The 72089-nt window shown below is 39.6% G+C and overlaps 2 protein-coding genes across 2 annotated transcripts; both read left to right on the top strand.

Annotated features, from left to right (window-relative positions):
• Positions 1-767: 767 nt before the first annotated feature.
• LOC119536133 (stromelysin-1-like) lies at positions 768-8171 on the top strand. Its single transcript, XM_037838810.1, has 10 exons — positions 768-872; positions 1667-1911; positions 2003-2151; positions 2244-2369; positions 3906-4070; positions 4267-4411; positions 5293-5426; positions 5839-5998; positions 6907-7010; positions 8059-8171. The coding sequence occupies exons 1-10, from the start codon at positions 768-770 to the stop codon at positions 8157-8159; spliced, it is 1434 nt and encodes a 477-aa protein (XP_037694738.1). The 3' UTR covers positions 8160-8171.
• A 32440-nt stretch (positions 8172-40611) lies between these two features.
• Positions 40612-49302, top strand: MMP1 (matrix metallopeptidase 1). The gene is made up of 10 exons (XM_037841234.1): positions 40612-40762; positions 41182-41426; positions 41520-41668; positions 41907-42032; positions 42760-42915; positions 43082-43199; positions 46177-46310; positions 47750-47912; positions 48444-48547; positions 48731-49302. The coding sequence occupies exons 1-10, from the start codon at positions 40658-40660 to the stop codon at positions 48838-48840; spliced, it is 1410 nt and encodes a 469-aa protein (XP_037697162.1). The 5' UTR covers positions 40612-40657; the 3' UTR covers positions 48841-49302.
• Positions 49303-72089: the final 22787 nt, after the last annotated feature.

Genomic DNA, 72089 nt, shown 5'->3' with positions numbered 1-72089 from the left:
AGCAGTTACTATGGGTCTATTACCCATTAATAAATTAGGTGGAGTTAAAGCCATCCATAAGAGAATAGATATACCTCCTTCTTCCACACAAAGCCTCTTTGTTCTCTCCTACCCTTGAACTCCTCAAAGACTAGCAAATCCAACTAAAAAATTAATAGCAGGTATTTCAAATCAAATACTAAAAAAAGTGAATTATCTGTTCAATTTTCTCCTAGAGATTAGTTCCTGTATTTTATAAACTGCAACAGTATATGTATAGTATGTAGTATAGCCAATAGCTTTTCATTTCCCTAGGCCATGTTATGTCACTATTGAGAACCAGATATGTTCTTAAAATAAATTGCATTTACAAGTTCTGCACAATTCTGACTTTATACCAAGTCATCTTGCTTCTCCTCTTAAACATACAAATGTAGGTTGTCAAGTAAATTCCAGCGATTTTTTTCCCTCAGAGTGGAAAAAAAAAAGCCCCAGTTCTCTCCTTTACCGGGACAGGAAGCATTTCCTGGAGATTAATCACTGTTTGCCTTGCAAAATGGAAAGGTTGAGAGAAATTAGTAAAAGTAGGTTATATCAGTCTACTTGAATTTGGAATTTTTGGAAATGGTCCTGCTGCCACTTGGATGAACAAAATCATGAGTCAAGCTGTGGGTGATCTAAACCAACACTGTCGCTCTATAAAAGTTAGTCTCCAGAGGGTGGACTTAGAAGGAGGCAGGCAGAGAAAGAAGTGTGAAGGCGGCAGAGCGGAGGGAAAGCCAGTGGAAATGAAGAGCCTCCCAGTCCTGCTGCTGCTGTGTGTAGCAGTGTGCTCAGCCTATCCTCTGGGTGGAGCAGCAAAGGATGAAGATACCAGGATGGATCTTGTTCAGGTAATCAGTGGAGGCCGCTATCATGCTCACTGGAGGGCCAAGTGGGGAAACTATCTCTTGCCTTCCATTCTTAAAGCCCACATAGATGGTTCAAGCTTACAATGTAGAATAGCTCAAGGACATGGAGTAAGAAAGAGTTGGATGAGGAAAGGGTCTCAGTATCACCTGCTTTTAGGTAGGAAGAAATGAAGGCCAGAAATGATAGATGTTGTGTCTGAGAAGAAATGAAGGCCAGAAATGATAGATGTTGTGTCTGGATCACACAATACTATAATAGCAGCAGCTGCAGAGTTGAAACATTTGAATAACATATGGAGAGTATATGAAATGTCTCTTACTTTGGACCTTCTTTAGGTATTTTGATACTCAAATGTAATTTTAGCTAAATATTTATATTGCTGGCATCATATTTAGACAAAGGGATTGTCTCAACTTCTTTCTTAAGCCAGATACTTGTGAGCAGTGATAAAGGAGAAAAAAATGAGGAAATTAAATACATTTACCTAAAATATATGACTATGCCAAAAAAGACCTCTTTTATAGATCTTATTTCCTTTAGGTGAACTGGATATTTACCTCAATTTTGTACTTCACTTTCATTGCAAAACTAAGGTGAAACAAGGGTAAAGAGGAGGCTTTAATTGAAGAAATCAATGGAAATATTCTATCTATTTATATTTCAACAAGCTAGAGGAGTATTTCAAATAGATTAAAAAATGTGAGCAACTGCAAAAAAAATTGCCATAATTAACAAAAACTGTAAGAATTACCTAAAATTATGCTTATTCCATTAGCAATATCTCGAAAACTACTACAATCTTGCAAAAGATGTGAGACAGTTTTTTAGAAGAAAGGACAGTGGCCCTGTTGTTAAAAAAATTAAAGAAATGCAGAAGTTCCTTGGGTTGGAGGTGACGGGGAAGCTAGACTCCAATACACTGGAGGTGATGGCCAAGCCCAGATGTGGAGTTCCTGACGTTGGTAAATTCACCACCTTTCCTGGATCACCAACGTGGAAGAAAACGCAACTTACTTACAGGTAATGGACCCAAAGAAGTATTCACAAAGTAACAAAATTTTCTGAGTTACTATTGCAGAAGAAAATATCTTCTTCAATTTTTCTCTTACAGGATTTTAAACTATACGCAGGATCTGCCAAGAGATGCTGTTGATTCTGCCATAGAGAAAGCTCTGAAACTCTGGGAGGACGTGACTCCACTCACATTCTCCAGGGTTGACAAAGGAGACGCTGACATCGTGATCTCTTTTGCAGTTAAAGGTAAAAAAACATGAAATGATTGTGTTTTACTGAAAAAGGTTAAAAAGAGATTCTAATTACCCACCTGTCCAATAAATTTTTTTCCCTGTTAGAACATGGAGACTTTGTCCCTTTTGATGGACCCGGAAAAGCTTTGGCTCATGCCTACCCACCTGGACCGGGGATTTATGGAGATGCACACTTTGATGACGATGAGCGATGGACAGAGGATACATCAGGTGAGTTATGCATCTCTCAGGATGATTTTGATGTTAATTTCCTTTTACATTTGGAAAACAATGACCACAAATGCTCAAGAAATGAGATGTTCTGGATTTTCCAATGGGTAAGAGATCAGCAGAATTTTAATTTTAGTTGTTACTGAAAACATTTTCAGATCTCTATAAAATTTATTGTATAGGGAGTATAATTGAGTCTTTCTATAATGACTACGGATTTTGTGGGATCTTATGGCCATTGTTATTAAGGCGAGTTTCTCATATCAAATTTAAGTTATCCAAGGGATAGCATATTGCATTAAATCTACACCGGCCCTAAGATGTGCCCTCGATATTATTTGTATATTTTCCCCATGTGCTTCTTTCCTCTTCAAAACAGAAATCGGAAACTGAGGTTCCCTTTGAAGTTATTTAGATTAAATCAGCATTTTACTCCTTCAAAGTTAAGAATTGTTTTCATGGACTTTTAACGAAGACTAACCCCCCCCCCCCCCAAATACATTGTCAAACTGTTTGGGTAAAAGAATGTTTCTCAGTTCATAACTGTACACTATGAGGAATGGCTTCCAAAGCTTTCAAACAAATTATACCACTTCTAAGATTTTGTTGGGATTTATAATAGAAATGCAAACAGAGTCTCTATAGAGAATACAAATGTGAAGTTAGTGCTGGATAAAATTGTAGGTTTGATTGAGTTAAAAACTTCTTCCTACAAAGTCTCAAATGAGAACTTTCCTAGGGTCACTAGGTACACTTGGTAACACTTCCAAAAGTAGACTTACTTCTTATGTCAGTCGTAATTAACCAATGCCTTCTAATTTCAACATTATGTTGTTTTTGGTTTTTCTTTTTGTTTTACCATCTGAATTCAGTCACCGTTTGTGTAGCTAAAATCTTTTTTTGTGAGAAATGCTAGATGTGACTGGGCATGTTATGTTTTAAATCAATTTTGCAAATCCTATGACAACTATCAGTGTTAATTTTTTTGGCCTCAATATGTATTCAATAATGATGATGAGGCTGAAAAATTCTTCAGGCAAGATTCCAATGGAAAGTAATATATTATACTTATTTAAAGATTTTAAAATTGAAATGAATAAACTGCAATTCAATGTTACTACATTGAAAAAGTGTCTGGCTTTTTATTTTTATTGACATACGAAGAGAAGTATTTGTTGAGATGCTAAACAATTGGGTTCCTTCCACTCCTGAATATAAGAAAAGGGACCTGGTTCTTGTGAACAAATAGGCTTCTGAGGCTGGCGGTGGGTGAGGGGGAGTGGGATGGGGGGTGGCAGTGAGGGCAGAGCTGGATGTGGCTGGACACTTTGTCTTAAAGATTAATTTCAAATATGAGCCTGCGAAACATTTGGCCTTCCATTAACTGTGGAATCAGTCAATTGATGAATTAACTCACAAACAAGGCAAAAAAGACCCTGTGTGGTTCCAAGGAAGTGATCAAGTATACACAGCTGATCTGTGTGATATACATATATTTAAGGAATAAGTGACAGTTGTCCACAACTTCCTATACAGGGACCAATGTATTCCTCGTTGCTGCCCATGAACTTGGCCATTCCCTGGGTCTCTATCACTCGGCCAACCCTGATGCCTTGATGTACCCGGTCTACAACCCACTCACGGACCTGGCCCGATTCCGCCTTTCTCAAGATGATGTGAGTGGCATTCAGTACCTCTACGGTGAGTGATGATGAAAACCACACCTACTCTTTCCCAGTGCTCTCCGGGAAAGCTTTACATTGCTGGTTTTCGGGAAAACTTTAAATTGCTCTATAAAGTTTCAGCTCCAAGCATTTGAGAATGCTTGGGAAGCATATTTATTGACAGAACCATCACATTTCTCCTGACGTTTTCCTCCTGCATCTGTTCCCTTCAGGATCTCCCTCTTCCTCCCCTGAGGATCCCGTGGTGCCCACGGAATCCACCCCTGCCGGACCTGAGACACCACCCATTTGTGATCCTGCTTTATCCTTCGATGCTGCCAGCACCCTGCGGGGAGAGATGCTGTTCTTTAAAGACAGGTCAGACGGGAACATTATTTTTTTTTCCTATCTTTTTAACTTCCAATGCTTGGGAAGGAAAACAAATAGAAGCTTTTAATATTTTTGAATATTTAAAGCAAAATAGTTCCTCCAAGCTTCGAAATCATTCAGATCTGGTGCTGCCCTTTCCATATTTTCTTAATATTGTCAAGTTCATTTTTCAAGTCTCAGACAAGAAGATTTGATTCTTGTCCTCTAGTTGTTGTTCCCAAATGTCTAAACCACTTTTTCCCCAAAGGCACAAGTAGATCTTTAGAATCACAATATTATCTTTACACCATGATAAGCATTATATTTAATCAATGGATTTACTTATTCCTGGATAAATATGCACAGGGTAAAACATTCAACCTGTTAAAAGGAAGAAAGTTACAAGCAAGTCTCCCTCACATCACTGACTCTTTGTTCCCCAGTTCTCCTCAGATTCATCCACAGACAAGGACTGCTGTTTATACTTGCAGAATCGTTCTATGTATATATAAACATATACAGAACACACAGATCTATACACGTCTGCCTATTTTTTTGAAAAACGTAAATGTTAGTATAGCATTCACATAGTTCACATGCATTGCAAGTATTTAAAGCTTACACTTGACTAATTAGTTTGCATTTTGGGATAACTCTCCTTTCACGGAAGATATTACTCTGGAAGCCTATGGCATGCAATCGCTTACAGGCTGCAGAGGAAAACGGAAGGGTATTTAATATGCCCAATGGTCATACACCTGACAGCTCATTCTGTCCGCAAGCCTCAGATAAGAGAATGGGTGAAGATGAGTGAGGCAGGACAATGAGAAGAATATGCTAAAGGTAATTGACTGTTTTTCAATTTACTTTTCTCCTTTTATATATTTCAGACATTTTTGGCGCAAATCCGTCCAGAGACCTGAGCCTGACCTTCAGTTGATCTCTTCATTTTGGCCAACTCTTCCTTCAGGCATGGATGCTGCATATGAAGTTACTAGCAACGATACTGTTTTCATTTTTAAAGGTAATTTTCATATAATATTTTCTTTAATTTTCCAAAACAAACCCTTTCACAAGAAAATTGAAGAGGACTTTAATTTTCCCTATCAAATTTTTGCTGCTTTATTACCCTAAGATAATGAAGAAATAATCAGAAATAGTGTTATTTTATTAATATTTTACAGATGTTAAATATGAACACAGAAAGACAAATTGACCAAACTTGCAAATATTTCTTTTGATCTATGTTCATTCATTCAGTCATACATCCACTTAGTCTACAAATTTTTGCTACATATCCACCATGAGTTGGTAACTAGATCTAAAATGCTGGCTTCCTTTTTACTACAAAAATCAAATATGCTAAAATGGATTCCTAAAACCAAAAGGCTTGACTGCTATAAATTCAACATGACTCTGAATTATTTTTTTAATAGGAAATCAGTTCTGGGCCATCAGAGGAAATGAGGTACAAGGAGGTTACCCACAAGACATCCACACCCTGGGTTTGCCTCTGACCATAAGGAAAATTGATGCAGCCATTTCTGATGAGGAAAAGAAGAAAACATACTTCTTTGTGGAGGACAAATATTGGAGGTAAAATGCAATCGGGCTGACTTTTTTGTAGCCTCCTTTCAAAAAATACTTTTTCTCTGTAAGAATTTCCCTCTTGCCTTGTCCTCCCTGTCCACAGGATGGGGCTTTAGACAACAGTGAGAGGGTCCTTACTTTAAAACATAACAGTGCCTCATAGCAGGCATTTCTTATGCTTATTGCACATATTTTGAGTCCCATGTGCAATAGCCTGGAGCTTCCCCTCTGGGCTGGTGCTTCTCCTGCCTGGAGCACTTCTCCTCTCGACCTACCCAAGGGTTTAGGTAATAATCCTCAAGGGCTTCCCTTAAACTCACCCATTCATTCCACAAACAATAGCAGCCCAGCTTCATGGATAGAACCAAGGACCTACAGAGGGGTGATTCCTGGGCCATCCGCCCAGGTTCATAGATATCAGTGCACACCAGCCCAAGTTCACCCAGTGGGTGCTTTGTTCTCATCCCAATCCTTTTTACTAGGAGGCTGCCTTAGGAGACTGAGATATTTAGGGTGGGGAGGGAAGATATGGTAGAGAAGCAAGTATGGTAGCAAACTCAAAATTTGTATTTCAGATTAGCTATTCAATTCGTTATATACATACATATATATTTACACCTTCATGTCGTTGTGACAGATAATTCAGATTCTTTCAGTATGGGCTTAGGAAATACAATAGCAAGTAGCATTTGTTACAGTAGGATGTTGCCCCTGTTTCTGGTGGAGCTGTGGTTTTAAGAGCTAAGTTTGCAGTACCATTAAAATCACATATTTCTGTAGTGCTAAGCATGTTTTATATTTATTTGCAGTCCTTAGATTTAGCTGGAATTTCCCATTGTACCTAACATGATTTATGAGTTTTGGTAGCATGGCATCTACGCAATGCTGAGCTTTCTTTCTCTTATTTGGTGCAGCTTTGATGAAAGGACACAAACCATGGAACCAGGCTTTCCCAGGCAAATAGCTGAAGACTTCCCAGGTGTTGACACAAAAGTTGATGCTGTTTTGGAAGCGTTTGGTAAGAGGACACTTATTTTGCTGGCAATGGGGCACTTGAAACATTTTTTAGCCAGTTCTCTCCTTCCTCCCCCAAATTTGCAATTTACCAACTTTTGTACAATTATATGACTACTTCACTTAAGTTGTTTTGAATGATACAGATAATTATAAATCACTCTACTTCATTTTATGCATGCAGATTAAACCAAAATGCTCACATGTTGCTTCTTTACATCTAGAGCTATTATCTTTCAGATTACCATGTCAGTATAAAAATAACATTAAGTGGGGGTTGGGTTTAATACTGGCTGGCTGCCTTTCTCCCCTTTCCCCTTCCCTGCCGTTACTGGGTCCCAGAGAGACTTTCTTTGCACTCCCTGAGTCATTGCTCACACTGGCCAGTCGTAAAAACTTACTTTTCCCTGTGCTCAAAGTTAATTTTATTCTTCCTTCTTAAGAATAGGTGGGTGGAGGCTGCTGATCTATGTTGAAAGGTGATCTGAGCATCCTGTTTGCAGAGCGATAAAAAGTCCTCTGTTGTTTTGAAGGAGTTGTGTGCTTCCTTGAGGTCAGGAATGCCCCTTAGGCTGCAGTGTAAGAAAGGATGCAGGAGGCAGAGTGTCGGCGAAGAAAGAACACAAAGAGATCATAGTTTCTAACAAGGAGAGAATTTTATCTGCCTAGAAGGAGAATAACCTAACAAGTTGGAGCCTGCATTTACCGTCAGACAGAACTGGCATGGCGCACTGCCTCCATCTTTTCCTTGCTGAGTAACCTTGGGAGGACATCTAAATCTCTCTAAACTTCTGTTTTCTCATCTATGAAAATGGTGTTAGAAATCTTTACCTCACAGGGTTTTTGCAGAGATGAATGCAAAAATCATGTAAAATGCTTAGCATAGTTCCTGACACATAGCAAAATTCTATAAATTTTGCCGTCTATTTTTAGTTAGCTCCTATGCTGAATTTTGTACGTTGCCAGATATATTTAATTGGAAAAAAAAAAAAAAAAAAAAAAAAACATGAGCAAGCAAAACACATCACTTTTTCCCTTGTCTGTATTTACAGGGTTTTTCTATTTCTTCAGTGGATCTTCACAGTTGGAGTTCGACCCTAACGCCAAGAAAGTGACCCATATCGTGAAGAGTAACAGCTGGTTTAATTGTTAGGAGTGGTGCTGGATGGCTCAACCTGGGCATTTTAAATGAAGCTAATAATTCTTTACCTAAATCTTTGTGAATCACAATGTTTCATTTTCTCCTGCATATGCAGTGACTGGAGAATGCAAATGTGAACTGCATGTCTTGCCATTCATCCTTCCCTATTACAGGGTATTAAAACGGGCTGCTTCACCTGCCCTTTGGCCACACGTGGTAACCACCCACAGGACAAGGGGGAAGTATTCACGTGTAACCGACAAGTGATTGTATCTACCTAGGCTATTTGCTTGTTATTTAATAAAGATGATATGCCAGTTATTTTATTTTATTGTTTTGTTGTTGTTGTTGTTGTTGTTTTAAGAACAAGCCACTCTCACAATCTTGGGCATGTTACGGACTGAGCAGTAGGCAGTGGAAGTGGCAGGATTAAGGCCTCCACAGTTGGGGTGTTCCAGTGGGCTCAACAGAGGCTGCAGAGAGTCCATTTGTCCACCCCATGCACTCTGCAAACAGTCCAATGTGCTTATTTCTACTACCCAGACATCATATGTGCTCCTAACATATCTAAGAAGAAAGATCCAAGGGAACTGTCATTTTGGAGGGCAGGCTACGAGAAATATTATAAAGCAGAATCCTACAATCTGAGCAAATCACCTAGTCTGTGCACTTCATTTTACAGGTGAGGAAATAAAACAATTCTTCATCTTTTCTTTTTGCTTATATATTCCTTCAGTGGAGCCCCCTCCCCTGCCCTAGAAAAACAGATTTTCTCATAGCCACCATATTCACACGTGAAAATATCTTCTTATCCTCATTTAGTATATATCCAGGCCCAGGGGTAAATGCCCATGGGCAAATGCCGATTCTAAGACAGGTTTGTCATTCCTAAATTAAGTGTCTAGCACAATGCATGGAACACAGTAGGAGCTCATTCACTCTTTAATTTATTCATTCATTCAACAATAATTTATTAAACCTATTCTATGTGCCATGCATTGTGCTAGGTTCTAAGCATAGGAACCTGAGAAAAATGGATATAGTCCCTGTTTTCATTGGGTTTATAATTCAGCAAGAAAGAATATATACAAATAATGAAACCATGAATATGAAATTACAAATTTAATAAGAATTATGTGTAGTATCCCAGCTGCTAGGAGAAGTCCAAAACTGAGGTGTCAGCAGGGCAATGCTTTCTCTCCAAAGACTGTGGCACTCCAGGGCTGACTGCCAGGGAGCCTTGGTCCTTGGCTTTTCTGTCACATGGCAGTGCACATCGTGGTGTCTTCTTTGTCTTCTGAGTTTTGTTGAGTTCCAGCTTCTGGCTGTTCCCGTAGTTTCCCTCTACATCTGACTTTCATTCCATTTATAAAGGACTCAGTAATCTGGATTAAAACCCAACCTGATTCAGCTGGGGCCACATCTTAACTGAAGAAACATCTTGAAGAGATCTTATTTACAACTGGTCCACACCCACCACAATGCAGACCAAGACCAGAACATGTCCAAACTGGAGGACACAATTAAATAATCCACCACAAATTATCAAGAAAAAATAGTCATTTTTTTTAAATAAAATAATAGTAGGACCTAATTTGAACAAGGTAGCTTCAGAAGGACTCTTTGAGGGAATGGCATTGAAACAGAGATCTGACAAAATGAGTAGAAGTTAGCCAGGCAAAGGGACAGGTAAAAATGCCCAAGGAAGAGGCAATATTGCAAAGGCCCCGAGGTGGGAAAAACCTTGGCTTGCTCCAGTAATCGAAAGAAGTCCAGCTGACTAACGTGCAGGGAGTTGGTGCTTTGTTGAGGAGTGCAAGGCAAGGATTGACGTAAGAGATGCTGTTGGACAGGCAGATGGAAGTCAGGTCACTCACTATGCTCTAGACCAGGGCCGGCCAAATTTTTACGTAATGGGCCAGATAGGAAATATTGCAGGTTTTGTGGCCCATAGGGACTCCACTGAAACTACTCAAAGTAGCCAAAGACAATATGTAAATGAATGAGCTTAACTATGTTCCAACACAACTTTATTTATGGTCAGCGAAATTTGAATTTCATATAATTTTCAAGTGTCATGAAATAGTATGCTCCTTCTTACTTTTCCCAAACCATTTAAAAATGTAAAAACCATTCTTAGCACCCAGGCCATACAAAAATAGGTGGTTAAGTAATGTAAAACTATATTAATAATGTTATTTTATGAAATAATTTTATGTTATTTTAGGTGCATTGCGAAGCTAGTGAAGGAAATTTAAGCAAGGGAGTGACATAATCAGATATGTATTTTAAAAGATCAGATGGGAACAAAATGTGGGATATACACACAATGGAATGCTATTCAGCTATAAAAATGAATGAAGTTCTATAACATGTGACAATATGGATGAACCTTAAAGACATCATGTTCAGTAAAGTAAGCCAAATACAGAAGAACAAATATTATATGATCTCACTGATTTGAAATAATTAGAATAAGCCAACCCAGAGAGTTAGAATCTAGAATAAAATTTACCAGGGGGTGGGGTGGGGTAGCGAATAGGGAGTTAAGTCTTAAAATATACAGAGTTTCTATTTGCAATGATGGAAAAGTTTTGGTAATGGATGGTGGTGATGGTAGTACAACATTGTGAACATAATTAACAGCACTGAAATATATATTTGAATGTGGTTAAAAGGGGAAATTTTAGGTTGCATATCTGTTCCTAGAATAAAAAATGAAAAAAAAAAAATCCAAAGAACTGCACAACACAAACAGGGAACACTAAATTACACCATGGACTATAGTTAATAGCATAGTCATAAAAATGAGCTTTCATCAGTTTTAACGTATGTACCACATCAATGCAAGGTGTTAATAATAGAGTTGTATATAAGAATCTTGTATTTTATGCATGATTGTTTTCTAAACCCAGAACTTTTCTAATAAAAAAAGAAAGACCTAGTGGGATATGGAGAAGGTTTTGAAGGGAGGTGTGGAACTGAGGAGAAGAGGGCTTGGACTCAAACGGTTGCACTGGAGACTAAGAGATAAGAATGGATTCAATATATATATATTTTTAATAAAATGGACACAACAGGTCTCTCTGATGGATTAGCTATGGAGTTTGAGGAAGAGGGACGTGTCTAGAATAATTCCCAGGTAGCTTTCTTGAGCAAATGCATTGACGATGACAGCATTTACTGAAATGGGGGAAGACTTGGAGAGAAACAGGTTTGTGAGGGAAAGATAAGGGGAGAAATTGCTTAGTTTTATAAGTTTTGAAATGTCTGTGAGATATCCAAGTAGGTTCTGAGATAAATGAATTAGATCTTAAAGAGAGAATTTAAAAATATGGGAGTTGTCAGCATTTAGATTGTTCTTCAAGTAATGAGGATGGAAGAGACCGTAGTGGGGGAGATTTTATGATGGAACTCTGATACATAGTAGCATTTTGCCAAGAAATACAGCATTTCTTTATTTTTAAAATCACCTAAATTATGTGGTTTGAATAAATACTATACAGTCACAAGATAAAATTCAAACGGTTAAAAAAAGTATGGAAGGACAAGTTAGTTTTCTTGTCATACCTGTTCCAACCATCTAATTCCCTTTTTTAGAGTCAACCAAGTAGCTTCTTATGAATCGCTCCAGAGCTGTTTTATATACAAGAATTAAGATCACCCTTTCAATAAAAATGAAAGATTGCAAATTTATACTGTTGTGTTCATTGCTTTAATCACTTAGTATATCTTGGTACCTGTTCCACACTAGGACGTAATAGTGGTCTCAATCCCTCATCAACTTTTTTCTAAGGATATAATCCAATTTATTTATTCAATTCCCTAGCAATAAGAGAATAAATAAATTTATGCATTAAATGAATGTATAAATCAAATAAATAAAATTTAAGATAAAAATAACAAATATATTTGAAAATATTTTTGAAATAAAAATAATCAAAAGTAAATCAAATAAAATTATGTACAACTCTGTGTTGTTTTCAATATTTTGCTATTACATCCAATGCTACAGTGAATATACTTGAGTACGCTTATATTTCTGATGAAAACTCTAATCTTCAAAGACAGAGATGGAGGAGCAGGGAAACTGTTCAGTGGATTCTCCAACATCAGAGCCATTGCGTGCTATTTGCAACAGTGTGATGGTGGGGTGATGGAGCAGAATTTTGATTACGGTGAGTTGAAAAGTTGGTTAGTGAGGATGCTTTTGGTTACAAGTAGCAGAAAATGCCAACTGTTTGAAAAATGAAGGGATTTATTCGTTCAGATTACTTGAAAGTACAACAGTAAGACAGGTGTGAGTTTCACTTTGCCCTGTTACCGTCTTGACTGCCTCCTCTGTGTCAGTTTTACTTTCAGGTTGGCTTTCCTCCTGACAGCAAGACAACTGTAGTAATTCCAGGTATCACACCTACATACGGCACCACCTCTGACCATCAAACAACAGTTCTGAGCCTCCCCCGTTCAGTTCATCTCTAATCATAGTGACAAGGAAGGCGGGTCAATCTCACCCCGCCATGTTGCTGTTACATGGTGAGCCTGGGGGAAGGATATGGAGACAGCCATCTCTGTGTATTCACCACAAGCAGAAATAGAGAGATGACAAAGTAGAAATAATACATGTAAATAACACTACGGACAAGTTAGTCTGGGAAAGAAGAAACAAATAAATATTTTTGTGCTGCTGGAACTGATTCATAATTCTTTTGAATGTCTTTGCTTTGTTGGGGAAAAGGAACTAAATGACATTTATTTACTAGACACCTGTTCTGTGTCTAGGGGCTTTATGCATACTCTTCATTTAGTCCTAATAATAACTTTTGAGTTGGTAGTTTGTCCCAATAGTGCAGAAATTTAAGTTCAGAATACCATAGTTACATAATAAGTAGCATAGCTATGACCTAATTTTATATCTTCCCAGTTTTAGAGATCATGTTCTTATTTAGTCTAGGTTAACAGACAATAAACCAGCCAGGAGAAGGCCTTATCTCATTTAGTTGTTTTTTTTTTTTTTTTTTTTTTTTAAATCTTCATTTTATTGAGATATATTCACATACCACGCAGTCATACAAAACAAATCGTACATTCGATTGTTCACAGTACCGATACATAGTTGTACATTCATCACCTAAATCAATCCCTGACACCTTCATTAGCACACACACAAAAATAATAAGAATAATAATTAAAGTGAAAAAGAGCAATTGAAGTAAAAAAGAACACTGGGTACCTTTGTCTGTTTGTTTGTTTCCTTCCCCTATTTTTCTACTCATCCATCCATAAACTAGACAAAGTGGAGTGTGGCCCTTATGGTTTTCCCAATCCCATTGTCACTCCTCATAAGCTACATTTTTATACAATTGTCTTCGAGATTCATGGGTTCTGGGTTGTAGTTTGATAGTTTCAGGTATCCACCACCAGCTACCCCAATTCTTTAGAACCTAAAAAGGGTTGTCTAAATTGTGCGTAAGAGTGCCCACCAGAGTGACCTCTCGGCTTCTTTTGGACTCTCTCTGCCACTGAAGCTTATTTCATTTCCTTTCACATCCCCCTTTTGGTCAAGAAGATGTTCTCCGTCCCACGATGCCGGGTCTACATTCCTCCCCGGGAGTCATATTCCATGTTGCCAGGGAGATTCACTCCCCTGGGTGTCTGATCCCACGTAGGGGCGAGGGCAGTGATTTCACCTTTCAAGTTGGCTTAGCTAGAGAGAGAGGGCCACATCTGAGCAACAAAGAGGCATTCGGGAGGAGGCTCTTAGGCACAATTATAGGGAGGCCCAGCCTCTCCTTTGCAGCAACAGTCTTCCCAAGGGCAAGTCCTGTGGTAGAGGGCTCAACCTATCAAACCATCAGTCCCCTATGTCTATGAGCACATTAGCAACCATCGAGGTGGGGCAGGCCAATACCCCTGCATTCTCCACCAGCTCCTCAAGGGGGCTCTGCATATTTTTTTCCTTGTGTTTTTTTAAAACTTTTTTTTTAAATCAAAAAAACTCCACTGTGAACTAGTGGTTCTGCTATATCATACTTTATGATCACACAGTGAGGTTGGTGCTTCTTCAATCCTGCAGCTTAAAATCCACTCAACCCCAATACCCATAACTGAAAGGCCAGGATTCTTCTATCCGCATCTGGTATCTGGTTCTGCTAAATTTCCATGTGCTAGTGCAAACCATAAAGGGCAGTAGGGAACCCTCACAACAGCTTCTGTACTGTCTATTTCCCCAAGCAATCTTGTTCCAGAGGCCTAGGGTGTGTGTGTGTGTGTGTGTGTGCACGTGCTAGCATGTCATTCACACTGTTTGCTTGACACCAGCCAGAGGCCCAGCACCAGAGATCAGACTTGTAGCCCTGTCAGGTCTAGACCAGTCCTAATGGTGACGCGATGCTGAGTCCCAGGATGATGCTCACTAGCTGGCTTGGGCAGGTTAGGCCTTGGAAATTTGGAACATGTTTGCATTTACAGGAAGCTGGATTGGGGGAGGAGGGAGGAAAGAAGCAGCTGGGAATCAGGTTGGAACTTGGCAATAAACCAACAGAATGGTGGATTTGACACAGGTAAGAAAATGAAAGATAAAGAAGATATAGAACCTTACCAGTAAGTGAGCAGATGGGTTATGATCTCAGATCCATTCAGGAAGCCCATTAACAAAAATGAAGCACTGTAGAGATTAGTTGTGATCCCACTGTGAAGTGAAGTGGTGGGAATGACATGTAGAATCTACAGAAAAAAGGCAGGAATAATTTGTGAAAGCAGTTTTCTATCAAATTGCAGAAGCAGACAGGGCTCAATTATAAGAAAGTGTCCAGTGTGTTAACCTGGGGTTTGGGTATAATCATCCTGGAAGCAGCACCGATATTCTTTGCCTCCATCTAGTTTGCTGATAATAATCTGTAAGTATGACTGTAGTGGACCAGAAACTGTAATTCTCTTCCTTTGGTTAGGGACTATATCCGTTTCCTAGGGTTGCTATAACAAAGCACCACAACCTGGGTGGCTTGAAACAACAAACGTATTCTCTCACAGTTCTGGAGGCTGGAAGTCCCAAATCAAGGTGTCAGGAGGGTCATTCTCCTCTGAAACCTGAGGGGAGAGTCCTTCCTTGCCTCTCCCTCACTACTGGTGGTTTGCTGGCAATCCTTGGCATGCCTCGGCTTTTGGAAGTTTCACTCCAATTTCTGCCTCTGTCTTCCCATGTGTGCATATTCACATGATATTCTCCTCTCTGTGTGTCTGTGTCCAAACATCTCTCTTCTTGTGAAGACCATCATAGGATCAAGACCCACCCTGATCCTGGCTGACCTCCTCTTAAACTGATTATATTTGCTAAGACCCTATTTCCACATCAGGTCACATTCACAGATATTGGGGATTAGAACTTCAACATATCTTTCTGGGAGACACAATTCAACCCACAATAGGGAGTCAATGAGCCATTCCTGGAGGGAGGATATACAAATATGCATAGAGATGATAATAAGGAATAAAATACTGAGCCAAGAGTCAAATGGCATGCAAAAATATCTCCCCTCAGACACTAACACATACAAGCGAAAGATTGACATGTATTACCAGTCCCATTTTAAGGAAGAAAGGAAACAAATACTTTACATATATTATCTCATTTAACTCTCACCTATGAAGTAGATACAATTAAGCCTATTTTACAAATATAGGGATTGCAGCTCAGAGAGGTTAAACAAAGTCCTCAAGGTCACACAAGATAGTAAACGGCAAAGTCAAGATCCCAACCGTCTTGTCTGAGGCTGTTTATGTTTCATCCACTATGAGCCTCTTAACTTCTATGATCGGCATAAATGTGATTAAGGGCAAAAGGAATAGAGCAAAGAAACAACTGCCTGGAGTAGTAAGGCAAAAATTGGAGAAGAAGCAGAGGAAAAAGTTTGCTCCTTGCTGCAGGTTGGGTCAAAAAGGGTAGGTTCAAATGACTTTGGAATGGGTGTGTGACTTGACATTCAAAAGATCCTATGTGTGCTGTTTTATATTATTTTTCCATTTACATAAGAAATTGTAAGTCATGCACTTAAGTGCTTAGGAATATGATCTGTTTTTAATAAATAATGTGTCCATTTTGTAATTCAAGAATATTTGATGATTTTTTTCATTCAGGGTAAATCCATGAAGAAATCACTGCAAAATCTGATACAACCGGAAAGGGCCTGGTTGACTCATGAGAGAGTTTTGCGGAGGGCTGCCACGCTCCTGGAACAACATGTAATAAGTGAGACCACAAACAGATTTTTAAAGACACGCAGATGTTTAAAGTTCTCTTACAGAATATTAAATCAATATTCCTGACAAGTTCTGTCACCTGAAAATGACAATGTAATCCAAAAATTTATCTCTACGTGAATTTCTGAATTTCTTTTCCCACAAAATCCTCATATGTTACCATTTGACTCTGAGGTAAATGTGAAATGATCTTTCTCTTGATACTTTCAACCAAGTTCATATTAGAGTGAGCAATAATATTATGCAATCTAGAGTGGTCAGTGAGTGATAAATTTATGAGGAGATTCACAGCCATAAAACTAAAGTTTGCTGAAATTTAGGTAAAAATCCTGCTTTGCTAAGAAAGGGTAAACAAGATTTCTGCTCTTTCCAAGTTCACATTTGGGAATGATACCACTGAGGTGGATACACATAAAGAACAAAAGGGTAAAAGCTATTCCTGTGTTCCTTCATTCATTCATTCATTTGACAATATTTACTAAACACTCACTATAAGCCAAGCACTCTGCTAAGAGCTTAAATAGATCAGCGAACAAAACAAAGACATTTAACTTCTTAGAGGATTCCGGCAAGGGTGGCAGACAATATACAACAAGTGTAGCAAATAAATATGATATGTAATATGTTAGAAAGAGATAAGTGCTATGGAAAAAAGAAAAAAGTAGAGTGAGGTAAGGGGATTGCCAGTGAAGAGGACTGGGGTGATGATGAGATGCAGCATTAAATAGGGTGGTGGAAGTGAGCCTCAGTGAGAAGGTGATACCTGAACAAACATTGAAGGAGGCAAAGAGCTTGCCAAGTGAATCTGGGGGAACAGCATTCTAGACAGAGAGAACAACTAGAATGATGAATCCTAAGGTGGAGCGTGGTCAGTTTGTTCAAAGAAAAGCAAGGGGACTACTTGCAGTGAAGTAAGTAGTGGAAGGTGGGTGTGGGTAGGGGGGGAGGATTAGAAGATAAGGCCCAAGAAGGGTTGAGGGCCTGTAGCAAATTATGTGGGCCAATGTGAAGACCTGGGCTTTACTCTGAGTGAAATGGGAAGCATTGGCGAGTATGGCAGCAACAGAGCTTCCACTCTGCTGGAATAGATTGTAGGTCACCAAGAATAGGAGCATGGAGACTTGTTAGGAGACTATTGCAGTATTCCAGGCAAGAGATGATGGGGGCACCAACCAGGGAGGGAGCAGATGGAACCAACAGGATTTAAAGATGGACTAGCGGTGAAATGTGAGAAAAAGGAAAGAATTTAGGATGACTTCAGGACTTTTGAATTTAGGATGACTTCAAGGTTTTTGAATATATTTGCAGGTAGAACCAACAGGATTTCATGATGGACTAGCAGTGAAATATAAGAAAAAGAAAAGAATTTAGGATAACTTCAAGGTTTGGGACTGAGCAACTGGAAGCAATAGAGTTGACAAGCTGCCATAATCCGAGCTAGGGAGGGCTGTGGGTGGAGCAGGATTTGATGGGAAGACCACAAGTTGCTTTTTTGGATATGTTGCATTTGAGATGTCTATTTGACATCCAGGTAGAATTGTTAGATACATGAGTCTGGAGTACAGGGAATAGGTCTGGATTGGAGAGGTAAATTCGGGGGTCATTGGCATATAGATGGTCTTAAAGCTTTGAGACTGGATGAGTTTAACAACGGCCTATGAATATATAAGAGAAGCGGTTCAAAAATCGAGCCCTGGGGCACTCCAAAATTGAATTAGAACACATGCACAACCAATATATATTTGACTGCTCTTCTGTAGTACTAGAATGCAGGATTACAGTCATTAATGAAATAAAGTGGGAAAACTGGTGCATTACAATTTATAACTATAGACTTACTCTTCTTGCTATTTGTGAGTCAACAATTTGAATTCTTGCATTTACATAAATGTATCTGACGGAGAGAGGAGAAGGTGACGTGCTGGTGCATAGACAGTCTGGGACAGGATTAAGTTGACAAAATGCAGAATCACATTAGGAAAGTAATCTAGATTTGTCAGCAAGGGAGCTAGCAGGGACCAAGGAGGACAGAAGCACCAGGAGACAATTTTCATCCGGAATCCTAGGGTTGAGAAGTGAGAACCTGAAGGAGGACCTTCATACTCCAAGAACTAGGGGCTGCGAGAGCTCTAGCTGATCTACCTGAGAAACAAACCCAGACTTTACCTTGCAGCAAAACAAGGGGCTGCTTGCTGGCATGTTGACTTGTATCCATCTCATTCATTCATGGATTCATTCATTCCTTAAAGAGTTATTTACTGATTGTCTGTGATTGCCAGGCACTGTATAGTGATAAAGAGGTGTTCAGACACGAGTCCTGATTATATTGTGGTGGAAGAGACAGAAAAGTAAACAGGCAATCAGAAGCCAGGTTGGGTTATATGCACAGATGGGTACAAGCACACAGAGCTGTGGAAGCATCCAACAAGTAACCCAATGTTGGGTCAGGGGGGATTCCAGAGGAGGTGTATTTCAAAGCTGAGACCCAAAGAGCAAATACTTAGAGAGAAAGGGTGGTGTCCTCTCCAGGAGTGGGGTACAGCACATGCAAAGGCCTAGAGGGGACAGTCTGGCTTTTTATCTCCTTCAATTCCTTAGCATGGCATAAAGGCCCTTCACAATTTCCTCCCTGTTTATTTCTCTGTCTCATCTCTCATTATGTCCCATCTCAAATGCTATACTCCATACTGGACCACTCTCTGCCTCCTTCAGCCCTTCCACTCACTGTGCCCACTGCCTGGCATGCTGTAGATGACATATTTGATATGCCTGCCCAGTTTGTTTTCACTTCTCTGGACATGCTTTCCCAAAGTCCCTATGGATGTGATGAGCTAGTATTTGTACTAGCAATCTCACAGTTGTGGCTATAGCTATTGGGATCAGAGATGGAAACAAGAATAAATCAAGGTAACTGAGTCCTCTCTCCCAAAATTAGAAGAAACAGACCCAAAATACATGATCAGATCATGTTGGTAACTGAATCTATGAGATTACCTAAGGTTGGAACCAGAGTTAGCACCATGGCAAGTCAAAGTCACACACAACCTGATGTTATGGGCAAGCAAGAACCTGGAGAAGCTGGTCTATGGAAAGAGAAAAAAGCAGTAAATGTGCAGATTAAGGCTAAGGGGGAGAGAGAGAGACAGAGACAGAGACAGAGACAGAGACAGAGACAGAGACTGCCTGTCATCTTCCCATTTCTCAACAAGGATATACTGAAGTTGGATTCCATGAGAGTCCCCAAATTCCTTGTAATTCCAATGTAATTAACCTCCCATCAAAATGATTCTTGGCTTGGACATAAACAAGGAGTGGGTTTGCAAGCCACAGACCTTCAGAGGATGAATAGAGAGGCTGTGGGGTCCCAGCAGGGCAGAGGAGGATGCTGTGTGTTAAAGTGAGAAAGCAGCAGTCCATGAGGAGAGGAGACACAGCAGCTTGTTAAACTGCCATCTATGTTAAACTGTCTCCTGGGACCTGAGCCAGGTGTCCTTGAGAGCAATGCTTCCAGAGATTCAGGGGTGAAAAGTAAAGATGTTTGAAGGTGTGGTTGCTCCTTATGGTCTAAAGTTCACAAGGTTTCAACCAGATTTCCTGGTTGAACAGTAAATAAGTTTGCTGGCAGAAGCTCGTTACTTACATTCAGATAACTGAAGGTGGGTCCAGAAATTAATCATGCACCTGGATGAATTGCAACTGTTAACTGCTCTGCCCCTCCCGGGTGCTAACGCGAATGGTAATGTTACAAATGGCTAGATATGGGATAGAGACCACTGAGAAAAATTTGTAAGAGGTAAAGAAATCTAACTCTACCTGCCCAACCCCTCCCTTCAAAACACTTCTCATAATTGGTTTTCACAAGATTCCTTGGATACTTTAAAAGAAACCTCCGTTTAATGGTTTGCCTTTCTTTCCAATCTAGTGGCTCCCAAAGAAAACAAACACTCTGCCTTCCCACCCGGACTTGCATTTCAGGACCCAGCCCAGGGGTTATCTTCTCTGAGATGCCTTCTTTGACCTTCCTACCCTGCCCTCTGGCCCTGCTAGATCTTCCTCATATGAGCACCCATTAATACACAGTGTATTGTAAACATTCACTCAAAAAATATCCCCCATTGGACTGTCCCCAGCACCCAGTATGGTGTCTGCCACTTAGTGCTCATTTCAATGCTTGTTGAGTGAGTGAATGAATTAATGATATTGGGAAGAAAGCAGTGCTTGAACCTAGATAGGGAGAACCAGTAGGAGTCTGCTGGTCAAGTGTGGAGAGGAAGGGAATGACATATGCAATGGCCTGGAGATGTGAGAGGACACATCATATTTGGAGAATCTCAGGAGTGTATTTGGCTACAGTAAAGAAAAGGTGGGGTTTTTTTTGAGTTCTAGAGTAGAGAAAAGAATTTGAAATACCCATCTTGCTAATTATATAATTAAGAACACAATTTCATCCAATAAATGTAACAACTAAGAAAATTCTCCCCAAAGCATATTGATTGATTAATTCAGTCAGTGAATAATTTTTCAGTTGCAGCAGCAAATCCATTTTGGAAGTAGTCAGGTTGCAAACAACAAATGAATCATTAACTTAGCTAACAAGCATTCCAAGTTCTCTTTACTCTCAAGGTGAATTTCTTTAATATCTCTGAAGTAGATTAAAATTCTTCAGAGAGGAGCAAAGAATATAGGGAGATAAACACCTACGAGAGGTGCTTGAAGATCCATACAAGTCACTTAATCCTGGTAAGGACAATAGAAAAAAGCCCCGTTGGGGGAAGATTCTCTCCTGCTGTAGGGTCCTGGTAATTGACAGACCAGAGAATAACAGGAAGCTGATTCTTAATGCAAAGTATATTTACCATTAAAGTTTCCTCAGAATGATTAAGAGGAAACTGTTTCACTTTCAAAAGATAACACTAAAAGTGAGGATGTATGATACATGACTTCCTGGCCATAATTTATGCAACTAAGAGACTTGTCACCTTTGTTTTTATCCTTAGACTCACACTTAGTTAATGGCAATGAAAGTGATGATGATGATGATGATGATAATGACGATGATGAAAACATAGCATCTAACAATATAGCTGCTTCTTGGGCAAGGGTCCAAAATTAATAAAGGGGGTAATCCACTGTGTTGCTTTATGATGTGTATTTAGCAGAAAATTTTATTTCCATTGACTTGCTCAAGAGTTATATTTAATTTACATTATAGATAATTACTTAGTATCAATATCTAGTATATTTATACATTCCCATAGAGACTCTTGAACCATAGTTCCAATAGTTGTAATTCCAATGAAATAAAGTAAACAAGAATGCAGGGGCTCAATTTCCTCACTGCCAATGTGAGATGGTTACAGTAAGAGATTTCAAGGTGTCTTTCTACTCTCAGAGGAATCCACACTCACTGAGCAGCAATTATATGACAAGCACCATATATGTTGCATTTACTATTACATTTAATTCTCCTCAAACTGTCATGGGCAGTTTATAATACTATTAATAATATTAAGATTATTATTTTCATCATATACTTGAGGAAACTGAATGTCAGAGAGGTTAACATGCCTAAGGATATGGGCTTAAAAGTGTTAGAATCGCATGGGTAAATTTAACGTTCTGGGAATGCCCAGGAATGACTATGGTCTGTTAATTTCTGATGGGTTTAGTAGGAACAAGTTCACAGAAATGTTGCTATAGTAGGTTACTTTCTTGGGGTAGAGTAGGAACATGTTGGAAGTAGTTAGGTTAGTTGTCTTTTTCTTACTCCCTTGTTATGGTCTCTTTGAAATGTTCTTTTATTGTATGTCTTTTAAAATTTTTTTTATTTTTTTATATTTTATACAGTTGATTTAAAAAAAAAGTTTAAAAAAAAACACAAGGAAAAAAATATGCAGAGCCCCCTTGAGGAGCTGGTGGAGAATGCAGGGGTATTGGCCTGCCCCACCTTGATGGTTGCCAATGTGCTCACAGACATAGGGGACTGATGGTTTGATGGGTTGAGCCCTCTACCACAGGACTTGCCCTTGGGAAGACTGTTGCTGCAAAGGAGAGGCTAGGCCTCCCTATAATTGTGCCTAAGAGCCTCCTCCCGAATGCCTCTTTGTTGCTCAGATGTGGCCCTCTTTCTCTAGCTAAGCCAACTTGAAAGGTAAAATCACTGCCCTCCCCCCTACGTGGGATCAGACACCCAGGGGAGTAAATCTCCCTGGCAACGTGGAATATGACTCCCTGGGAGGAATGTAGACCCAGCATCGTGGAATGGAGAACATCTTCTTGACCAAAAGGGGGATGTGAAAGGAAATGAAATAAACTACAGTGGCAGAGAGATTCCAAAAGGAACCGAGAGGTCACTCTGGTGGGCACCCTTGCGCACAATATAGACAACCCTTTTTAGGTTCTAATGAATTGGGGTAGCTGGCGGTAGGTACCTGAAACTATCAAACTACAACCTAGAACCCATGAATCTTGAAGACGATTGTATAAAAATGTAGCTTATGAGGGTTGACAATGGGATTGGGAAAGCCATAAGGACCACACTCCACTTTGTTTATGGATGGATGAGTAGAAAAATGGGGGAAGGAAACAAACAAACAAACAGACAAAGGCACCCATTGTTCTTTTTTACTTTAATTGCTCTTTTTCATTTTAATTATTATTCGTGTTATTTTTGTTGTGTGGTAATGAAGGTGTCAGGGATTGATTTTGGTGATAAATGTACAATTATGTAATGGTACTGTGGACACTTGAATGTATGATTTGTTTTGTATGACTGCATGGTATGTGAATATATCTCAATAAAATGAATATATAAAAAAACAGCTGTACCAATTTAAAAAAAAAAAGAGAGAAGCAGCTGGTGTCAATTTAAGACAATAATGTTCTACTCTCTCTGTGCTTGACCAGTTGGAGAGAAGCAACATAGTTATTTGAAGTTATATATTTGATGTTCATTACAGTATCCCTGAAACTGGTTGTATATGGAAATATATCAATAACTTAACACAATGCAAAAAAAAAAAAAACATTTTTCACAGTTATGTTTCTGAAAATATTACTGGATTGAAATTCTAATTGTTTCCAGATTAAGTATAGCTGATTTGAAATTATATATTCTAATAACTTGATTACAGAAGTGATCAATTTTATCCAGTATTGAAGTATGCATACCCAGAATTTCAGAGTATAATTTTGCTTCAACAATATAAAGTAATTAGAAAAATAACCATTGATATCCTATTTAGACAAGTTTTAGCATCCCAAATCTAGAGAGGAAATTATGGTGAAGTTGAGAAATATCATCTGTTTTCAGATGGAGTATGTTTATAAGAATGGTCAAGAGTGATAGAAGAAAATATATAAATATATATAATTATTAAATTTAAATATATATATATTAAAAACTTAAAAAAAATTAACTTGAGTATTATTCATTGGATAAACAATGATAAGGCAAAATCCTAAAGAGATATTTCTTTATGGTTTAAAACCTCATAATTATTAAAAAAAAAAAAAAAAACTACTCTTGGTGGAATTACTTTGGATGCTGCCTTTTGAAAATGGATCATACTTTTCTTTATCTTCTTTCTTTTTATAAGTTGTGTTATTTCATACAGTAGAGTGAACTGATCTTAAGTATATGTATTTGTGTAATCACCTCACCTCCAATTAAATAGAGAACATTTCTAGCATCCTAGAAGTCTTCTTCAGAACCCTTCACAGTTTATGCCCCACTCCCTGCAGCCCCCAATTATTCTGAGCTCTTTTGCCATCTGTTTTGCCTGTTCTTGAACTTCATATAAATGGGCTTATATTCATGTTTTCTTTTGTCTGTACTCTTTCACTCAACAAAACATTTTTGAGGTTCATCCATGTTGCTGTATATACAAGTAGTAATTCTTTTTATTACTGTGTAGTATTCTTTTATTCATATATACCAATTTGAATCCTTTATTTTGTTTGTGGGCACTCAAGTTTTCCTCAAATTCTAATTCTTATGAATAAAGCTGCTATGAACATTTAAAAAAAAAAAGTGTTAGAATCACAGTTTTAATCCAAATCTGCCCAATGCAAAAATCAGGCTTCTTCTATATCAGTTCTATATTCTGATTCTGTATACTTGTAATAAGTTCTATATTTGCAGTTAAACTGCTTGGAGTATCAATGAATTGGAATATACCAAATTTGTATTATATTATAGTATTTTGGTTAATATTCTAGGGACAGATTTCTATTTTTAGTTCAGGAAAATACTGTAGATCAAGAAAATGGGTTACATTTCTATGAATTCATCTTTCATTACCTTTAATAACAGTTCATGGGAACAGTCTTAAAGGTCAGAAGGTAAGGATAGTTACAATACACAGTCATTTAATTTACAAAGTTACTCGGCATGTCAATTATGCCATAAACAAACGGGCTAGGCATTATTATTTCCTTTTTGTCAATCATAACGTTCAAGGTCACTCAGCTGTGATTCAAATCCAAGTCATTTTATTCTAAAGTCTATGCTTTTGCCACCACACACTTCGGAGGGTACTTGAAAAGAGATTTCCCCTGCACATCTTCTTCCCGCTACAAGGAAACTATCTCACTTGCTATAATTAGGAATTCACTGTTTTGAGCACAAAGCACTGAAACTGAAATGTACACTGACTTCAGAATCACGCAGACCTGGGTTTCAATCTCCACTCTGCCACCTACTGGTGCTTTGGAGAAGGTAATGCTGAGTTTCAATCAATTCTTCCTTCCTCTGGAAGGATCAGCTTTAAGGACTCCAGCCTAGCCAGGCCCATCTCGTAGCCAGCCCCGCATGCTTCACAGAGCCGCAAGTGAAGCAGGAGTCTTTACACCTGATGCGAATGGTCCAAATCTCCCTCTCCAGTTTAAGGAAGCTGCCCTCTCTCTCAAACTTTCCCCCATAACTTTTTCCTTCTCCTCTTTGTTGAGGACGTCAAATGAGCTCAGGCTTTCCTAAAAGCTGGTGAGAAATATTGCCTTCAAGTAACTTTTGACTGCTGCCCAGAGAACCCCTCTGAGACTAGAGAACACAAAGTGCATAGCCTCCTTCTTGGCAACATCAGGGGAAAATATGGAGCAAAAGATACAATTTAACATCTCAGTATATTATCTTATGATGTATACTCCCTCCAAAATTGTATGTATATATACTTTTGCAAGCATGGTATGAAATAAATATATAGTTATATATAGTTATATAGATATGTGTATGTACAGATATTCAGTCATGAAGAACTATATATATATACAGGATATACACATTGATCCCTTTTTATAGGGACTGTGCTAATCTACCAGTATAAACGAGTATGCTGATTTGCTCTTATAATCTTGACAGCAGGGTCCTGAGAGGAATGAGAAAGGAAGTACTCTGGGAGATCTGAAGGAGCCCTATGACGTCAGACTGGGCTCCAAGAGATGAATCAAGCCCCAGCCTCTAGCTGCGTAGCTTTTAGGATCGAGCCTGGTTCTTTCTCTAAAACCGCTGTGGCCTGTTCATTCTCTCTGTGCATCTTTTCCTGCTCCGCCGTGGGCATTCTCCTTGTGAAGGCTTTGTGGCCTGGGAACTTAGTCTTCCTGTCGAATTAAGGAAGAAACAGACTTGTGCCTAAGTAGAGGGCACTGTCTTTTAGGAACTTCTGTACTTTATACATGCTCAGTCCAGGACCCCACAGAATGTGGTTGGGAGCCACAGGCTATGGCCATCCCTGTATTTTTATTTTACATGGGATTTAGTTGGTAGAGAACAGATAATAATAAAAACAATAACGGCTAACTTTATTTAGCCTTTTTTCTGTTCTGGAAACTGTTCTAACTGCATATAATTTATATAGAAAACGCCAACATTATAGTACCCCAGCTTCAAAGACCATTAATGTGAAATATGAAAACAGTAGTTGGTTCCCTTTTCAACTGATTCCAGGATTAAATTAACTGATGAGGCAATTCAAAGACCAAATCACTTGGCTCCCTTTCTGAAATGGAATGAATCGCCAAAATTCTCCATAATATAATATGTGATTCTAAAATTGACTAGTCACATGTCCTTACCCATATTTATATTATATTTACTATAAATCCCAATTAATATTCACTCATTTTCTGGTGTACGGACTGGCTTGAGAGCCATTCACTTTTTTTAAAATTTTTATTTTGAAATAATTTCAAACATATAGGACAGTTGCAAATAAAATACACACCCCATGCAGAGAACTCCAACACCCTCCCACCCCCAGATATCCGTATCTACCAATTTTACATTTTGCTACCTTTGCAGTACCTTTCTTTCTTCCTTCCTTCCTTCCTCTTTCCCTCCCTCCCTCCCCCCTCTTTCTTTCAACTATATCTATTATCTTTCTATCAATTATCTATCTACCCACTTATCATCTTCTGAACATTTGAGAGCAGGCTGCATATACCATACTCCTTGAACTCGTAACACTTCCATGTACATTTCCTATAAACAAGGATAATCACTTATGTCATTAACTTAATTGCAGTTAATTCAAGAAAATTAATATGGATATAAAGCTTAAATTCTATGTTCCAATTTTTCCTAGGCCCCCTTTGAGCTTTTCTCCTCCATTCTTAGATCCACTCTAGTATCATATATTGCATTGATTGTCATTAACTCTTAATTAACTCTTTTCTTTTTAAATTGACTATATCAAAAAAAATTTTTTTAAAGATATACAATAAAAAAACATTTCAAACAAACCATAACAAGGGAGTAAGAAAAAGACAACTAACCTAAAATAACTACTTTACTTCTCAACATGTTCCTACTCTACCCCAAGAAAATAACCTAATATAGCAACATTTCTGTGAACTTGTTCCTACCATATCCATCAGAAATTAACAAACCAAGGTCATTCCTGGGCATTCCCAGAATGTTAAATTTACCCACAATTGCTTATCTATTCTTATTGAGTTATTGAGAGCCATTCACTTTTATCAGCTCCCCAGAATACTACAGAAGACTCTAACAGGCAGGGATATTGAAAGTCAATCTAGATAACTGACTAAACACATAGCTCCTTTAAATTCCTTTAAACTTACCTCTTCAAGAATGCACAACAGGTATTACTTATTCCAATTATATTAAGATCTGCTCAAGTACTAAGAAGTACACGAACTTTATAAATGAGGCATGCTCAAATGAGTAGCAAAAAGGGACTTTTGGTCAAATTTGTCCTTGCCATTCATAGATTCCTGGATAAATTGTCTGGAAAGCACATGCTTGTATTTTGAAACTTATTTCCCTGTGTTCTTCCATTATAATTTTGGAGATTTGTGCCCATATAAATATTATAATAAAAGCCCGTATAAATATATAATAAAAGTTCCACCTAAAATTTTACTCTTGCAATGTCTTCTTTATGCTCTTCTAAGGTCTTCTTTATGTCGCTTATATCCTGGGCCATGGTCTTCTTCATGTCCTCTAAATCCTTTGCCATGTTTTCGTTCCTCGATTGTCATTCTCTGATTAATTGTGCCAAGTACTGTGTCTCTTCTGATATTTTGATTTAGGTGTTTGGAATTGGGTTCTCCATATTATCTGGTTTTACCATATGCATTAAGATTTTCTGCTATTTTTGGCCTCTTGGCATTTGCTTTGCTTGATAGGGTTCTTTCAAGTTGTAAAAAAAGATACCAATCTAATTTTTCAGAAACACAAGTTGGTGGTGTAAACTTTCTCTAACTAACCAGCAGATGGCGTCTGCGAGTCACCTATACTTCTCAAGTCAGTTCTCCTCAAGTTCATCCTTGTGGTGTATGGGGAAATGATTCTTGTGGGGTTCAGTTGGAGAACTCAGTTTGGGTGTGTTGCTGGAGCCGTCTGCCCTGAATGTGGGGCATGTGTCCAGGTGGCCAGGGAGGAAGGGTAGCTTTAATATTCAAATCCCCCAGGTTCCCGGAGATTCAAAGCCACCACAAGAGTCTAAGCCTTCATTTCAGTTCAGCCCCAGACCCTCTCTCTCGCTGACCCACAAACCACCGGACTTGGAGTAGCATCCCTGGGTTTTCCAAGCGGGCCCCCTTTCTCTGCTGTGATCCTCCAGGACCTCTGCTGAGGGAATGCCGTGCTACATCACCAGTGCACGCTGTCCCTCAAGGGAAGCCCCAGGCCACCAGGCCGTGCAGGGGTGCTCTCAGCCTGATGCAAAGATGGCCGAATGGGGAGTCTCAACCTCCCCCTCCTTGCACAGTTCCTCCTTCCCAGCTCCAGGACAACTGGCGGGGCTCTGGGCTATGGACACGGCCCCAGGCAGGAGTTTATCCAGCCCTCCGGGGGGCCAGCTGCTAGCCTCAGGGTTTCTTTCTGCTTCCAGCTCTCCCCTCCACTCCCCTGGCCCTGAGGGTATCTGCAGCTTCAGCACTCTCCTGCCATGTTTTACTGCGTGGTTCCCACTGTCACAACTGCAGCCGCCCCTGGGTTTTTCCCTTTTTTTTTTTTAAAAGAACCAGTCAGTCTCCAAATGCCAACCCCTGGCTTCCCCACACCTCAGTGTGGCTGCTTGTCTTCCAGCCAGCTTACTCACTTGTTTCAGAATGCAGAGTCCCGGTTTCACCAAGTATACAGCCCCTGTGGTACTAGCAGACTTCATCCAGCTGGCACATCACTGAAACTGGTATTCTGGGTCACTTTCTGGTTTTTATCTAATATTTTTCATGGAGGTGTTTTTTTGCCCTGTCTCACCTAGCCGCCATCTTAGGTTCTCCCCACCTCAAATTGTAATAGGTATTTGAAGAAATGAGAATTTACACAATAATTAGACACTTTGTTTCATAAGGAATTACCTTTCTAAGAACAAAATTGATACCTGATTATTTTTGAGATTTCTAGCACGTAGCCTGATGCCTTGTACATTATGGTTGCCTAATAAATGTGAGTTAAGTCTATGTACATCCTATTTGCTTTTACAAAATTCAGGGGGATAGTTAACTAACATGTTCTTATCCACATATACAGTACCAACCGGATAACTATAATTTCTTTTGGATTTCATTATGATTTCTTGAGTTTAAACATTTCAGCAATCATCAATGCTTTTGAAACCATAGGCAAGAGAGCCATGAGTCCTAAGTAAAAATCAAGACTCAAGCCAAAATCTGCTGCTTATCAAATTTTTTTCCTCTTCCATTGCTAAAATTCTTTCTGCATTTGTTTTTACAGGCAGTCACACTTAGCCACATCAAACTCAGCCGCAGACAGAGCATGCGCCGACATAGACACATTGCACTCTTGCTCCTTGAACAACCCCTGAGACACAAGGAACAAAAATCTCCTTCCTCAGAAGCAGGATTACAGGGATGAGGAACCACTGGAAGCAAATGAAATGTGAGGGATCCCTCAAAAAGAAGATAAGAGGTGACCTGCCAGCATATTTCTATCCTAAATAACCCATTCTGGTAACAACCAGTCAGAATATGCCAACCTGAATTCCCATCAGTGTCCCCACCTCCCTTTGTTTCCGTTCTATAAATCTCCCTTAGTTCTTGGATTGGGGAGACAGATTTGAGCTTGCCTCTTGCCTCCTTCCTGGTTGTGCCAGTTTGAATGTATTACGTCCCCCAAATGCCATTATCTTTGATGTAATCTTGTGTGGGCAGACCTATCAGTGTTAATTAAATTGTAATTCTTTGAGTGTTTTCATGGAGATGCGCCCCACCCAACTGTGGGTGATGACTCTGATTGGATAATTTCCATGGAGGTGCTGGCCCGCCCATTGGGTGTGTCTGAATTAAATTACTGGAGCACTATATAAGATCAGACAGAAGGAGCGAGCTTGCTACAGCTGAGAGGGACACTTTGAAGAAAGCACAGGAGCAGCTGATGAGAGACATTTGAAGATGACTGTTGAAAGCAGACTCTTGCTCTGGAGAAGCTGAGAGAGGACAAACTACCCAAGAGCAACTAAGAGTGACATTTTTGAGGAACTGCAGCCCAGAGAGGAATGTTCCAGGAGAAAGCCATTTTGAAACCAGAACTTTGGAGCAGACGCCAGCCATGTGCCTTCCCAGCTAACAGAGATTTTCCAAACACCATTGGCCATCCTCCAGTGAAGGTACCCGACTGTTGATATATTACTTTGGACTCTTTATGGCCCTGAGACTTTAACTGTGTAACTTAATAAACCCCATTTTCTAAAAGCCAATCCATCTCTGGTGTTTTGCATTCTGGCAGCATTAGCAAACTAGAACACTGGTCAACCTCACAATAAAACTCCTTCCTCAAAATCCTGGTATTATGGTATTGGATTCTGTGCATATTGGGCAGCTACTTTCCCCTCAGCCTTGCAAATTGAGAGAACTCTTTCTTAAAGAAGGGACACTTACTCTTAAAAGTGTTACTGTGTAATTTTTTCTATTCTATTGCATTTAACCCAACACTTTCTATATCAAGCATGTTTGTGCACAGCCACCTGGTAAGCACCAAAGAGTGGGCGGGGCACAGACACATAAAACACCACCCTCCTTTCAACAAATTACTTTCCATTAGGAGAGTGAAGCCAAGATAAGATAAAACATGAAAAGTGTGAAAAGAAAGTGTAATGCTCTATGAAAATTCAGAGTAGGAGAACTATCTCACAGAGGGAAATAAGAGAAAACGTTATAAATGAAGTAAAATTTACAAGGACCTTGAAGAATGGTAAAATGGTTTCAAGTAAAAATAGAGGGGGAATGAAAAGTATGAAAGAACTGGGGGCCAAAATGTTGCTCATTTGGGGAACAGTGTAGTTCAATTTGGGGAAGGGGGCAGGATGAGTGGGAAGTGGCACTGGAAAGTCATTTTTGGAACTGAACAGGGAAGTCTTGAATGCTATTATTAGTTTATAGACATTATAACTATAGACATAAAATTATGGAATAACTATAGATATAGTTATAGTTCATTTATAGATGATGGGCAACTGCTGAAGGATTTATTCATAAAAATAATGACAAACCTTTCTTGTATGCTCACTGTGTGCCAGTCACCATGCTAATGTATTGTACATATATTCTCTTTATGTTGGTCAGTAGGAGAGACATCTAAAGAGATGTTAACCAACTCCAGTACAGGTGTTGGGTTCACCAGAGAAAGCAAAACTCAACAGTGTCTGATGGAAAGATGTTTTACTCATAGAGAAGGAACAAAGCAAGATTGGATGGCCAGCAGTTCTCCCGCCATAGCCAAAGCAGGGAGGTGTTCTACACGCAGTACCCTCTCTTGTGTACCACCATAATGGAGGAACCCTGCTCCGTCTGGGCCAGGGACAGATATACCAGTGGGGTGTGAGATGTCATAAAACACTCCCACCAGAGTCAGAGTATCTCCCATGAATATTTACATATGTTTCGGGATAGTAGGGGGAAGGAATGTATCGGCCCTTACCTACTAGGGGTTTATGTTTTATCCCGCCAAGAGGGCATATCTGTTCTGAGCACAGGATGTATTTGTGGGTCCCAGGGAAAGGTGGTGGGCTGTGCTAGGACTGCCCTTCACCCCACTTTCAGTCTCAAAACAACCATCTAAGGTAGGTGCTATCATAATGCTCATGATTTAGATGGGAAAATTGAGATATTAAAAGGTTGAGTAATTGCCCAAAGCCACTTAGCTAGTAATTGGCAGAGCTGGGATTTGAACACAGATCTGTGGTTTAGGAAGCTCTATGCTAGATGGGAAGTAAGAAAGTGAGGAGCAGGAGGCCCCATTTAAAACAAATGACACCTGATGTCAGTTGAAACTATGGGATAGGAGTTCAGGAGAAAACTAGGACCAGAGTTTAGAGAGAAATTTTCACGAGGATGTTGGTTGAGCTGATAGGAGTAGATGCAACTATCCTAGAAAAGAGTGAACAGAGATTACAGATGAGGACCCTGCAGTGGCTAGGTTCAGGAGGAGGGAAAAGGAAGAGATGTCTGCAGAAGGGAGGAAATAATCAGAAGGTGCAGGGAGAAAAAGCAAAATGCAGGAAATCTCAGGCTAAAGAAAGAATTTCTAAGAATGAGCATCAAATGCTAAAAAGGACCAAGGAGAATGAGAACTGAGAAAAAGCCATTTGGCCTGCTGAAGGCAGATAGTAGTAACCTTTGAGAATGCAATACAATAAGGACAACAGAAGTCAGAGTGCAAGGGGTTAAGGTTAAGTGGTGAGTTTGATGGTGAATTGAAGGGAGGTGTTTGAGGAGCAACAGTTTGAAATCATAGTTAGCTTTGTGGCCATAGATCTGTTTCCCAGGGCAGACATCCTCACAGGATGAGGGAAAGATCTGTACCAAGGGAAACATTTACATGGAGGAAGGAATGGTTGTAACCAAGGTGGAGACATCAGCTTAAGCTAAAAGTGATTGTGCCATCTCATTGCTTGTTTCCTCGATCATTTTCTAATAGAACTAAAAGAATGTATTCCCGCTTCAAGTATAAAAGGATATTTGCATGGTTTACTTTTTTGTAGTGAGAGTCGAGTTACCTGGTTTTATACCTGATTTCAAGTTTCTATCTCCACTACTTGCTAGTGGGACAACCTGGACAAATGACGTAATCCCTGAAAGTTGCCTAACACTGAAAATTATCTGCCCTAAATGTTCCATAGGATTATTGTGAGGATAAATCTTAAAGGGGTAGAGGGCCCAGCAGATGTTAGACACCGTTTCTTTCACCCATCACTTGTAAGCATTGACTGACTTAAGGAAAATCAGCTGACCAGCCCAGCTGTTACCGTAATGAATTATAACTGAGACTTACGTAATTGAGAGAAATTGGAAAGAACTGGATAAAAGGCTAGTGGGTTTAGTGAGTATTCCACTTTGTCAAAAATAGAAACTTCTGCAACAGTAGAACATAATTTGAAACCGGAATCACAGGAAAAGGGTCTGAAGGCACCACATGTGAGTACATCCTAGACTTCCGGAGAAACAGCTCATAGCCTGGGCCTTGCCATGTGATCAGGATCTCATAGGGATGTCCTGTGCTTCCTCATATATCTCCAATCCATATGCACAGACATGAGTGCTGGGAGAGAATGGTTCTGACAAGTCTGAGCTGAGACTTGGAACAAGCAACACTCACTTCCATCAGGGCCCTTGGTTTGAACTTCCTTAAAGGGGAGCAACCGCTGCAGAAGCCTGTAGGTTGGTCTCAAGACTGTGCTCCCTATAAGCATTTTCCAGAGCGCTTAATAAACCATCCACATGGGGAAATTTTGGGCAAACAAATTAATAAAACAAACAAAATAAGATGAGACTAAACGGTCATAGCATGGCATGCAAATCATCCAAAATAAATTTGCAGTATTTCATTCAAAATCTCTACTCAAGAGATATATTCAAATTCTTCATGCGACATTTTAAATAATTTAAGTCTTAGGAGGATAAAGGAAATGCAAACCTAACCATGGGCACAGGATGCTTTTAGAGACACCTGAATCTATTCAGAAATGTCCCTTTCATTTCAGTGTCAATTCAGTATCTATTTATTAACTGGTTGACTGATTGATTCAACAATATTTCATAAATATCTACCAGGTATAGATAGTAAGTGTAAAGTGCAATTTTGATAAATTTGGTAAAGGAAAGAAGGGAGATTGAGTGGCAGCTTGAAAGGGAAGGAGTCAGAAAGTTTCTTTCAGGTCTGAGGGCCGGGGTGGTAGCCTGAGACATTACTGTATGTGTAGACATGAGGAAGGCAATAGCTATTGATGTAGTAGAAAGAGTATCACTAGCTGAGAGAGGAAGTTATCTCAGCAGGTAAAGAAAAACAGAAATGTTATAACAAGTGTTGGTTCCAAGCGAAGCCAAGCATCTTTTCTCAGAATTCACCTTTGACCAGTCTCAGTGGGGTGTGTATGTACCCTTCAGGGATTTGACTATATTTTGCTGCATGTTATCTCAGACTGAGAGTCACCTACAGGGAGCCTAGTGGCTGTTATGGTTGACCCAGGAGGAACTTCCTTCCTCGGAAGACTGTCCACCGTGGTCGTGGGGGCCTTGCAAGCCTGGAAGGGACACCTGTGTCACTTATGTGGGCTGCCTCCACCAGCAGCAGCAGCCTGAGGGAGGCTGAGTAGCACTGTTGGTGTTAAAACATTTTGGTGCTCCAAGCAGCCTAGCTCAAAGACCACCCCCACTCTCCTATTGAAAGTAAAGCACTGCCTCCACATCACATGAACTGAAATAGGACTCCCTGGCGGAGGACTTGGCAGAAATGTTCCAGTTTACCATCTCTGGGAGTGGCAGAGTCCCAGTTTTATTGAAGGTGGTTGTGGCAGAGGCAGATCCAGCAAAATAACCAGGCATCTCCCTCATTTAATGCTCATAAGACCCCTCCTAGTCATTTTATTATTATATATAGATGCTTTATTTTGAGGAAAAAAATAATTCAATGAGGACAATGATTCTTACCTTGCTTGCACAGATTAAAGAAACTAATTCATGCAAAATGTAGTGTGTGCTCAATTAACACTAACTATTTTATAGAAATATTTAGGGGCATTGAGTAGCAGCAAGATGATTCAGGACGGGACAAGCTTTGTACCTGGGTAGGTTTTTTTGTTGTTTTGTGGTTGTTGCTTTGTTTTTTTCTGGCCTGGATTTTTTTATTATTATTAGCGAAGTCATGGGTTTACAGAAAAATTATGCATAAAATACAGTATTTCCATATACCACCCTACTATTAACACCTTGCGTTGGAGTGGTATGTTTGTTACAATGGATGACAGCACATTTTTATGACTGTACTATTAATTATAGACAATGGTTTAACTTAGTATTTCCTACTTGTATTGTGAAGTTCCTTGGATTTTTAAAAAAATTTATTATAATATATATATAACCTAAAATTTCCCCTTTTAACCACATTCAAATATTATAATTTAGTGCTGTTAATTGCATTCATAGTGTTGTGCTATTATCACCACCATTCATTACCAAAACATTTCCATTATCCGAAATAGCAACTCTGTACATTTTAAGCCTTACCTACTTATTCCCTATCCCCACCCCATGCCCTGGTAACCTATCTTCTAGATTCTCACTCCATGAGTTTGCTTATTCTAATTATTTCATATCAGTGAGATCATATACTTTTTGTCCTTTTGTGTCTGGCTTATTTCACTCAAAATGATATTTTTAAGGTCCATCCATGCTGTCGTATGAATCAGAATTTAATGCATTTTTCTGGCAGAATAATATTCTATTGTGTATATACCACATATTGTTTATCCATTCATCAGTTGGTGGACACTTGGATTGCTTTCATCTTTTGGCAATTGTAAATAATGCTGCTATGAACATTAAAGAGCAAATATCTAGTCCCTGCCTTGAATTCTTTTGGTATATACCTATATACCCAGGTGCTTTTGAAACAATTAGATACCTGATAAAGCCAAACAGATGGTGGCTGGGAGTGTAAGATTAAGAGAGTTAGCTTAAATAAGAGCTCATTTGTATTTATAGTGTAATTATAGTAGAGAGAGAGAGAGAGAGGGAGGAAGGGAAAGGAGAAAGGAATTTCCATTTGTGGGAAACCTGCTACCCCTCTGACATTTTGATAGACACTTTTAAATAAAAAATTCATTAAAATATGTCAGAATACATCATTCTTCTGCTCAAAAGTCCCAGTGGCCCCTATCCTGCCTGAGTAAAAGGCTTACTCCTTACCCTGTCTACAAGGTCCTGCAAGATCTGGCCGCCTCACCCCCTGAGTACTGTGTGGCCGCTCATTCTTCCTCACACTCTCCAGTCATCTCCTACTACAGGATTTTTCCTTTGGCTATTTCTGCTGCTTGGTATGCGCTTTCTTTAAATATTCATATGTCCCTCTCACTCTCCCTACCCAACCCCCTTTCTCTTTCTCCCTCTGAATCTTTTCTAGAATGTCTCCTTCTTACTGAGATCACACTGATAACCTATTTAATATTATATACACACCCATCCCCCTGAAACTCACCTGCCTCACTGACTTTCTTCATTTTATTCCATAGCACTCTGCCTTTTAATATACTCTATTGTATATATTATATATTTATATTTATTTATTTATATATTACATTGTTTCCCCCAACAAGAATGTGGCAATTTTACTGGTTTTCTTCATCTGCTATATTTTTAGAATCACGTCCAGCACATACTAGATGCTCATGAAAACTTATTGCATGTCAGATGAATGAATTTTCACACACTTTGTTAGCTATGTTTTTTTATCTCGAAGCCTGAGGCTCAGAGTGGGTTCACCTGCCCAAATCCCACAGATGATTAATTATATTCAAGTCCAGAATTTGAATCCAGGTGTGTCTGGTTCTAAAGCCCATCCTATTTTCATACTAACCATCCCAGCTCCTGTGACACTGTTTCACATCCAGTTCCCTATCAAGAAGCGGGTTCAACTCCAAAAAGCTACAGTGACACCACCTGAAACAAAGCCCCAGTGAGATCTGCAGGGCTGGGTGGTGGGGCCTCAGAGACTTTGGTGTCAAATAAGATCTGGAGCCACAGTGGAAATGTGGCAATTAGCACAACAGTCCTGGGATCTTACTTTTCTTTCTCTCCATAACTATATAAAATTTCTATATCCTCAGTGTGTCATGTCTGGTGACAGGAATATCATGAATAGCGTGAGGCTGACTGGAATCAGACAGATTTGTATTCAACAGTGACTCCCCCACTTAACTTAGAGATGGATGGATGGATGGATGGACAGATGGATGGATGGGTGGGGCAATCCATGGTGGATGAAGCAACTATTTCCACTTGGGGGATAACCATGTGGATTGAAGTAACTAATGTGTGCAAGGTGTTCAGTGTCTGGCACAGAGTAGTGGTAGCTATCACACAGTGGTATGTGAGGAGAATATATAGGGTGGGGCATACTTTTCCCACATGCACTCCCGAAATAAAGTAATATCAAATATTTAATGTTTCTTACCAAAGACTATTTCAAGACTTGCAGGACAAAAAAAAAAAAAAAAAAAAAAGGAAAGAAAGGGTGATGTTTACAACTCAAACTGAGTTGTAAAATTAAAAAGACTGAATTCCCAAGTGCAAAAGCATGAAGTAATAGCCCAAGATTGAATTTAATATGGAAAAATACAAATATTTGAGACCTTCCACAGAGTAATTAGCATGAAGCCACCAATAAAACCATGGGAACAATTTGCCTGTTTGGAAATAGCCAGAAATCAATTTGTACACCCACATTCATGAGTGCCGTTTTATGCCTGTCATTCTTATTCTCAAAGGGGATTAAGGGTACTGAGATAATTTCCATAAAATTACATCCACAAGGGGATTGTTGGAGAAAAGAAAGCTCCCAGATAAAAATCAACTGGATGAAAAGAGCAAATCAAATTTTAAAATGTTTTGAGCTTCCTGGAAATTTTGCTAAGCTCAGGCATTGCTAGGATTTACGTCGGATTTAATCCTCTGCTTTCTGTTTTATATTTTTATGCTTTCTTTTTTATTCTCAAATCAATCACCTACAAGCACTAACCCAGAAGTTACATGTGTTATATTTGAAGTTTGACCATAGATGTATAACTGGATATTTCAAGGTTCAGAATCACTTGAATTTTTGAAGCTTGCTGCTTAACCAAAACTTAATGTAAAAGTCTTTGTTATTTTAGGAATAAATTTTAAAAAGAAAATAATTCAAATTTATATTACTTAATATATATTAACATCAAATATATATTAATATAAACCAATTGCCAAGCCACATCAGCATCCCTGGAGTGCAATGAAACACTTAGAGCTTTCAGGGCAATAACCCTGGACTAGGAACAGGGTTTTAGTCCCAGCTCTATCTGCTCTTTTCTCCCACTCCCTTGCCCCATCCCTGCAGAAGTGTGACCCTGGGCCGGTGAGCAACTTTTCTGTTCTTTAGTTTCTTCATCCGAAAAATCAGGGCCCTGAACCGGATCTGTGGTTTTGAGCTGGGTTCCACTGAACCCTCATTGTTCACCAAAATTGGGAGCTTTGCTGGAGAAGGGGAGGCAAAGGAGACACGACATAGGGAACACGACATCAGTGGGATCTCAGGCCCCGTTGCCCGTTTCCATCAGAGCACTTTTGCTTTCATCTGGTTTACAAATCGGTCTTCCAAAAAGGATTTTGCTTACATAAAGGATTCAGTAGTTTACAAAAGTTTGTAAACCTCTAGATGAAATGATGCACAGACTCTTGCCAGGTTGAGCATCCTATGAGACTCTTTCAGGGTGATCTCTGATGCAATTTCTAGCCTGATCCCAGGTGGTCTCAGTGCTGGTCCCTCGATTATCCTGGTCCTTGTTTCCCAGGTCTCAGTGGAGTGGGGAGCGGGTAGCCTCTTCCCCCTGACCAGATTCCCTAGCAGTCAGGTTGTACCTGCCACCCCTTGACTTACACGGCATGGCCTGCATTTGGTTTCTAATATAAAGAGCGCCTTTCACTATCTGTCCTTGCCTGTGCTGGAGTCACTGCAATGGCTAGTATTCTGCGGTTCCCACCCTTCTTTTGAATGTCTGTGAGAAGGAAAGGATCTCCTTTTCATGAGAACTTCTCCCAGTTCCTCTTGTGCTCTCGAACCAACGTGTTACTTCACTTAGATGAGGAAGTTGTGGTTAAATGAGTAGGAAGGAAATGAGTTCAAGCGAATTCAACAACCATCAAAGCATTATTTATACGTAAGACATTGTGTTGGTGTGGTGAGGAAAACAGAATCGGTAAGGTTAGAAAATTCATGAGAAATCCAATCTGACATTTTGGGGAAGGTGGGAGACCCCATAAAGTGCTGAAGTGGAAGAATTCAGGCAAGTGTTTCTCAACTTTATGTCTCATTTAAACACATTTAAGGAGAAGGGCTGGGGATGAGTAGATGAAGCTATAGAGATAGACCAGTTTTTCCCCACAAATGTGTTGCGGATACCACCAATAGTCCTCATACTGATTTGATGTGGAACAAATGTACATTTTTCCTTATACAACCATTTATTTCTTTTAATGCACATACAAAAAAAATAGCCCATTGAATTATGATTTTACAGGTATGATAGCTTGTAATGAGGCAAACTTTTAAATTAGTGAATTTAAAGTAAAATTAAAGAAAGTACAAAATTAATACTAGATTTGGCAAAAATGTTGGAGGAGGTAGGAGGATTAATGTAGGTCAGGCAACTTAGGGCTAGACCAGCTCCAAAGTCTCTCCCTCAGCACCTTCTGGCAAAATTAATCTGCAGCTTTACGAAGACTTCTGTTTTTTAAGGTATGCCACAAAATATCTGTTTACTAGCTAACACTTCCCCACTTCATGACTGGTGCACAGAAGATGCTAAATAAGAATCTTTTGAATGGATGAAGGCATAAACTCATGAATGAATGCTTAAATGCGAGAAAAAGTAAATGCTGCCGAGCCCCATGGTGCAAAGATGTGCCCACATCAAAGGGAACAAGGATGGTGAAAAATAGGACTCATACTTGGTCTCTTGCCAGCCCCTGACTTATCTTGCACATTTTGACAGGTTTCAGAGAAGGATCCTGTTTGTCCCATGATGCTGATTGGAAGGGTCTACACAGGGTGGGGGGTTATATTGTACTCCACTGTGGACTGGGGGGTTTTTCAGCCAACCCTCTCAAATCCTGGGCCTGAATGACGATTAAGGGATGCTACGGTGCTATTGAAATAGTGTATTGGGCAACTTGGCAAAGGCAGAAGGGAATCCCAGAGAACCCAGGAGAGTGACTGCCAAGTGAGTGCCTAAGGAGCTAAACGTTGGTCAGTAAAGGGCTGAACAGCCATGAGCACACCATGACAGCAATTCTGCCTTCTGCTCTGGGAACAGAAACCCAGAGCACTTCATGACTAACAGAATCAACCAGCAAAGTCCATTTAAAAAAAAAAAAAGCCTTGGCTTGCTCGATGACCTGCATATCTCATAAGGGACTTCCTCAAATAGGATAGAAATGAATGGAAGAGAACTACTGTTTACATCTGGGAGTGTATCTCCTTCATACTTGTCCTGTTTGATATTAATCATGCGATTACAACACCAAGCAAATCCAACTCATCTGCTTGGAGTCAGCACTTCTGATAAGTGCTCGGGCTGCTCATTGTTAATCAAGAGGATGTTATGAAATATGAGTCACACAGCCTCCAGCTTTCAAGTAGTAAAGGACCCTATATAAAAAGGGAGCTTCCTGGCTGAGATATTAGAGCAGCCGGCAGGTAGGGAACCACTGGTTGTCTTGCATTGAGAAAGAAAACCGAGGCCAGTATGCACAGCCTTCCTCTGATGCTGCTCCTGCTCACCGTGGGCTCTCACGGCTTCCCAGCGATTTCAGAAACACAAGAGCAAGATGTGAAAACAGAAATAGTCCAGGTAAATGCTGAATTTCACATGCAAGAAATGCAAAAGCCTTTAGGTTTGCATTTTCCCATGGTAGTATAATAGAGTCTATCTAAGGATGGATTTCCTACAAAGAGAAATATTTTTTGTCAGAAATATCACTTTCCCAGAAAATGTATCTAGCTGTGCATAGACTTTTCCAGTGGGAGGGGAGGGGGAATTAAAGGAATAGTATACAAGCTCTATAAATTGTAACTCTGACTTCATAAGTAACTAATACTAGAGAGATTTCTACTCTGAAATTGCATTTTTCCCCTCCAATTGTAAGGATCATGAAATCAAAACACAAGCTTTGGAAGTAATTCTCTGCTTTAGCTAAAAATTAATGTTGGTTTTTAGAAAAATGAGAAAGATTTCACATCCAGTGTTTCAATAATTTTATCTTTTATCAGAAGTACCTGGAAAACTACTACCACCTAAATAATGACAGGGAACGGATTGCAAAGCAGAAGAATGGGGGCCAGGTGGTTGAAAAACTGAAGCAAATGCAGAAATTCTTTGGGCTGAAAGTGACTGGAAAGCCAGATGCTGCAACCCTGAAGGTGATGAAGCAGCCCCGATGTGGGGTGCCGGACGTGGCTCAGTTTGTCCTCACTGAGGGGAATCCTCGGTGGGAGAAAACACATCTGACTTACAGGTAACCAGACTGAGCACCAGAGTGAGAATGCTACTTCCCCTCAGAGTGGTAAGAAATAAGGTCCAGCATGTCTTTATTTTATTTCATTTTAAGGATCAAAAATTACACACCAGATTTGCCTCAAGCAGATGTGGACCAGGCAATTGCGAAAGCCTTTAAACTCTGGAGTGATGTCTCACCTCTTACGTTCACCAAGGTCTTTGAGGGTGAAGCAGACATCATGATCTCTTTTGTCTGGGGAGGTAAGCTCTTCTTGTATCATGAAAGTATTTCCACCTAGTTTCATCTTGCTCCTTAATCTTTTCAGCTGTGGTTGGAATTTCTTGTTTAAGAGGAGTGCTGGTTTTATAGGCTTAAGGAGGGAAACTACATTACACTTGGGGAGAAGTCTGTTTGTCTTTAAGCAAAGCTATGTTTGCCATCCTGGATTAGCCTAAATGAGAACCAAGAGGGACCTTTGTTGAATTCTGTTTCTTGCAGATCATCGTGACAATTCTCCCTTTGATGGACCTGGAGGAGTCCTTGCGCATGCTTTCCAACCAGGCCCAGGTATCGGAGGGGACGCTCATTTTGATGAAGATGAAACGTGGACCAACAATTTCAGAAGTGAGTCAACCAATTTTGTCTCTATCTACTCCCTTACGTATTTGTGGTTCATTGCAATATTGGTTGATTTAACTGAAGGAATGCATTTGGAGAAGTATGCATTTTTCTATTATACTTGGAAAATTAATGATACATTTAGAAAAGTGTAGGAGAAGGTGACTTCTGCTAGTAACAGCATCTTATTGGCTACAAATACACCACACTAAACTTTCTACTAAGAAAATGTTGAAAACTTTAACATTTTATTTGTGAGCATCTTTAACTAGAAGGACACACCAAAATTTAACAGTGGTATTATGACTGTGTGAAAATTATGGATGGGGAGGCTTTCTGTATTTTCCAAAATTTCCAAAATTAAGCATGTATCGGTTTTGTAAATAGGAAAATATTAAATGCTAATAGAATTTTATTGCTTCTGTGTGAAATAATACAGACCATCTAATCAGTGACAAGGTTGACTAATGTATGCTAGACTGTTGGTCAACTGAGTTTGTCTTTTAATCATATTAGTGTAATAAAAGAGTTTAGTCTCAAATCTGTCTCTGCACAATTAATAAATAAAAGCATTCCTTCCTGCCTTCAGAAAAAAGTTTTACGTATATTTCAAAAAGTCACCAAGAAAATAGAGGGATTAGTCCTTATAGAATTGTAGATTACTTTTTAACTAAATGCCTTTAAAACTGAATACATTTCAAATAATTGCAAATTGGTGTGCTGGGTTTTTTAGATTACAACTTGTATCATGTTGCCGCTCATGAATTGGGCCATTCCCTTGGACTGTCTCATTCTATGGACATTGGGGCTTTGATGTACCCCAGCTACACCTTCAGTGGTGAGATTCAGCTAGCTCAGGATGACATAAATGGCATCCAGGCCATCTATGGTGAGTATAAAGAAAACATAAAGGCTCTATTATACCCATTTCAAATAGAGCAGCCATTAGCTGTATCCTTTACAAAGCTATTTTTCATTGCTTATGTTTTTGTTTGTTTGTTCATGTACTTTTTAATTCCAGGCTAAACTAACTCCAGAACTGTTGTTTTCTTTAGGACCCTCCAAAAATCCCATCCAGCCAGCAGGCCCCAAAACCCCACAAGTGTGTGATAGTAAGCTAACCTTTGATGCTGTAACCACAATCCGGGGAGAAGTGATGTTCTTTAAAGACAGGTAAAGTCATCAATTATTCTTTGTGTTCTGTATGTATAATAATGACAACAATTATTTTACAGGCCTGAACTATGGGCCAGGCCTGAGTTCAGTACTTCTCGTGTTATTTATCTTACATTTGTTTACATTTATAATTATATGGTAGTAATTGTTTGCATTTGTACAATATAATATACATGTTTTCCCACATGTATGATGTCATTTGATTCTCAGAAAAATACCACTGAAGTAGAAAAGCATTAATATAATCCCATTTTACAAATCAGTAACATAAGGCAGACAAGGAAAGAGACTTTTTCAGGTCACAGAGTTCTCTGGTGCCAGAGCAGTAATTCGTCTTCTGACCTGTAGTCCAGGGTTCTTTTCACTATGCCAGTCTTTCTGATGAAAAGCTTGTTAGTACTTTATTAACAGAAATCAGTCCTTTACAAAGCAACATTACGTTGATGAGAGTTATGCAGTCAAGAGCCCAAAAGAGCAAGGCAATCATTTAACCATACACCTTCCGTCCTGGAAAAGACAGCCTTCCCAAAGCCTGTGATCTTGACAGGTCTCCGCTGCTCCTAAGAGGCCCTGAGAAGGGAAGGGGCCATTACTGTGGGGATCCCCATGGGTCCATAAGGACCCCTCAGGCAGATATAGGGCAGCCACAGCCTGGTACTTCTCTCCTCCCAGGAGGAACCACCTAGAGCATCCCCTGCAATGTGTGGACTCAAAAAGCCTGGAGTCCCATCTCACTTGCAGAATGGACTTGCTTTTCCTAACGTACTGCTTCCTAAAGGACCAGGCAAAATCAAAATACACTCTTTTTCTGAATGATGTAGTCCACAAAAAGATCAGTGCTGCTGAAGAGCCAGGGCTTCTGCACATAGAAAGCAGCAGCTGTCTGAAAGACTAACTTATTCTCTACTGCTCTTCCTGGGATGGTGTTGATGCTATTTTAGTACTTTGAGGTCATATCTCAAAATGCAGGGTATTCACTCCTAATGCTTTCATCTCTTCTTTCCTATTTCTGAGTGTGTAAGATAAGGCTGGATGTAAACGATAGAGACTGTGGCTCATTGCTGGGGAGAGTTATTTTTTTTTTTTTTATCTTCATTTTATTGAGATATATTCACATACCACGCAGTCATACAAAACAAATCATACTTTCGATTGTTTACAGTACCATTACATAGTTGTACATTCATCACCTAAATCAATCCCTGACACCTTCATTAGCACGCACACAAAAATAACAAGAATAATAATTAGAGTGAAAAAGAGCAATTGAAGTAAAAAAGAACACTGGGTACCTTTGTCTGTTTGTTTCCTTCCCCTGTTTTTCTACTCATCCATCCATAAACTAGACAAAGTGGAGTGTGGTCCTTATGGCTTTCCCAATCCCATTGTCACCCCTCATAAGCTACATTTTTATACAACTGTCTTCGAGATTCATGGGTTCTGGGTTGTAATTTGATAGTTTCAGGTATCCACCACCAGCTACCCCAATTCTTTAGAACCTGAAAAGGGTTGTCTAAATTGTGCATAAGAGTGCCCACCAGAGTGACCTCTCGGCTCCTTTTGGAATCTCTCTGCCACTGAAGCTTATTTCATTTCCTTTCACATCCCCCTTTTGGTTAAGAAGATGTTCTCCATCCCACGATGCCGGGTCTACATTCCTCCCCGGGAGTCATATTCCACGTTGCCAGGCAGATTCACTCCCCTGGGTGTCTGATCCCACGTAGAGGGGAGGGCAGTGATTTCACCTTTCAAGTTGGCTTAGCCAGAGAGAGAGGACCACATCTGAGCAACAAAGAGGCATTTGGGAGGAGGCTCTTAGGCACAACCATAGGGAGGCCTAGCCTGGGAGAGTTAATTTTGCTTTTTTTGGTTTTAATTTGTTGGAAAGCTCTCACTATAGCCTGATACAACTTTCAAGGCAAGTATTTAAGGGATTATTCCATGAACCAGGACCAGTGCTAAGATTTCCAGAAGCTAAAATGTTGCCATATCATGAAGTCACAGAAGCCCAATGACATTAGTTAACTTGTCCAAGATCTTGCAGCCAGGCAGAGGCAGGGCTGGACCTAGAAGTCAGGTTCCTCACTGTCAAGGTAATAATCTTTCCTGCGCTCCAGTTCCTCTGTGGTCCTTTGTTCCTTCCCAATGCTGGTTTGCTGAGGGCCTTCTGAAGTGTGGAAAACACAACAGTCAACGCTATGCTGTTACCTCAGTCCCTATGGGCTATGGAATCAACTTTGTAAACGGCATCCTCAGGAGGACAAAGGGAATGGCTGCCAGATCTGAGATCAAAATTATCCTTCATCTCTTAACCACCCGTGTGGCCTTGGACACCTCCCTTAGCCTCCCTGACCTCAATTTCTCATCTGTGGGATGGGAGTAATGCTCCCATTAGGGTTTTTCTGAAACAAAGCATGATGAAGGTAAAGGGCCTGGCCTGGTGTAAGTGCTCACTACTTGCAGAATATTAGTGCTATGTTCCAGCCAGTGGTGCACTGGAGCTGGCTGGTAATGGCTGGCCAATGCCAATTGTTAATTTTCAAGAATTTCATGAGCCATCCTTAAAGACAGCCATTGTTAAACGTTAAATTACATATACTTACAATTAAATAAATTATATTAGAACTAAAGCTAATAAAAAATAAAAACTCATCACTTCCTAACTACTTTACTACATTTTACTGTTTTTCTATGCTCTTGAGGCTGTTCATGTCTATCATGTATGGAGGAGGAAATACTATGCAATGGTGCACTACTGCAAATCTCTTGAAATCTGTCTTGGTGGAAGGATTTCCACCATGGAAATAAGGAAATGCTACAAAGCAAAACTCTTTTTTCCTTTTTTTTTTTTTTAAAGCCAGATGTTAAACATTTACCTGTACGCTTCTAGCAAGCGTGTTGGGAAGTAGTTGGATGTTAGCCAGAGGTTGCTAGCAATTAGATCAAACTTACTCTTTTTTATTTTTCAAATCAGATTCTACATGCGAGTAAATTATTTCTACCCGGAAGTTGAGCTCAATTTCATTTCTCTTTTCTGGCCTCATCTGCCAAATGGACTTGAAGCTGCTTATGAAGTTGTCGAAAGGGACGAAGTCCGGTTTTTCAAAGGTAATGCTTCTGATTATTTTTCATTATTTTTATGAGTTAATTTTTCATCAGCTTTTGGGCCAAGATATGAGGGTACTGGGTACTTTTTCTCCATGGAATTTTGTAAAGTCCAACAAGTTCACCTACCAAATCAGTGGGAGTCTCTCACTTTAATATTGCATAGTATATTTCTTAGCCATTTTAAATAAAAAGCAAATGTTTGGAGTTGCAAATTTTCTGGTCTATTTGTTTATAAATCTGGACTTGTGAAACTGCTTTCTGTGCATTCTGTTTATGTATTTAAAACCCAACCCACATTAGTTGGGTTGTCTATGGAGGATGGAACAGAACCATTTGGTTTGTGTCATTTCCTAGAGCCTAACTTAATACAAAGGACTCTCTCGAGAGTTGGGGAGGTACCCACTGTGCAGCCAGATGGGAGATTTGCTCTCAGAGTATGGTCTGCAGACAGCAGCACTGCCACCCCCCAGGGAGTCTTTAGAAGCACAGAATCTCAGGTCCCACCTCAGGCCTTCTTTGATGGTATCTGAATTTTAACAAGATTTCCTGATGATTTCCATGCACATTAAAGCATGAGAAGTGGATGGATGGGACAGGCTTCTTTGATTCTTTCAGAATGAAATGCAATCCAATGATCAGCTCCTGGGTTTGAGGACACTATGCCAAACACTTGTAGTTTAGCTAATAGATGTTTGGCGTTGTGCCAAGATAAAATTACCACATTTGATACAGTCATATGCTCAAGGCAAAGAACTGAACACAGTTCTAGTGTGCAAAGTCTTTGAAACAGGCTTTCTACTCTTTGTGTCATAAAATGAAATAGGACTTTATATGCATGAAGTTTCAAACACCATTTTCACGGGGGGTACGTAAGCATATTTGTACAAAAAGAAGGATCCTGGCTTCCGAATGTAAGACTAACTTTATGTGCTGCAGAGGTTACTGAGTATAAACACATAGAAGCTGGGCACAGCATATATCCAAGTATTTGGAACTATATTTTAGTCAGGTGCAATGATTTGAAACCAGGGTTGCAAGTCATTACGGGTTGTGAGTCATTGCAATACTCAATATCATCAGTGTGAACTTCCACAGCTAATAGGCAATCCGAAGAAGTGAGTTTTCTTCACTGAGGTGGCATGATGGACTCTATTCATTTGAGCACCTGGCTTTGGAAAGAGATCCTCAACCTCACAAACCAGTCATTCTCAAAACTTGTTGCAGATTGGAATCACCTAAGAAGCTTTGAAAAGTACACTGATATGATTGGCCTGGAGTAGGACCCTGGCATCAGCGTTTTAAAAAAATCCCCCTCGGTGATTCTAATGTGCAGCTAGGACACTGTTATAGCACATGAAACTAAGACCTTATCAAGAAACCTGTTTACTGTCTGTTGGAACTCTGGACAAATATTTTTATCACCACTTCTTGATTGGCAGGTAACAAGTACTGGGCTGTTCAGGGGCAGGACATGCTGCCTGGATACCCTAAAGACATCTACAGATCCTTTGGCTTCCCTAAAACTGTGAAGAATATCAATGCAGCTGTTTCTGAGGAGGATACCGGAAAAACGTACTTCTTTGTTGCTAACAAGTACTGGAGGTAAAGAGTGCAGAAAATTTCAGGGCATCATTTTTTCTACATAGAAAGAAAGTTCTAGATTGAGCCATTTCAAAATGAGTCTCACGTTGCCATGGCCTTCTCTATTAATGCCGATAATCCAGCACCACTTAGTCTATTGACCAATGACCATCACACAATGCCTTTCTTGGGAGTCCAGGGAGCTTGTGGGGTGGAAATTTTAAAAAGAACATGTAGAAATGAGGACATTCGTTGTCACAGAGCAACTTCAGCCAAAAGGAGCTTATCTTTTACAGCATTTACCCAAATAGGACCTACTATGAAACCTATTGCAGAATTAGAATCTTATGTTGGAGTTAGGTGGGACCTTATAGATCTTCTAGTCCACCTGAAGGAGGAGTCCATCCCCCCTCATCTCATCCCAGTCTCCATTTTACAAATATGACCTATAAAGTTCTTACTGAATTCCTGCTAGCAAATTGTCCATAGTGATTTTGAGAAGTTTACAGATTGAGCAAAAGGTTCTGACATTTCTGATTCTTTCTTGACCAGGTATGATGAACATAAACGATCCATGGATGCAGGTTATCCCAAAATGATAGCAGAAGACTTTCCTGGAATTGGCAACAAAGTTGATGCTGTTTTCAAGAAAGATGGTAAGTGAGCAGATATGTATTTCCTCCATTTTGTTGCTATGGTAATAGCATCAGTATTGTTATTTGGAACAGGAAATGCCCCAAATATTTGTCCTCACAAATGACTGGGGTTTTTTAAAGAATTCAAGTTAAAATTAGAAACTACTTATATAATGAAGTAAGTCTCTTTTGTTTTATTTCTAGGATTTTTCTATTTCTTTCATGGAACAAGGCAATACAAATTTGATCCTAAAACTAAGCGAATTTTGACTCTCCTGAAAGCTAATAGCTGGTTCAACTGCAGACAGAAGTAACCAACTGTTACAAGTTAAATGAAAAAAAATATATTTTGTGAACCCAATGATGGTTTGCCCTGAACAGCCATATTTTTTTAGTTATTTTATTTTACCTCTAGAATCACTGATGCACAGCGCTATTAAGTATAAACTTATTTATACCTCATTCTCTGTATGTTTATATGATTTAGAATGTAATGTTTTATATGCTAACTTAATTTTGTTCCACAAATGAGGGCTAAGGAAGATCAAGTCCACAGCTTACAAATTCATATGGGTCAGTTAGTTTCAACAAAGACAGAAAATCATTTCAAAGTATAAGACTCCAACACTGATCCTGGAAAGCAGCCTCGTGACGAACATCACCTCTCAAAACAGAAAGATGTGAGAGATGATAGTCTCCACCAGAGGAAAAACAGTTCAAGAACACATGTCCAGCCTCTAGGTAGCATATTGATATGCAAGAGACAAGTCTTGTTACAGGGAATAAAATACTTTATATTTGAATAAAACTATCTTTTCTCTTCTGTTTTATAAACTATTATATTTTAAGTCGAGTTTTCATCATTATAAAGAGATTAATTTTAACCCTTAAAAAGATTAATTTTCAAATCTGAAATAAGAAGTGGACAAATACGCAATACATGTATGGGGGAATTTGGAATATATGGAAAGTTCAAATCTCTCCATTCTCCTGGAATTTATATCATACAGAAGGGGAAACTATCTGACTGTTTCCTTTGTCCCATATAATGATTCCCAAATTGGTTTTAGGTAAAATCAGGCATGGCGTGCTAGAGCTATCTAGTATATACAACTTTCTCTTCTTCTGAGCCCATGGGTTACATTTTTCCATAATCCAACTCCTTGCAGTTGTGGGATTTGGGGAGTAGACATCTGACTGATTCTGGGCAGTGGGTTGTCATTGACTGATATCGCTTCAGACTGAAACTTTTGATTGCTGGTAGAAGTGTCTCCAGGACTCCTCTGTTGCTGTGGTGATTGTGGAGGCACATCTTGAGAGAGTTGCCGAAAGAGGGAAGTGGCCTGAATCACTGGACAAACCTACTCCACATTGTTTCTCCAAAAGTCAGTGGCCTTTAAGTGAATAAGAATTGAACTTACGTTGCATAAAGCCACTCAGATTTTGGAGTTTGCAAATGCTGCATGATCTACTTTATCTACATAAGCATTATCTAGCTTATCATGAATAATTTGGGAGGATAATAGAGATAGAAGCCTGCAGGTAGCCTCCAAGCTCCATGAGTTTATGAATAGTTCAACCTGCGGTGTTTGCAGGTTTTCCAAGTACATAGAGAGTCTTGAGAATATTCTGAGGTATTTGTGAATCTGTGGCAGACAGTTCTCAGCTCAAGAATCTGGAAAGCATGTAACCTCTTCTTTGGCCAACTTTTTCTTCTCTCTCTCTTTCTCTGTCTCTCTAATAAACTTTTTTATTGAAGTATGACATAAATACAGAAGAATGCATAAATTATAAGGGACCAGATCAATGAGTTAACAAATCCATCAGACTCTCGCCCAGATTATGAAATAGGATATTAGAGACCCTGAAGGGCTTCCCATCACTGCTCAACTCTGTCTGTGTTGGTTCACTAGAAACAGAGCCTGAAACAGATTCTTTGGTAGAGTTATTTGGGGAAGAGTGCCTTCAGGAGAAGTGGAGTGGGGGGAACATCTGAGAAGAGGGAAAAGGCTAAACATGAATGTAGTCTCAGGTGGAGACTGCTCTGATCTCAGGAGAAAGCTCTGGAGCAAAAATTGCACCACAGAGTTACTCCCACCTGAGGCCTTTTGTACCCCTGTGTTAACCAGTCACTGGTCAAGGTCTGGTGTATCTGGGGGAGGGGGCTGTGGAGGGATGGCAGTCTCCCAGGCGAGGTGCCTCCCATTTGACAAGGAACAGGGAACAACTGTGAGTTGCTAGCAGCCCACCCTCACAGTAGCAGGAAGGATGGGTGCACCGACACGAAAGGAGAGCTGGGCAGGGCACCAACAGGACCCGTTATACCCTCTTTGTTTCCAAAACCACTATGCTGACTTCTAACAACATATATTAAATTTGCCTATTTTTGGACAAAATTAGGTCAAGTCTGTATACTTTCATATCTGACTTATTTTGTTCAGCATTATGTTTCTGCACTTCATCCACTGTTGATAGATTTTGGGTTGTTACCTGTTTGGAGCTATGTCTTTTTTTCCCATCTGCTAAAACACGTACCATAAAATGGTTTGGCTTCAACAACAGGAATTTATTGGCTCATGGTTTTTTTGTTTGTTTGTTTGTTTGTTTGTGTTTTTTTTTTATTTTGTTTTGTTTTTTTGTTTTTTTGAGGAAAGGAACTCTGGTGGAGTCACTAAGAGCAAAGACAGGGGGCTGTCCTTGGCAACAAGTTTAGAAAGATACACCGAGGCCAGATCAAGCAGGGTCTTTTGTTTTTGTTTTGCTTTTGTTTTTTTTTAAATCCAATTTTATTGAGCTATATTCACACACCAAACAATCTGGCCAAAGTATATAATTAATGTCTCACAGAACATTTTCATTACTCCCAATAAAAATTAAAATAAAAAAGAACACCCAAAACATCCCATACCCCTTATCTGCCCCCATCATTAATTTTTTTCTTTATTTTGTTACTCATCTGCCCATACACTGGATCCAGGGAGTATCAGTCACGAGGTTTTCACAATCACATGGTCACAGTATAGTTATACAATTATCATCAAGAATCCAGTCTACTGGATTACAGTTCAACAATTTCAGCTATTTCCTTCTAGCTGTTGTAATACACTAGAAACTAAAAAAAGAATATATAATAATAAGAATAACCTCCAAAATGATCTCTCAACTCTATTTGAAATCTTTTAGCCACTGCAACTTCAGTTTGTTTCATTTCTCTTCTCCCTTTTGGTCAAGAAGGCTTTCTCAAACCCATGAAACCAGGGCCAGGCTTACCCCTGGGATCATGTCCCACATTGCCAGGGAGACTTACACTCCTGGGAGTTATGTCCCATGTAGGGGGAGGGTAGTGAGTTTATTGGCAGAATTGGCTAAAAGAGAGGCCACATCTGTTGGCTCACGTTTTGAAGCTAGGAGAAGTCCAAAATCAAAGCTTCAGCAAGGCAATGCCATTTTGGGGAGTGGATGCTGGCAATCTTTAGTCCTTGGCTTTTCTGTCGTGTGGCGATGCACACGACAATGCCTTTTCCTTCCTCTTCTGGGTTCCATTGACTTCCAGTTCCTTCCCGTGGCCTTCCCTCTTTTTGCCTGAATTGTATTGTGCTATAAAGGACTCCAGTAATCTGGATTAAAGTCTAAATTATTTAATTGGCTACACCTTAACTAAAAATGCCATCTTTAAAAGGTCCTATTTAAAATGGGTTCACGACCACAGGAACAGATTAAGATTAAGAACTTGTTTTCTGGGGCATTCACTCCCCCAAAAGGCTATTACAAATATTGCTGGACATATGTAGGCATTTGTTGATTGTAGTCCTAGGAGTGCAATTGCTGAGTCATAGAGATTATCAGTCACCTCTTCAGATTCATCTTCAGCCTCAGCTGTATTTTTTTTTCTAGCCAGAACATCAGTAAATTATTTCTGAACAGGTTCTAAACCAGTTTCTAGACCACTAGCTCTTCTCATCAGGCTTGTGCAGTGTGCTTCTTGCTTCCTACCCTGGGTCTTTTCCATTGATGTTGCTCATGATCTTCTCTGAAACCCACTCAGAATTAATGCACATGCAACCTGGAAGTGTGAAGCAACTCACTCATGGAGGAAGTATTTGACTATTGTGGGAGTTATCAATGAATAAATGTATCTGCTTTGCTCTCCTCAGAAGGATGCTCCTAAGTTGTATTTCAAATGTGTCCTTAGACAGTCCCCATAAGATTGAGCAACATATCGCATATCTTTGGCCAGTTGACCATGCATCTTTGTACTATCTCTCCCACTTTCCTTGCTTTGCTCTCCATGCCCTTCAGTCCAGCTCCCTGCATCACATGCCCCATTACTTACTTACACTTATGCTTTTGTCTCAGACTCTGCTTTCTAGGAATACCAGCCTGAGACGGTTTGTACTGGAAGTGGGATGGTGTCATCACAATGACTCAGACTCTCATCTGTGGTTGCTTGTGAAGAGATAAAGGTGAAGGCTGAGGTTTGGGGTTATCTGCTTATTGGCTGTAACACTTGCATAGTATGAGAAGAATGGTAATTATAACAAGTGTGGAGTGGCTGGGAACTCCCAATTGCACCAGGAACATGGAGAGTAAGGGCAGCCAAATATCAACTCAAAACACACAGACGTTACAGGCAACATTTAAGGAAATCCTCATCTATCGTAGATTGTGCTGAAAATCAGTCCCACAAACTAATTTCAAAGATGAGAGTTTGCTATCTGGAATTAGTGGGTAACCCTGAAAATCTTGAACACCTAAATTTCCCCAAAAGCTTCACACAGGCAGAAGTAGTACCTCTTTCTTGCCAGAGGAAAGCAGCCTCCCTTTGGGTAGATAATCTGCAAGACCTCATCTGAGATAATAACTCGCAAGATAATGCTTGTCCTCCAAAATTGCCTGTACCACCCCTCATTTTTCCAAACTAATAACTAAGATCAGGTCTCAGCACAGTTCAGATCCTAGTATTGGCAAGAAATAGTTTACACACCAAAGGAATTACAGGACTTGGCCATTACCCATCATCAGAAGTCAGGGGAACATGTGTGGGAGGGGATCATTAAGGTATTGTACCGAAGTGGGAAAATATAAGGCTAGACAGGGAAGAATTTATTGACAAGGATGCCTTCTTTCATGATTGCAGATTCGATATTCTGGCAATGAAATCAGAAGCTTGTCCAATACTTTTTGAATTCTTAAACCTCAGATGCAACAATTTCCTATAGTAAATGAGGTAGCGATGCCAGAACTTCTGTGGCAAGCTATTGAAGAAAGAATCAGAAGGCAGAGGAGGATGAGAACCTTAGAATAAATTTATTACCTGATACTGGAAACCCACCACCAGGTTCTGTTCCCCTAGAAAGCCCTAGAAAGAAGACACCAGTGAGGGGCCGTGCTGGTGTTTCAGAGAAACTTGGTAACGGCTGTTTTCTGTGGGCTGGGGTTGACAGGATGAGAAGTTGCTGTGGAACTGGACTCCCTAGTATGAGGACAGGATGGGATTCCAGAATGGCAAGGGGCAGGTGGCAGCACTAAACCAACAGACGAAAGGTAAACGGAACCACCTCGAATGGACAGAGAGAAGTTAGCACGGTTAACAGAGGGCCTTGACCCATTCAATCCATAGATAATTGCTGGGGTGAGTAGATGAACAGCCAACAAATGTGCTGCAAAACTTATATTTTAAAAATTGCAAGCTGGCAAGCACTAGGCTGTTATCAGCTAATGCAATAAAAAACCTGATTTCTTACATAGTTTCCAAGTTTGAGAAAGTCCACAGACTCAAAGCCCATTGATTGAAGAAGAGGCTAGATTCCATTGAAGAAGGATCTTTCTTTTCAATGCCAACACAAACAGACACACACACACACACATACACACACACAGGCATGCACACATTATTCCCAAAGGGACCTCTAGCCATTTACCAAGGCAACCGTGCACTGGAGAAAGGTGAATATATAGACCTTGCAAGGACAGTAGGATACCAGGTCTGAGCTGATACATATTAGAGGACCCAAAATGGCATCATGATCTCCCAGTTTAGATAAAAGGCTCATAAAGGTAAGTGATAAATAAAGTCCTGGTTCAAGGTCATGTCACAATGTTTCAATGGGTTCAGTGGCTGTTTCTCCAGCTAAACTTTTCTATAGCTTTTCTGACTTGTAGAGTAAGAGCCTTATGGTAAGAAGGTCCAGCTGGAAGCTCCTGAAACTTCTCAGACATGATTTCTTTACTCATATCTTTGGCCAGTTAACCAGGCGTCTTTGTAGTGTATTTCCCCCTTTCCCTGCTTTGCTTTCCTTGCCCCTCAATCCAGCTCCCTGGATTGCATGCCCCATTAGTTAATTACACTTAAGCTTTTGTCTCAGTGTCTGCTTTTCAAAAACTTGGTATGGAGTGAGTTGTGAGGACTGATTAGAGATTTCCTTTTTTTTCCTATGAGCCCAAAAATACACTGAAAAATAGTGTGTGTTTTGTTGTTTTGTGGAGGCTGTTCTTTACTTTTTTTTTTTTTTTTTGAAATTTTTTTTTATTGAGATATATTCACATACCACGCAGTCATACAAAACAAATCGTACTTTCGATTGTTTACAGTACCATTACATAGTTGTACATTCATCACCTAAATCAATCCCTGACACCTTCATTAGCACACACACAAAAATAACAAGAATAATAATTAGAGTGAAAAAGAGCAATTGAAGTAAAAAAGAACACTGGGTACCTTTGTCTGTTTGTTTCCTTCCCCTATTTTTCTACTCATCCATCCATAAACTAGACAAAGTGGAGTGTGGTCCTTATGGCTTTCCCAATCCCATTGACACCCCTCATAAGCTACATTTTTATACAACTGTCTTCGAGATTCATGGGTTCTGGGTTGTAGTTTGATAGTTTCAGGTATCCACCACCAGCTACCCCAATTCTTTAGAACCTAAAAAGGGTTGTCTAAAGTGTGCGTAAGAGTGCCCACCAGAGTGACCTCTCAGCTCATTTTGGAATCTCTCTGCCACTGAAGCTTATTTCATTTCCTTTCACATCCCCCTTTTGGTCAAGAAGATGTTCTCCGTCCCACGATGCCAGGTCTACATTCCTCCCCGGGAGTCATATTCCACGTTGCCAGGGAGATTCACTCCCCTGGGTGTCTGATCCCACGTAGGGGGGAGGGCAGTGATTTCACCTTTCAAGTTGGCTTAGCCAGAGAGAGAGGGCCACATCTGAGCAACAAAGAGGCATTCAGGAGGAGACTCTTAGGCACAAATATAGGGAGGCCTAGCCTCTCCTTTGCAGCAACCGTCTTCCCAAGGGTAAAACTTATGGTAGAGGGCTCAACCCATCAAACCACCAGTCCCCTATGTCTGTGGTCATGTTAGCAACCATGGAGGTGGGGTAGGCGAATACCCCTGCATTTTCCACAGGCTCCTCAAGGGGGCACTACATCATTTTTTTTTCCTTGTTTTTCTTTCTTTCTTTTTTTTTTTTTTTTAACTTTCCCTTCTTTTTTAAATCAACTGTATGAAAAAAAAAGTTAAAAAGAAAACAAACATACAATAAAAGAACATTTCAAAGAGACCATAACGAGGGAGTAAGAAAAAGACAACTAACCTAAGATAACTGCTTAACTTCCAACATGTTCCTACTTTACCCCAAGAAAGTTACATAATATAGCAACCTTTCTGTGAACTTGTTCCTACTATATCCATCAGAAATTAACAGACCATAGTCATTTCTGGGCATCCCCAGAACGTTAAATAGCTTATCTGTTCTTCTTGGAATATTGTTCCCCCTTCCTTAATTGCTCTCTACTGCTAGTTCCCCTACATTCTACATTATAAACCATTTGTTTTACATTTTTCAAAGTTCACATTAGTGGTAGCATATAATATTTCTCTTTTTGTGCCTGGCTTATTTCACTCAGCATTATGTCTTCAAGGTTCATCCATGTTGTCATATGTTTCACGAGATCGTTCCTTCTTACTGCCGCGTAGTATTCCATCGTGTGTATATACCACATTTTATTTATCCACTCATCTGTTGAAGGACATTTGGGTTGTTTCCATCTCTTGGCAATTGTGAATAATGCTGCTATGAACACTGGCGTGCAGATATCTGTTCGTGTCACTGCTTTCCGATCTTCCGGGTATATACCGAGAAGTGCAATCGCTGGATCGAATGGTAACTCTATATCTAGTTTTCTAAGGAACTGCCAGACTGACTTCCAGAGTGGCTGAACCATTATACAGTCCCACCAACAATGAATAAGAGTTCCAATTTCTCCACATCCCCTCCAGCATTTGTAGTTTCCTGTTTGTTTAATGGCAGCCATTCTAATCGGTGTTAGATGGTATCTCATTGTGGTTTTAATTTGCATCTCTCTAATAGCTAGTGAAGCTGAACATTTTTCATGTGTTTCTTGGCCATTTGTATTTCCTCTTCAGAGAACTGTCTTTTCATATCTTTTGCCCATTTTATAATTGGGCTGTCTGTACTATTGTCATTGAGTTGTAGGATTTCTTTGTATATGCAAGATATCAGTCTTTTGTCAGATACATGGTTTCCAAAAATTTTTTCCCATTGAGTTGGCTGCCTCTTTACCTTTTTGAGAAATTCCTTTGAGGTGCAGAAACTTCTAAGCTTGAGGAGTTCCCATTTATCTATTTTCTCTTTTGTTGCTTGTGCTTTGGGTGTAAAGTCTAGGAAGTGGCCGCCTAATACAAGGTCTTGAAGATGTTTTCCTACATTATCTTCTAGGAGTTTTATGGTACTTTCATTTATATTGAGATCTTTGGTCCATTTTGAGTTAATTTTTGTGTAGGGGGTGAGGTAGGGGTCCTCTTTCATTCTTTTGGATATGGATATCCAACTCTCCCAGCCCCATTTGTTGAAAAGACCATTATGACTCAGTTCAGTGACTTTGGGGGCCTTATCAAAGATCAGTCGGCCATAGATCTGAGGGTCTATCTCTGAATTCTCAATTCGATTCCATTGATCTATATGTCTATCTTTGTGCCAGTACCATGCTGTTTTGGCAACTGTGGCTTTATAATAAGCTTCAAAGTCAGGGAGTGTAAGTCCTCCCACTTCGTTTTTCTTTTTTAGAGTGTCTTTAGCAATTCGAGGCATCTTCCCTTTCCAAATAAATTTGATAACTAGCTTTTCCAAGTCTGCAAAGTAGGTTGTTGGAATTTTGATTGGGATTGCATTGAATCTGTAGATGAGTTTGGGTAGAATTGACATCTTAATGACATTTAGTCTTCCTATCCATGAACATGGAATATTTTTCCATCTTTTAAGGTCCCCTTCTATTTCTTTTAGTAGAGTTATGTAGTTTTCTTTGTATAGGTCTTTTACATCTTTGGTTAAGTTGATTCCTAGGTATTTGATTTTTTTAGTTGCTATTGAAAATGGTATCTTTTTCTTGAGTGTCTCTTCAGTTTGTTCATTTCTAGCATATAGAAACATTACTGACTTATGTGCATTAATCTTGTATCCCGCTACTTTGCTAAATTTGTTTATTAGCTCTAGTAGGTGTATCGTCGATTTCTCAGGGTTTTCTAGCTATAAGATCATATCGTCTGCAAACAATGACAGTTTTACTTCTTCTTTTCCAATTTGGATGCCTTTTATTTCTTTGTCTTGCCGGATTGCCCTGGCTAGCACTTCCAGCACAATGTTGAATAATAGTGGTGACAGCGGGCATCCTTGTCTTGTTCCTGATCTTAGAGGGAAGGCTTTCAGTCTCTCACCATTGAGTACTATGCTGGCTGTGGGTTTTTCATATATGCTCTTTATCATGTTGAGGAAGTTTCCTTCAATTCCTACCTTTTGAAGTGTTTTATCAAAAAGGGATGTTGGATTTTGTCAAATGCTTTTTCAGCATCTATTGAGATGATCAATTGATTTTTCCCTTTCGAGTTTTTAATGTGTTGTAATACATTGATTGTTTTTCTTATGTTGAACCATCCTTGCATGCCTGGAATGAACCCCACTTGGTCATGGTGTATGATTTTTTTAATGTGTCTTTGGATTCGATTTGCAAGTATTTTGTTGAGGATTTTTGCATCTATATTCATTAGGGAGATTGGCCGGTAGTTTTCCTTTTTTGTAGCATCTTTGCCTGGTTTTGGTATTAGATTGATGTTAGCTTCATAAAACGAGTTAGGTAGTGTCCCATTTTCTTCAATGTTTTGAAAGAGTTTGAGTAAGATTGGTGTCAGTTCTTTCTGGAAAGTTTGGTAGAATTCCCCTATGAAGCCATCTGGCCCTGGGCATTTATTTGTGGGAAGATTTTTGATGACTGATTGGATCTCTTTGCTTGTGATGGGTTGGTTGAGGTCTTCTATTTCTTCTCTGGTCAGTCTAGGTTGTTCATATGTTTCCAGGAAATTCTCCATTTCTTCTACATTGTCCAGTTTGTTGCCATACAGTTGTTCATAATATCCTCTTATAATTTTTTTAATTTCTTCAGGATCTGCAGTTATGTCACCTTTTTCATTCATTATTTTGTTTATATGGGTCTTCTCTCTTTTTGATTTTGTCAGTCTAGCTAGGGGCTTGTCAATCTTGTTGATCTTCTCAAAGAACCAACTTTTGGTGATATTTATCCTCTCTATTGTTTTTTTGTTCTCTCTGTCATTTATTTCTGCTTTAATCCTTGTTATTTCTTTTCTTCTACTTGGTTTAGGATTGGTTTGCTGTTCATTTTCTAGCTTCTTCAGTTGATCCATTAGTTCTTTGATTTTGGCTCTTTCTTCCTTTTTAATATATGCGTTTAGTGCTATAAATTTCCCCCTTAGCACTGCTTTTGCTGCATCCCATAGGTTTTGGTATGTTGTGTTCTCATTTTCATTCGTCTCTATATATTTAGCAATTTCTCTTGCTATTTCTTCTTTAACCCACTGATTGTTTAGGAGTGTGTTGTTTAACCTCCAGGTATTTGTGAATTTTCTAAGTCTCTGATGGTTATTGACTTCTAATTGTATTCCATTGTGGTCAGAGAATGTGCTTTGAATAATTTCAATCTTTTTAAATTTATTGAGGCTTGTTTTATGTCCCAGCATATGATCTATTCTGGAGAAAGTTCCGTGAGCACTAGAAAAGTATGTGTATCCTGGTGATTTGGGATGTAATGTCCTGTATATGTCTGTTAAATCTAATTCATTTATCAGATTGTTTAGGTTTTCAATTTCCTTATTGGTCTTCTGTCTGGTTGATCTATCTATAGGAGAGAGTGATGTGTTGAAGTCTCCCACAATTATTGTGGAAACATCAATTGCTTCCTTTAGTTTTGTCAGTGTTTCTCTCATGTATTTTGTGGCACCTTGATTGGGTGCATAGACATTTATGATTGTTATTTCTTCTTGCTGAATTGCCCCTTTTATTAGTATGTAGTGGCCTTCTTTGTCTCTCAAAACATCCCTGCATTTGAAGTCTATTTTATCTGAGATTAATATTGCTACACCTGCTTTCTTTTGGCTGTAGCTTGCATGAAATATTTTTTTCCATCCTTTCACTTTCAGTTTCTTAGTGTCCCTGTGTCTAAGATGAGTCTCTTGTATGCAGCATATTGATGGTTCATTTTTTTGGATCCATTCTGCGAATCTATATCTTTTAATTGGGGAGTTTAATCCATTTACATTCAACGTTATAACCGTGAAGGCGTTTCTTGAATCGGCCATCTTATCCTTTGGTTTATGTTTGCCATATTTTTCCCCTCTGTCTATTAATATCCTTTATTGTACCCATACCGAACCTCTTTAGTACTGAACCTTTCTCCAAGTCTCTCTGTCCTGTCTTTGTTTCTCTGTCTGTAGGGCTCCCTTTAGTATCTCCAGTAGGGCAGGTCTCTTGTTAGCAAATTCTCTCAGCATTTGTTTGTCTGTGAAAAATTTAAGCTCTCCCTCAAATTTGAAGAAGAGCTTTGCTGGATAAAGTATTCTTGGCTGGAAATTTTTCTCACTCAGAATTTTAAATATATTGTGCCACTGCCTTCTTGCCTCCATGGTGGCTGCTGAGTAGTCACTACTTAGTCTTATGCTGTTTCCTTTGTATGTGGTGAATTGCTTTTCTCTTGCTGCTTTCAGAACTTGCTCCTTCTCTTCTGTGTTTGACAGTGTGATCAGTATATGTCTCGCAGTGGGTTTATTTGGATTTATTCTATTTGGAGTTCGCTGAGCATTTATGATTTGTGTATTTATGTTGTTTAGAAGATTTGGGAAGTTTTCCCCAACAATTTCTTTGAATACTCTTCCTAGACCTTTACCCTTTTCTTCCCCTTCTGGGACACCAATGAGTCTTATATTTGGACGTTTCATATTATCTATCATATCCCTGAGGTCCATTTCGATTTTTTTCAATTCTTTTCCCCATTCTTTCTTTTATGCTTTCATTTTCCATTCTGTCATCTTCCAGGTCACTGATTCATTGTTCAACTTCCTCTAGTCTTGTACTATAAGTGTCCAGAATCTTTTTAATTTGGTCAACAGTTTCTTTAATTTCCATAAGATCATCCATTTTTTTATTTAGTCTTGCAATGTCTTCTTTATGCTCTTCTAGAGTCTTCTTGATTTCCTTCATATCCCTTACTATGGTCTCATTGTTCATCTTTAGTTCTTTGAGTAGCTGCTGTAGGTGCTGTGTCTCTTCTGATCTTTTGCTTTGGGTGCTTGGGCTTGGGTTATCCATATCGTCTGGTTTTTTCATATGCTTTATAATTTTCTGTTGTTTTTGGCCTCGTGGCATTTGCTGAACTTGATAGGGTTCTTTTAGGGTTTGTAGACCTATTGAAGTCCTTATCTCTAATTTATCAGATCTACAGCTTCGTGGAGTACACTTTCTCTAACTAACCAGCAGGTGGCGTCCACGAGCCACCTGTTCTCCACAAGCCAGTTCTCCCCTGCTTAGCCTTTTTGGTGAGTGGGGGAGTGAGTCTTGTGGGGCCCAATTGGTGTACCAAGCTTGCGTGTGTAGTTGGTGTTGCCTGCCCTGTATGTGGGGCGTGTTTCTGGGCAGTCGGGGAGGGGGGGGTGGCGCTAACAATCAAATCTCCCTGGTGATCCTAGAGTTTTAAAGCTGCTGCAATAGTCTAATCCTTCAGTTCAGTCCTGCCACAGTTTGTCTCTGCCACTGACCCACAAGTCCTTGGTATTGGCGTATGGCTCCTGAGACTTGCAAGTGGGCCCCTCTTCCAGGCCGTGCACCCCGGGTCCTAGGTTGAGGGATGACTGTGCTATGTCACAGGTGAGTGCCATCCCCCCAGGGCAGTTCTGGGCTGCTGGGCTGTGTAGGGAGGCTCCCAGTCTGCTGAAATGATGGCTGAATGGGGCTTTGTTAATTCACACTGTTCCACCTTCCCAACTCTGGGACAATCAGCTGAGGTTGCAGGGTAGGCTAATGTCCACGCCCAGTTTTGTGGTGTGTGCCTGTTATCTGAAGCACTTCCGTCACACTGGGTTGTCTGGGGCAGCTCTGGGCTATGGGGCTGGCGATGGGCAGGAGTGTTTCCTGTCCACCAGGATGGTGGCTGTGAGCGGACACCCCCCTTTTCTTGGGAAGTTGTGGTGTTTAGTGAATTTTCTCAGCCACTGAATTATTGCCTTTTGTCTCAGAGCTCTCTTAGTTCTGCTCTTGACTTGACGTGCCCAAATTGAAAGTCTCTGAAGCTTTCTGTATTGGGCTTCTTAGAGTAATTGTTTTAGAAAAAGAAAAAAGGATTAAAAAAAAAAAAAAAAAAAAAAAGGGCCCTCCTCAGAGATCTAATGGGTTATTGAAATGCTAAGAGACAAAGCAACCAGGGCCATTAAGGAAATGTCCACAGGGCAGAGAGATCAGCTTTTCTTCGGGATTTGCATATGCGCCTTAGGGCCTGAGCTCCGCCCTTCCCCTTTCTGTGTTCAGCAGAACTCCAAAAATCCTCTTCTTTTATTTTGGAGTTTTTCGTGTTGTTTTTTTTTTTCTATGCCTGTCTCCTCTCTGCTGGGCTGGCTGCTCTCAGATTCTCTGGTGTCTGGTCTCAGTCTATCTATGGTTGGAGTCTGGATCAGTAGAATGAGTTTCCGATAAGGGCTGCCACTGCACTTCTCCCTTCTCCTTCCCGGAGCTGACAGCCCCTCCTCCCACGGGACTGAGCCTGGCAGGGAGGGGCGCGGGTCCCCTGGTCGCAAAAACTTACAGATTTCGCTGATCTCAGCAGTTTGACGTTTTCATGAGTGTTGTATGAAGTATGCCCAAAGTCAGATTGCTCTGTGGTGTCCAGTCCACGCAGTTCCTGGCTTTCTACCTACTTTCCTGGAGGAGTAACTAAAACATACAGCTCACCAGTCTGCCATCTTGCCCCGCCTCCCGTTCTTTACTTTTTTAAAAAAACTTTGTATTGTGATAATATATATAATACAAAATTTCCCATTTTAACCATTTTTTTAAGTATACAATTCAGTGGCATTCATTGCACTGAATGTTGTGTTACTATTTCCACCGTCTATTACCAAAACTTTTTCACCACCCCAAACAGAAACTCTGTATCCATTAAACAATAACTCTCCATTGTCCTCTTCCTCAGGCTTCTCGTAATCTCTTATACACTTTCTGCCTCTGTGAATTTACTTACTCTACATATTTCATATGAGTGGAATCATAAAATATTTGTCCTTTTGTGTTTGGCTTATTTCACTCAACATAGTATTTTCAAGGTTCATCCATGTTGTACCATGTGTTAGGACTTCATTTCTTTTTACAGCTGAATAATATTCTACTGTATGGATATATCACCTTTTGTTTATCCATCAATCTGTTGATGCACACTTGGGTTGTTTTCAACATTTGGCTATTGCGGATAATACCACCATGAACATTGATGTACAAGTATCTGTTAAAGTCCCTGTTTCAATTCATTAGGGTATATGCCTAGAAGTGGAATTGCTGGGTCCTATTATGATTCTGTTTAACTTTTTAAGAAACCACCAAACTTACTTGGATTTTAATCAAAGTTCTAATGTGAGAACATTTGGATAATTTAGCTCTTCTTCTTCCATAAGGGGAAGTAGTGGCTTAACTCTATATCTAATCCATCTATCTTGAAGAGGCTGCATTCTAGCCAGTGAATTGCAGTGCAAAGCCACACATTTCTGTATGATCTTATGAAAATGATTTGACCACTCAACCTTATTTTCCCATCTGTGATAAAGGGAAACTGATGCTAACTCCCAAGGTCATCATTAGAAGTAATGAGGCTAAATCACCTAGAACAATGCCACACAGAAAATATTCAACAATTGATAACTGCCTTTGCCTTCCCACATTCTCGTAAGTCCAGAATTTTTCATCAGTGCTTCTCTCCATCCCAAAAGATTGTTCATGCCAAAAAAGGCCAATGTACCAATGAATCCAACCCAACAATGAACCCTAATCCAAACTGTAAATACAATAATCACATTCATGTAACATTATTTTGTGTCTAACTCTTATTAATAATAGCAGCTATTATAGGCTGCAATATGTAATTATGCTTTCTAGTCTTTATAACAAGCAATGAAGCCAGGATTCTGAGGTATATCTAACCCCCACTGGGACACTTTACCTCCTTCAATTGATAGTATTTTCATGTCAAGGACTGGTGATTTGAAATGCTTGGCTAAATTATTAGGGGTGAGATAAAATGACTAATAATTCAGCAGTAAATTGAGTTCTCATTGTGAAGCAATCGAACTGGTATCAAAGGCATGGGAAAGGAGACGAATTTCTCACTTGTTCTGCATCTGTAACTGAGCACAATAACCCCACCCTGTAACAAAATCAAGAATTTCAAATGAAAAAAGAAGTTGCAAAATGCTGAGGTTAGCATAAGACCACAGCTGACCCATGATCATGTGTGTACGTTGACAAGCTTAGAAAATGTGGTTATTAGATGTTGCAAATTGATAGCCAACCAATTTTCCAAGAATTGAACCATCTGTAAATGAGGAACTGTTAGGCATTTCTCAGTCTTACACATTTATGCTCTATAGGGGCCACATCTGTACAGTCCAGGCCAAAAGGAGCTGCAGGTGTCAGAGCAAATAGACACAGGTCAAGAGAAGTGGCTGGATTAGCAACATGATTAGATAGCTGGAAGAAAAGAATGGAAGCTAAGGAGCTAAACAGAGGGCAATTTCAGGCATGAGACTCAAGAAGGAGATAAAAAGAACAGTGTTTTAAAACAAGAGAGAAAAAAATTGAGGAAGAGTCAAGGTCAGAGCCAACAAGTTTTTGGTGAACATAAAAGTTTTAGTGGTTAGATTTTATATCTCTTATCACTTGTTAGCCAGCTACCTTGAACTTATTACTTATTTTTTTTATCTTAATCTCTACATTACTGGGTTGTTCTAAAGATTAAAAATAAAACACAGTTAGGTTCTGCAATGTGTAGAAGCTCTATATGCAGGGGTTTCTCCTTTTTTAAAGAAATAGTTCTATATGTCTGTTTGCCTGACCATATACATACTCTGGGGAACCTCAAAAGTAACAAGTGACTTAAAGGCCAACACAGGACTCCTCCTGCCCCAAGCCACTAATTCTTTCCAGATGTGATGGGTTTAATGCAGGATAAACTTGTACACCAACCTCATTCCTGTAAGGCATGTGTTTTGGTGTTTATCCAATTATAATTACAGCTATTATGACAACATTAACTTTCATTGTATCATTACCACCTAATAATATCCATCAACAGGACGTGCCAACACAGACAGAACTATGATTCAAGATGAGGCATCTTGGAACTTGACAAGTGTGTGCCTGGGAGTGTTGCCGCAGATTTGTCTGACCAACAGCTTTGTCTGTTAAAGATGGTGGGATGAAATGTGAATAGACGTGTTCCCCAGCATAAAGCATACACGACTACCAAGTTTAAGCAAAAGCAGAGGTGAGGAGCAGGAAAAGAGGTCAAAGGGAATATCCAGGAGCTACTTCTATGACAGAGGCCTATAAGCCATGTACATAAATGACAATTTTTTTCCAGGCAAAATCCTGACCTATGAGCAAGGCACAGAGAAAGGACATTTCTTCTGCAAATGGCTAGTTTTTCAATTCCTTCCTTTTATCTGTAAATTTAAAGATTGGTTATAACCACTGGCTTTGAAGTGAGACTCGGTGCCATGACACACCTTCCTCACTCCATTGTTTCCCTGGATTTGCACAATTATCTCTCCCCCTTCTCTCTTCCTAGTCCCATCACTGCCCTCCTCCAAACTTCCTTTACACTTTTCTCAATACCATATCTCCCTATTTTAATCCATCTTTTTCTTTTTAAAGAATTTTTAATTATTTTTATTGTGACAATATATACATAACAAAAAATCTTTCATTCTAATGATTTTTAAATGTACGATGCAGTGGCATTCGCTGCATTCACAATGTTGTCTTACCATCACTACCATCCAATACCAAAACTTTTTCATCACCTCAAAAAGAAACTCTGTCCTCATTAAACAATAATCCCCATTTTCTCCCACCCCAGCCCCTGGTAATCTCTAATATACTTTCTGTCACTATGAATTTGCTTATTTCTGATATTTCATGTAAGTGGAATCATACAATATTGTCCTTTTGTGTCTGGCTTATTTCACTTAGCATGATGTTTTCAAGGTTCATCCATGTTGTAGCATGTGTCAGAACGTCTTCCTTTTTGTGGTTGAATAGTAGTCCATCGTGTGTATATACTGCTTTTTGTTTATCCATTCATCTGTTGGTGGACACTTGGATTGTTTCCATGTTTTGGCTATTGTGAATAATGCTGCTGTAAACATTAATGTACAAGTATATTTTTGAGTCCCTGCTTCCCATTCTTTGGGGTCAATCCATCTTTTGAACTGCTGTCAGGGAAATTTTCCCCAGAAGCATGGTTATTATAGTGTTCCTCAACTCAAATTGAGACCATTTTATGGGAGGATTCCTGGCTAAGAGGATACCTGGCTGGGAGACCTTGATGCAGTTTGTTTCAGTTTTGTAGTAAAATACCTAAAATGGCTCAGGGAAAAAAAGTATAGTCACAAATATTGAGAGTCAAGACTAATGGTCAGGTGATTAAGATATTTTTAAATAAACTTCTACCTATACCAAGGAAAATGTAGTTGGACTGAGACAAAGATTTGGTGGTGGCCTGCCTATTTTTTGCTCTAAGAAAGGCAGCAAAATCTGGCAGTCTGGAAGAAGGTAGAAACGGAGTCCATTTCTCTCTATCTGCCCAGTGACTTAGAGACCTGGCCAGTCATTTAGCTCTCTACTAGGCTGTCAGAAACCTACCAAATTATAGGCCATCTCACACATGAATCTACATGTAAAATTCTTAACACAATATCAGTATACTAAATACAGCAAAGTATATGAAATTTTTAAAATAAGAGTTTACAAGCTTGCTGGATAAAAATTTGTTGTACAAAAATCAATTTTATTTCATTATCTGAAAACATAATTTTTAGACGTGGAACGTTTTAAAAGTAAATGTCTTTCCTTCTGCTGCATTTATATGTAATTTCTCACTTAATACCTCATGGATTATTTAAAACTCATCTACCATACTATAAGCTTCTTGAATGTGGGGCCATGTGTCTATAGCCTGTGTAACAGTACTATCAGTTTTCAATAAATATTTGATAAATGAGTGATTATATTACCCATGAATATAAATTAGGACCAGAGTTCTGATCGATTTTAACATTAAGGCCTCCTGTATGACCTCTAATACATGGCAGGTCTGAGTCTGCACTTCTCTGCCCCCTGCCCTAGATGCTTATCCCCCCAGTCCTGGAGCTGATGACATTTGAACAGATGGGAGAATAAACATGTTAGACTTCCTGCTAAGCTATTACTTATACTTTGTAATGATTCATAATTTCAGAGAAAATATTCTAAAGTAAAAACCGCAGTCTGGAAGGCATTGGCATTGCTGTCCCTAATTCTTCTTTTTATCCTTCCCTATCTTACCTTCCTGGATGCATTGCCCCTTCCTTGAATTTAGATCTGACATCACCTCACATTGCTCTGCTCCCCTTAGCTATCCCTATCTCATTGCACACAAATATTCCCTGCTCCCCTTATTTCAACCATGATAAGCCACTGATAACTGAAACAGCAGCATAGAATCCCAGGAAGAAAGTCTAACAATTGATGGCTAAATTTGCTCTGCCACATCTCTTTCTGGTGGAAATCTGGCCTCTGCTTGGACATCCCCACTTAGAAGAGTCTCACTACTCCCTGATAAAACCTATTGCCAGTGGCATACCTACCATATTTGACACCAGGACTGGATCTTTTTTTTTTTAACACTACTTTTTTATTGGACTGAATTATTTTCAGTAATAAGCCTCAAATTAGCACTTTTTAAAATCACATATCCTTTAACAAAAATTGTATTCTAGATGGAAATTAGTTTGGCAAATTCCCAGTAAATTTGTAGTGGGTTACAGTTATGCAAGCTTGCTTTGCATGTACTTTGTGTCTCCAACAAGGAACTTGCCATGCTCACTGTCACACAGTAGATTTTAAATAAGCAATAACAGCTAGGTGGTTATAAAAACAAGGTAACAGAGCTTGAGTCACTTCAACTCTGCCATTCTATTGACCACTTAAGAGTTGTTTTTTTTGTTTTTTTTTTTTAATTTTATTTTGAAATAAATTCAAAGTTATAGGAACAGTTGCATAAACAATACAAACCAACACACAGAACTCCAGCATACCCTGACCCCCCTCCCCCGATACCCCGATCCACCACCTTTAACATGCTGTCACACCACCACTTCTTTCTTTCCCTCCCTCTCTCCCTCCCTCCTTCCCTATCTATCATCCATCATCTATTGCTCTGTCTTCTGAACATATGAGAGCTAGCTGCACACATCCTTGAACAAACACTATAATTCACATATACAATTCCCATGAACAAGAACCTTCTTTTATGCAGTCCCATTAAACGCAGCTAAGAAGTACAAGAGATTCAACACTGATACAAAGCTTACATTCTATATTTCCTTTTCTTTTTTTTTCCTTATGTCTCAACTGTGTCCCTTTGAGCCTCCTGTCCTCCATCCTCAGATCCCATCCAGGGTCATCCTTGGCATTCAATTGTCATCTACTTAGACTTTTTTTTTTTTTTTTTTTCCTCAATTGTGGAAACATATATACAGCCTAAATCTTCCCATTCCACCCCCTTCCTAGCATTCTGTTAGTGGGATTAATCACATTTAGAATGCTGTAATGCTATCTCCTTCCCATCATCCATTACTAGAAATTTCCCTTCACCTCAAACAGCAACCCTACACTCATTTCTTAACTCCCCATTTCCCCTTCCCCCCTTTCTCTTAATCCATACTCTACTTCTCATCTCTATGGTCATATTCTCTGATAATTTCTTTGTGTTTACTGTGGGGCTTAAAATTAATCTCTTAAATCCATAACACTCTTGTTTTTCTTTGATACCAACTTAACTTCAATAGGACACATAAACTATGCTCCTATACTCCTCCATTTCCCCACTTTTATATAGTTCTTGTCAAAAATTACATATTTTACATTGAGTTCAAAACCACTGATTTGTCATTAGAGTTTGTGTATTTTATATCATGTAGGAAGTAAATAGTGGAATTGCAATTCAAAAATTATTGACTTCTATTTGTATTCCATTGTGGTCAGAGAATGTGCTTTGAATATATTCAATTTTTTTTTTTAATTTATTGAGGCTTGTTTTATGTCCCAGCGTATGGGCCATTCTGGAGAAAGATCTGTGATCACTAGAGAAAAATAAGAGTCCTGGTGATTTGGGATGTAAGGTTCTATATATGTCTGTTAAAATTCTCTATATCTCTTTCTCCTTTCTTTGTTTCTCTGTCGGTAGGGCTCTCTTTAGTATCTGAAGTAGGGCAGGTCTTTTATTGGCAAACTCTCTCAGCATTTGTCTGTGAAAACTTTAAGCTCTCCCTCAAATTTGAAGGAAAGTTTTGCTGGATAAAGTATTCTTGGTTGGAAATATTTCTCTCTCAGGATTTTAAATATGTCATGCCACTTCCTTCTCACCTCCATGGTGGCCGCTGAGTAGTCAAAACTTAGTCTTATGTTGTTTCCTTTGGATGTGGTGAATTGCTTTTCTCTTGCTGCTTTCAGAACTTGCTCCTTCTCTTCCTTGCTTTCCCCAACAATTTCTTTGAATACTTTTTGTAGACCTTTACCCTTCTCTTCCCCTTCTGGGACACCAATGAGTCTTAAATTTGGATGTTTTATTTTATCTATCATATCCCTGAGATCCTTTTTGATTTTTTCAATTTTTTTCTCTATTCTTTCTTTTGTTCTTTCATTTTCTGTTCTGTGGACTTCTAGGACACTGAGACGTTGTTCAACTTCCTCTAATCTTGTATTATGAGTATCCAGAGTCTTTTTAATTTGGTCAACAATTTATTTCCATAAGATCGTCTGTTTTTTTTATTTACTCTTGCAATTTCTTCTTTATGCTCTTCTAGGGTCTTCTTTATGGCCCTTATATCCTGTTCCATGGTCTTCTTCATGTCCTTTATATCCTTTGCCATGTTTTTGTTCCTTGATTGTAGTTCTTTGATTAATTGTGCCAAGTACTGTGTCTCTTCTGATATTTTGATTTGGGTGTTTGCGATTGGATTCTCCATATTGTCTGGTTTTATCATATGCATTAAGATTTTCTGCTGTTTTTGGCCTCTTGGCATTTGCTTTGCTTGATGGGGTTCTTTCAGGTTGTAAAAAAAAATACCAATCTAATTTTTCAGAAATACAAATTGGTGGTGTACACTTTCTCTAACTAACCAGCAGATGGCATCCATGAGTCACCTATACCCCTCAAGTCAGTTCTCCTCAACTTTGTCTTTGTGGTGTGTAGGGAAATGATTCTTGTGGGGTTCAGTTGGTGAACTCAGTTTGGGTGTGTTGTTAGAGCTGTCTGCCCTGAATGTGGGGCATGTGTCTGGGTGGTTAGGGAGGCAGGGCAGCTTTAATAATCAAACCTCCCAGGTGTTCCCAGAGATTTAAGGCTGTTGCAAGAGTCTAAGCCTTCATTTCAGTTTTGCCCCAGGTTTTCTCTGTCGCTTACCCACAAACCACCGGCATTGACATAGCATCCCTGGGTTTTCCGAGTGGGCCCCCCTTTTCAGCTGTGATCTTCCAGGACTTCTGCTGAGGGAAGGCTGTGCTATGTCAAAAGTGCACTCCTTCCCTCAAGGGAAGCCCTGGGCCACTGGGCCGTGCAGGGGAGCTCTCAGCCTGATGCAAAGATGGCTGAATGGGGTGTCTCAACCTCCCCCCTTTACACACAGTTCCTCCTTCCCAGCTCCGGGACAACTGGCGTGGCTCTGGGCTGTGGGCACAGCTCCGGGCAGGAGTGTTTCCAGCCCACCGGGAAGCCAGCTGCAAGCAGCAGAGTTTCTTTCTCCTTTTGGCTCTCCCCTCCTCTCCCCTGGCCCTGAGGGAATCTGCAGCAGGCTATCCTCCATGCCAGACACCGAGAGGTTGGCTCAGCCCGCTCCTGCCATGCTTCACTGCGCGGTTCCCACCATCGCAACTGCAGCTGCTCCTGGGTTTCCCCCCCCCCTTTTTTTTTAAAAGAACCAGTCCATCTCCAAATGCCAACCCCCAGCTTCCCCACACTGCAGCGTGGCTGCGGGTCATTCAGCTGGCTTACTCACTCGTTTCAGAATGCAGACTCCCGGTTTCACCAAGTGCATGGCCCCTGTAGTTCTAGCAGACATTGTCCAGCTGGTGCATCGCTGAAACCAGTATTCTGGGCCACCTTCTGGTTTTTATCTAGTATTTTTCACGGAGGTGTATTTTTGCCCTGTCTCACCTAGCCACCATCTTAGGTTCTCGACCACTTAGAATTTTGGGGTTTAAAATGTAAAACAGTAAAAAAAAAAATGATTGGCATGGTCCTTTGAAAACTATGCTCAGATGAACCCAAATCTAGTGGGAACCTCTTTAACATACCCTCTGTCTGAAGGGATGTACACAGCTGAGTTCATATGTGTCAGGGCTGGGGGTGAGAGCGGGGCACTGTAACCATAGCAAGTGTTTAAAACTTAAACCATCAAAAGTTTTTTTTTTTTTAATGGAGGAGTGTTTTTTATCCCTGATATTGTTTAGAATTACTGTTGCATATCTCAGTCTGAGTCTAAGCCCCTGCTCCTCGGATTTTCAAGCTGATGCTCATTGCATTGTCCCAGGCCATAGAGAAAACTGCTCGGCTGTATAGGTCACTTGACTGGTTTGTTGCTCGTCCAGGCTTCTCTCCAGCCCTGGCTTGGAGGTCTCATAGCCTCCAGGTCCTGGGAAGTCCCAGTCAGTCCAGTCTACCTCAAAGAGGGTGGAGGTGGTGTGCAGGGCTGAGAAGATCCCTATTAATTTAGTCTCCCATTATTCTAAATTACATAATTCAGGTATGGTATAGTTAATTTATCTTAAGTGACAGAAAAATATAATTCTATCCCACAAGTCCTGGTGTCATATTAATAGACTTTGTATTAATAGATTAATTTGACAGAACAGTTATTGTAGACCTACTGAGTAAAAAGTGCTCTACTTGGCTGAG

Source organism: Choloepus didactylus, chromosome 6, assembly GCF_015220235.1.
Source record: "Choloepus didactylus isolate mChoDid1 chromosome 6, mChoDid1.pri, whole genome shotgun sequence".
NCBI lineage: Eukaryota > Metazoa > Chordata > Mammalia > Pilosa > Megalonychidae > Choloepus > Choloepus didactylus.
Note: the sequence above shows the minus strand (reverse complement) of the source record. Positions and strands in the feature narration are given on the sequence as shown.

Excerpts from the sequence above, each read along its gene's own strand:
- MMP1 (XM_037841234.1), top strand. The coding sequence starts at position 40,658 with ATGCACAGCCTTCCTCTGATGCTGCTCCTGCTCACCGTGGGCTCTCAC. Across the intron at positions 41,427-41,519 it reads AAAACACATCTGACTTACAG|GATCAAAAATTACACACCAG; the intron begins GTAACCAGACTG and ends TTTCATTTTAAG. Across the intron at positions 43,200-46,176 it reads GTGATGTTCTTTAAAGACAG|ATTCTACATGCGAGTAAATT; the intron begins GTAAAGTCATCA and ends TTTTCAAATCAG.
- LOC119536133 (XM_037838810.1), top strand. The coding sequence starts at position 768 with ATGAAGAGCCTCCCAGTCCTGCTGCTGCTGTGTGTAGCAGTGTGCTCA. Across the intron at positions 4,071-4,266 it reads TGGCATTCAGTACCTCTACG|GATCTCCCTCTTCCTCCCCT; the intron begins GTGAGTGATGAT and ends TGTTCCCTTCAG. Across the intron at positions 4,412-5,292 it reads ATGCTGTTCTTTAAAGACAG|ACATTTTTGGCGCAAATCCG; the intron begins GTCAGACGGGAA and ends TATATATTTCAG.